General features: G+C 37.2%; 10 protein-coding genes across 13 annotated transcripts; 8 read left to right on the forward strand and 2 right to left on the reverse strand.

Annotated features, from left to right (window-relative positions):
• Positions 1–2853: 2853 nt before the first annotated feature.
• On the reverse strand, positions 2854–3558 carry LOC108039205 (protein spalt-accessory). The gene is made up of 2 exons (XM_017116133.2): positions 3454–3558; positions 2854–3391 (listed from the first exon to the last, which is right to left on the reverse strand). The coding sequence occupies exons 1-2, from the start codon at positions 3481–3483 to the stop codon at positions 2933–2935; spliced, it is 489 nt and encodes a 162-aa protein (XP_016971622.1). The 5' UTR covers positions 3484–3558; the 3' UTR covers positions 2854–2932.
• A 1032-nt stretch (positions 3559–4590) lies between these two features.
• On the reverse strand, positions 4591–5978 carry LOC123037745 (histidine-rich glycoprotein). The gene is made up of 2 exons (XM_044459882.1): positions 5872–5978; positions 4591–5290 (listed from the first exon to the last, which is right to left on the reverse strand). The coding sequence occupies exon 2, from the start codon at positions 5256–5258 to the stop codon at positions 4731–4733; it is 528 nt and encodes a 175-aa protein (XP_044315817.1). The 5' UTR covers positions 5259–5290; positions 5872–5978; the 3' UTR covers positions 4591–4730.
• LOC108037265 (CLIP domain-containing serine protease 2-like) lies at positions 5287–10344 on the forward strand. 2 transcript variants are annotated; one of them, XM_044459881.1, is made up of 2 exons: positions 5287–5470; positions 9349–10344. In XM_044459881.1, the coding sequence occupies exons 1-2, from the start codon at positions 5464–5466 to the stop codon at positions 10197–10199; spliced, it is 858 nt and encodes a 285-aa protein (XP_044315816.1). In that variant the 5' UTR covers positions 5287–5463; the 3' UTR covers positions 10200–10344. The 2 variants fall into 2 exon arrangements, with proteins under 2 accessions (XP_044315816.1, XP_044315815.1); XM_044459880.1 differs by lacking the exon at positions 5287–5470 and adding an exon at positions 7749–7843.
• Positions 10345–17664: 7320 nt separating this feature from the next.
• On the forward strand, positions 17665–18192 carry LOC123037814 (CLIP domain-containing serine protease 2-like). Its single transcript, XM_044460350.1, has one exon. It carries the CDS (start codon positions 17665–17667, stop codon positions 18190–18192), a length of 528 nt encoding a protein of 175 aa, XP_044316285.1.
• Positions 18193–18845: 653 nt separating this feature from the next.
• Positions 18846–20229, forward strand: LOC108039129 (CLIP domain-containing serine protease 2-like). Its single transcript, XM_017116054.2, has 2 exons — positions 18846–18940; positions 19259–20229. Exons 1-2 carry the CDS (start codon positions 18880–18882, stop codon positions 20113–20115), a joined length of 918 nt encoding a protein of 305 aa, XP_016971543.2. The 5' UTR covers positions 18846–18879; the 3' UTR covers positions 20116–20229.
• A 3125-nt stretch (positions 20230–23354) lies between these two features.
• LOC123037815 (CLIP domain-containing serine protease B9-like) lies at positions 23355–23756 on the forward strand. Its single transcript, XM_044460351.1, has one exon. It carries the CDS (start codon positions 23355–23357, stop codon positions 23754–23756), a length of 402 nt encoding a protein of 133 aa, XP_044316286.1.
• A 918-nt stretch (positions 23757–24674) lies between these two features.
• On the forward strand, positions 24675–27725 carry LOC108039128 (CLIP domain-containing serine protease 2-like). Its single transcript, XM_017116053.1, has 2 exons — positions 24675–24769; positions 26721–27725. Exons 1-2 carry the CDS (start codon positions 24709–24711, stop codon positions 27578–27580), a joined length of 921 nt encoding a protein of 306 aa, XP_016971542.1. The 5' UTR covers positions 24675–24708; the 3' UTR covers positions 27581–27725.
• A 384-nt stretch (positions 27726–28109) lies between these two features.
• On the forward strand, positions 28110–29843 carry LOC108039130 (CLIP domain-containing serine protease 2-like). Its single transcript, XM_017116055.2, has 2 exons — positions 28110–28201; positions 28761–29843. The coding sequence occupies exons 1-2, from the start codon at positions 28141–28143 to the stop codon at positions 29603–29605; spliced, it is 906 nt and encodes a 301-aa protein (XP_016971544.1). The 5' UTR covers positions 28110–28140; the 3' UTR covers positions 29606–29843.
• Positions 29844–32881: 3038 nt separating this feature from the next.
• On the forward strand, positions 32882–34968 carry LOC108039127 (phenoloxidase-activating factor 1-like). 2 transcript variants are annotated; one of them, XM_017116051.1, is made up of 3 exons: positions 32882–32947; positions 33890–33994; positions 34088–34968. In XM_017116051.1, the coding sequence occupies exons 1-3, from the start codon at positions 32887–32889 to the stop codon at positions 34729–34731; spliced, it is 810 nt and encodes a 269-aa protein (XP_016971540.1). In that variant the 5' UTR covers positions 32882–32886; the 3' UTR covers positions 34732–34968. The 2 variants fall into 2 exon arrangements, with proteins under 2 accessions (XP_016971540.1, XP_016971539.1); XM_017116050.1 differs by having other exon boundaries at positions 33890–34968.
• Positions 34969–45536: 10568 nt separating this feature from the next.
• On the forward strand, positions 45537–50281 carry LOC108039126. Of its 2 annotated transcripts, none has more exons than XM_017116048.2 (3): positions 45537–46091; positions 46674–49747; positions 49814–50281. In XM_017116048.2, exons 1-3 carry the CDS (start codon positions 45626–45628, stop codon positions 49895–49897), a joined length of 3624 nt encoding a protein of 1207 aa, XP_016971537.2. In that variant the 5' UTR covers positions 45537–45625; the 3' UTR covers positions 49898–50281. The 2 variants fall into 2 exon arrangements, with proteins under 2 accessions (XP_016971537.2, XP_016971538.2); XM_017116049.2 differs by having other exon boundaries at positions 45537–46055.
• The last annotated feature ends 19906 nt before the right edge of the window (positions 50282–70187 follow it).

Genomic DNA, 70187 nt, shown 5'->3' on the forward strand with positions numbered 1-70187 from the left:
TTAGGTATAAATTATCGTAAGATATTAATTAATTTACTTAAAGTTTTTGTCTCTGTGGACCCATGCTGTATATGAAAACATGAATTGGAGGCATTGGCCATTGATGGTCGTAGCCCGAGAAAAGCAGTCCTCTAATCCTTGTGGACGCTCATATCTTAACGGTTTTCGTTTATTTTCATATAAACCCACATATGTACATACACAGGGATTTCGGGGGGAAGGGGGCTATGTGACCTGGAGGTGGTAATAGTGGGTGGTGGGGTCTTGGTCGGGCTATGAGTATATATGATTTTTATTGTTATTGTTTTGTCCTTTTTATGATGTTGCACGTATCGCAGTAACTTTGCCCGAATGCTCGTGCGTACGTGTAGTCTTGACTATACGAGTCTTGACTATATCCCACATAAATACAAACACACTCGTACACACAAGCACGTATATAAATAGAAGAAAAATCGAAGGGAAAACGAGAAAAATGAAACAATAACAAAGCGAGCGACGCAGTTGAAGTCGCAGCTCAAATAAGCCACCCACCCATACGGTTATAATTGGGTGGCATTGAGGGTGCTGCCGCCCGACTTCGCCTGATTTCCACCCCAGAAACTCGCTTTCTTTTGCGCTTTTCCCCCTCTTTGTTGACTCAGGAGAAGTGTGGTGGTGTGTGGGTGCGTTTTAAGGGCTGTTTCCCCCCTCCTTCGCCCCTTGAGACCCCCATTTCCGCTGTGTTTGTGGTTGTAATTTGAAGCCAAAGACAACAAGCGTTCATGGCCTTGTAGGTTTTTCTTTTTTCCCCAGCGGTGGTGTATGCCACGTTATGGATTATGATATATACACATAACTTTATGCAACAGGCGCAGGTTCGCAAAGCCTTTCCTGTGGTTGGCTGATATTCCGGGGTGCTCTTTTGATTGGCCGAGAGAAGCAAGCAAATTCATAATTCCTGCGGTCACTTTCATAATTCCCCACCCAAATGGCGTCGTATCACATTGCGTATGCGCAATATTTGCCAGGGGTTGGAGAGTAGAGAATTTCTGAAGGGATTCTAGGTGAGGTCATCCCATTTCCACTTTCATCTGGTTATCCGATCCAAAGGGGGGACATAATATTTCCCATTTGACAGGCTGCTCTTCCTGCTTCCCGGTACTCCCATTTCATTTTTATTGCTTCACTTCGCTTCGGTTTGCTTTGTTTCCTTTTACTTGCTTCAGCGGATTATCCCTGGTCCCCCTGCATCCCCATTGCTGTTATTGGTTTCCACTTTTTATTCCCTTTGAACTGGACACGGCTACATTCTGCCTCTTCCCTTCACACATTTTCATGCCTTTTTTTTTTTATTAAATTCCCTCCTTTTTGTCTTTTTTATTTGACGAGGCTTCAGTGAGCTTTTCAGTTTTTGTTGTAGAACAAGTAGATTTATTATAGATATTTTATAGTACAGACTCCGTAGAACAAAGTTAGAGAAAGAGAAAAAATAAAAAATCTTGTGGCTACGTGCAAGTCTTGGCCCTGCCACGCCCATTTAAAGGGGCTAGTAAACGTGACCGATACATAAACCCCAAATTTTGCGATAAGAAACTATTTTTTGTTTTACTAAGAACCAAAATCCTAAAGTATGCACGTACAAAGTTGGTGTTTGTTCTTGATAAACATAACATTTTATTAATAAAATTATTTTAGCATTTCTAGAAATGAAATCATGCCAGTTTAGTAATGCTTTTATATGTTAGTAGTATGCTAAAACTGCCAGATTCTCCCAAAATAAAATTTTAGCAGTGTATTAAGGACCCACTTCCTTCGGCGAGTCGCGCTCTCAGGTGAGTTGAATATTTTTATGCCATTTTTATTTGTCCGCAAGTTTCCTCCTGGTTCAAATGACTTTTTTTATTTTGTTTTTTTTTTTGTTGCAATTTTTTTGCACATTTTTATAGCGCAAATTGCTAAAAGAAAAGGCAGTAAGAAAAGTGAGCGACGCAAAAACAAATTCGCCGCAAACTAAATGTGTTTGTGGTGTTTGATAGCGTCAGCAATGTTGCCGCTTGGATTGGTCACCCTTTTCCCACCCACTTTCACCCACCTCCTTTCCCGGGCCACTTTTCCGTTCTCCTTGAAGGAAAAACGCGAGTGGGAGGAAAGCAGCAGGTGAAGTAAATGGCAAAAAAGGAGAAAAATTAATTTTATCCTTTCCATTTCCGTTGTTGCGTGTATCAGTGTGTGCGGTTTTTCTTACCGCTTTTTCCAGTGTGTATGTGTGTGTGTGTGTGGGTGTTTTTCCGCATATTTTTTAGTCTTTTTCAGCTTTTGCATTATTTTAACGTGTGCTCTTTTCTCCCACCCTCACGTTTTTTTTCCTTTCGTTATAAATCTTGAGGTTGAGCACTCGACTGGACGCCATTTTTTATTTTTCACCTTCAGCCCCCTCCCACCTGGACACCACCCACACGACCCCCCTCCCCCCTCCACAAGTCGGGCGTCGCTTATTTTTCAATTCTGTCAGTTGCGTCGGTCAGAAAATGTCGCTGGGGAGCGGTGGACAGCAGCCTTTTCTCCGATTGCAAAAGTTGAGACGGGGTGTGGGTGCCCACCCACTGTAGTATATGTTTTATCTGCGAAATAATTTATAGAAGACTGAACCGAAATGGACAGAGTAAAGGGTTCCGTTTCCTTACTTATCCTATTTTTTTGTGGCTCAGTTATTTCGTTTTAGACACTGAAATTTGAGCGGAAAACTTGTGCGGATCCCCACGGGGTATGTGATAGGAAAAACAATCACTTTTATAAATCGAATCCGGACACTTTTTATAATAAATGGAATCAGGACATTTTGTATAAAATCAAATCAAATATTTGGAGACATTGCTTGTAATAATGAATTTTATTTTTTAATTCAGTATTTTGTTGTACATTCAGGAGTACTTAAGAGATAATCTCTTTACTAGTGTCTGTGATGGTCATGATGGCCGTGGTGTTCATGGTGTTCACGATGGTGATGTTCGTGGTGATGATGGTCCGGATATTCATTATGATTTCCAGGATGACCAGGTCCAACTGGACCACTTCCGTAACCGGGCTCGTATCGATTTGGTGGTCCTTGTGGACTGAATACTCCATGAACCGGAGGTACTCCTCCTTGACCAACACCTAATCCAGCTTGACCGCCGTAACCTAAATTTCCATGGAGTCCGCCTTGTCCACCGAATCCGCCTTGTCCACCGAATCCTCCTTGTCCACCGAATCCTCCTTGTCCACCGAATCCTACTTGACCTCCAAATCCTCCCTGTCCACCGAGTCCTCCCTGTCCACCGAGTCCTCCCTGTCCACCAACATTTCCTTGTCCGCCTTGGCCATATCCAATCTGAGCCACAACAGTGGCCACCAGCGCAAACAGAGCAATCTATAAGGTAAGAAATTAAAAGGAGAGTCCTTTAAATTATTTTGCACAACCAGGGAACTCACCAGTAATTTCATTATGCCAGAAGTTTCCATACTGAAGTCGTCTTAAAAATTCTGTGATATTTATACCACAGCCGAAAATGTAGGTAGCCGATGTAGGTAGTACCTGACGGATTTAAGTAGGATACCATGTGTATTGATTTTTCTACCTGAATAAGGGACTAGCACCAACACACATATGGTAACAAATTTTACATTTACCATATGTTGACCATAATCTATCAATAAAATAAAAACCCAAGGCCTTTAAAACATCAGTATGGCATTTTTTTACAAAATGGGCACAGTTTTAAGGAATTCGTAAGAACGTTTAAAATTTTGTTCAATAAAGCTGAAACCGAATTGTAAATTATGGTGATCAAAAATATAAGAAAATACAACGTAAGTTATGTATTGAATTATGGTTACTATATATGTATACCCTTGCATAGGGTATTATAATTTTGGTCAGAAGTTTGTAACGCAGTGAAGGAGACGTTTCCGACCCCATAAAGTATTGATCAGGATCAATAGGGGAGTCGATATAGCCATGCCCGTCTGTCCGTCTGTTTCAATACTGTTTGCGAGCTCAGTTTAAAAGCTAGTGATCTGAAACTTTCACAGTCGTCCTAAAACATGTGTACGCAGAAGTTTAAAAACCACATCTTTCGGATGTCTATATCCTATAGAAACAATCGGATAAACCTTGCAATAATGGAAGATATTTCGCGCAATGTGAAAGCAATTGACAAAAATCTTTCCAAATCTTATTTTTGTATGCATACCTTGATCCTGGCGCGTTCCGATCGTACGTCTATATCCTATAGCTCCCATTGGAACAATAGGGTGAAATCGGTCCAAATTCGATGATTTTCAGAATATTTCGCGCAGTGTGTAAGCTATTGACATACATTTTTCCAAGTCTTATTTATTTACGGATATCTTGATCAGGGTAAAAGTGCTTGCCGATCGGACGTCTATATCTTAAAGTTTTCGTAGGAAAAATAGGAATCCGTCCTCGTGAAATTAAAATCTTAAGTCCCCGGATTTTTTCTCTTGGTTTTTTATGTTGTAGTAGTCCTTAAATTAGCTTGTATTACAAATATTTATGGCCAGAGTCGTACATCAAAATCACCCTTCTTATAGGCGTATATTTTTAACTGTGTTAAAAAATACGGTCAGTTTTTATTGATTGATTATTTAAACACATTCTTTGTTAAAATTAATAAATGCGAGAGAAAAAATATTTAAAGTCTAAGAAATGTATTTTATAAACGTATGCCCTTAAATAATCACGGATTCTATAGATCAATGATTTCGTATTTATTCCTGCCAGGTATTTGACTGCTGGGGATTTCGCCAGCAGGACTTTCGAGTTGGCTGCTTGGAGCATTGTTACCATGTTGATCGACATTTGGGGCTTCACCAGGCAGTGTTTCGCTCTCGGGATGTGCACTCTGAGGTGGACCGCCACTTGGGCATCCGCAATAGTGGCACCCACCTCCTTGGTTTCCAGGAGGTGGTGGGTGACAGTGAGGAGGAGGTGGTGGGTGACAGGAAGGAGGAGGTGGTGGGTGACAGTGAGGAGGAGGCGGAGGATATCCATGATAATAGTGCCCGCCACTTGGATATCTCCCAGGAGGTGGACAATGGGGCGGTGGTGGAGGAGGAGCATATCCCTCCCAATAGTGACCGCCGCCATGGTGTCCACCAGGAGGTCCATGCCAGCAGTGTCTACCACCCCGATTTCCGCCGTGAAAATGACGATGGTGGGGGGGCGGACCTCCCCTTGAGCGGTGTCCTCCACCCGAAAATCGGCGACAGCCCATCTGATCTAATCCCAGACGAGCATTGGCTTGATCTGCAATAAAATTTTGTGAACAATAAAATAGCTATGAATCATCTCACGCCAGCAACAAAAAGCAAACAATGAAGTTATGACGAATTGGCGCTTTCAACCTATTTACCTATAATATAAACGTCGCCACTACGAGTTCTGCCGTCTACAGTGAAATCAAAAATTCAATTAATTTCATGTGTGGTAAGCGAGTATAAATGAAACTGATACTGTTCAATAACATAATATTTTGTTCAATAACATATGTACATATTTATTTACATATGTCAAATTGTGCCATTATGTCCAAAGTTCCTTCTAATTAATGAGATAAAAATTATATATACACAAATATCTAAGTGTATATATAAGTTTTATTTTATAAACAATATAAAATACTTTTTTATATAATTTTGTATCATATATAAAAATATACGAATATATTTATATATTTATTTACCTATACATAAAAACAATGTTTGATCAACTTAGTCACCGACAAAAAGTTTTAAATTGTATTCTTTTTGTTTATTAATGTACATATTAATTTCATCATGTATATATATAAACATGATATTGTTAATCTTCTTTTCAAGCAGCTTTACCTTAAACTTCGCAGAATTAAAATATACTGTTCCGAGATAATAATATACACAGATTACCACTAATATTCAAAACAAATAAGCAATAAAGTTAAAAAGAGAAAAATGAGCTAATTCGTGAGAATCTCTACTTTTAAATATAGCGAGCACAAAGAGGCTATCAGCTGATAACAAACTGCCATTCACAGAAGACAGACGGTTTTTGTTTGTTTACTTAAAATCCGACAGGTGGATCCGAGAAACTGTCAATCCCTGGCAACATTTCGCCGGTAAAAACAAAGAATTTAATACTATTTTACAATAGAAACACAAATTGGTCTGGCATTAAGCACCATGAATTTTTAAATATATGTAAATAGTAAATTCGATTTTGGTATTGCCAAATAATATTAAAGAGTTGTGGAAACCAATTGAAACATTTTTAACAAGAAAGGAAAGCTAACTTCGGGCGGAGCCGAAGTTGATATACCCTTGCAGAATATTGTGTAGATAATATTCTCCAAAATTATTCATATGATGCATTCTTAATACTCATAAAAAGTCCCAACTTCCTAACTTTAAAAACACCAAAGTTATATCATTTCCAATCGTTCAGTTATATGGCAGCTATAAGATATAGTCGGCCGATCCTTATGAAATTTGGTAGGTCGGATTGATTAGCCAAAAATAAAACCCATAGAAAATCCCAGCTTCCTAACTTTAAAAACACCAAAGTTATGGCATTTCCGATCGTTCAGTTATATGGCAGCTATATGATATAGTGGCCCGATCCGGCTCGTTCCGACTTATATACTACCTGCAATAGAAAGACAACTTTTGGGAAAGTTTCAAGCAGATAGCTTTAAAACTGAGGGACTAGTTTGCGTAGAAACGGACGGACAGACGGACAGACAGACGGACAGACGGACGGACAGACGGACACGGCTAGATCGACTCTCCTGGTGATGCTGATCAAGAATATATATACTTTATAGGGTCGGAAATGTCTCCTTCACTGCTTTGCAAACTTTTGACTGAAATTATAATACCCTCTGCAAGGGGAAAAAAAATATATACCCCATTTTAAGATATAAAACAAGTGAATGCAAAATAATTTGTATATTTATACCCTTGCAGAGGGTATTATAATTTTGGTCAAAATGGTGCAACGCAGTGAAGGAGACATCTCCGACACTATAAAGTATATATATTCTTGATCAGGATCACCTCCTGAGTTGATATAGTCCGTCTGTCCGTCTGTCTGTCCGTCTGTCTGTTTCTACGCGAACTAGTCTCTCAGTTTTAAAGATATCGAATTGAAACTTTGCACACACCCTTTTTTCCTTTGCACGCAGTATATATGTCGGAACGGCCGGGATCGGCCGACTAGCCCCTATAGCTGCCATATAAGTGAACGATCGGAAATGCCATAACTTTGGTGTTTGTTAAGTTAGGAAGTTGGGATTTTCTATCGGTTTTATTTTTGGCCAATCAATCCGTCCTACCAAATTTAATAAGGATCGGCCGACTATATCCTATAGCTGCCATATAACTGAACGATTGGAAATGATATAACTTTGGTGTTTTTAAAGTTAGGAAGTTGGGATTTTTTATGAGTATTAAGAATGCATCATATGAATAATTTTGGAGAATATAATTTATAGAATATTCTGCAAGGGTATATCAACTTCCGCTCCGCCCGAAGTTAGCTTTCCTTTCTTGTTTTGCATTGATTCTGCATCGAAGTCCAACAGAGAAATCAGTTTAAGCGTAGTCAGTCCAATGCTTAACTGATGTACTCTTAAGTCTTAACAAAGTGTAATAATAACGTCAGAGTGCAAAAAACCCGACTCAAAATGAAGCTTTTCAATGCAACTACTAGAACTAAGTTAAAGCTTTGATAGATAGTCAGTTCCCATTAAAGATCACAGCAAGATGATTGGAGCTATCCCAGTGCTCTGTTTACTATTTGGAGTCCTAACTACCATAGTATCGCGTAAGTTGAAAGAATTGGGTCCAAAATATTAGGATTACTTAAATAGCAAATCAATTCGCTCCTTTTCATAAATGAGTGCCTTCTACCCAAAATATCATAACACTATGAATCAGTGAGTGAATTGGATAGAATAAATACATATACTATTACGCGATTTACAAAGTGTGCTTGAATTCCAATGAGAAAAGTGCATGTGGGTAATTTATTTTATTCACTTGGAGCAAAGTCCGGTAAGGGCACACCAAAAGTTTGTTTAGTTCCTTAAATCTTACCGAGAATGTGAAGCTAAAATGCCCAACTGGAGTTCGATTTGTAACCCTTAAATTTACTTTATGATAAAAAATTCACTTCCTTATCAAGTAGTCATGTTAAAAAATATTTTACTTCACCTTTCTGATTTCGGAGTTGTGGTTGTGGCTTAGCGAAATGTGCTTTAATTTAAATAAATTTATTAAATTTAGTGAGTATCACCTTCTAAAGCGTCATTATAATAAGTTTAAGAACTTGGACTAAATACACTGGCCGTCGTTTGAATAATCTCATACAATTCGATCGAATTCGTATGATTTGCTTCAGATACATTGTTTTAAAATGAATGTGTGCAAAACCCGTAGTTTAAACGAAACCCAGTAATTTTGGTCTGATAATTCTTTTCTTTTTATACCCTTGCAGAGGGTATTATAATTTCAGTCAAAAGTTTGCAACGCAGTGAAGGAGACATTTCCGACCCTATAAAGTATATATATTCTTGATCAGCATCACCAGGAGAGTCCATCTAGCCATGTCCGTCTGTCCGTCTGTCCGTCCGTCTGTCCGTCCGTCCGTCCGTTTCTACGCAAACTAGTCCCTCAGTTTTTAAGCTATCTGCTTGAAACTTTCCCAAAAGTTGTCTTTCTATTGCAGGTAGTATATAAGTCGGAACGAGCCGGATCGGGCGACTATATCATATAGCTGCCATATAACTGAACGATCGAAAAAGCCATAACGTTGGTGTTTTTAAAGTTAGGAAGTTGGGATTTTCTATGAGTTTTATTTTTGGCCAATTAATCCACCCTACCGAATTTCATAAGGATCGGACGACTATATCCTATAGCCGCCATATAACTGATTGATCGGAAATGCCATAACTTGGGTGTTTGTAAAGTTAGGAAGTTAATTTTTTATTTTTGGCCAATCAATCCGACCTACCAAATTTCATAAGGATCGGCCGACTATATCCTATAGCTGCCATATAACTGAACGATTGGAGTTAGGAAGTTGGGACTTTTTATGAGTATTAAGAATACATCATATGAATAATTTTGAAGAATATAATTTACAGAATATTCTGCAAGGGTATATCAACATCGGCTCCGTCCGAAGTTAGCTTTCCTTTCTTGTTTTTTGTTTAATCGCTTTGAAGGAGTTAAAGAATAAATGTAAATATTGCGAAACGAATATGAAAAGACAACTCTAATATCAACAACAAGCTGGAATTATGTTTATTATGTTTTTTTCGTTAATAGAAATTCAGGGACAGTCGTGTGGAAAGCTGCAGGAAAGTCAGCTGAACAATCTAAAGGAGTACACAGAACCGGATGAGTTCCCGTGGATTGGTCGCGTGGGGTACGGAGATTCGAGTAATGGGAGTACCGATTTCTACTGCATTGCGGTTCTCATCAAGCCGCGCCATGCGATCCTTCCCGCCCACTGTGTCCTGAACCGCGTCGAAGTGGATGCCCGGTTCATCCTTTTCGGGGACTGGCGCGCCAACCGGAACTTCGATGAGAAAGACTGTCTCTTCGATGTGTGTGCCCCTGTCCCGGAAGCGATCGACATAGAAGAGCTGGTGGTGCATCCGAAGTTCATGGGACTGAGGAATCCCTCTGCCATCGACAACGACATCGCAGTGGCCAAGCTGGTGCGAAGCGTGGACTTCTCGGACTTTGTGTCACCTCTTTGCCTTCCAACCACGAAACACAAGGACAACCACATAGCTCAGAAGTTGACAATGGTGGGATTCTTGCAAATTCTACCGAGTTTTGAGCTGGCCGAGGGGTTTCGTACGAAGGTGGATGTGCACATAGTAAGTCTGGAATTCTGTGCCTCCTTGCAGGACAAGTTGAACCTCACCCAGGATCATCTTTGCGCCATGGCAAGTGCGGCATTCCTGAACTTTTTCGCATCACCACTGATGGGCATCGAAGTGGAGGACGGAAAGCCACGGAACTTCTACCTAGTCGGACTTCCTACCTACGGAGCAATAACAGGTGACGAGAGGAATAAAGCTTTATTCGTATTCACGCGCATATTTCCATTTAGAAACTGGATTCTTAAAAATATTGTAGACAAAAACGAAACACGGAAAATCAAGTAGTTTTTACGATTAATTTCTAAGTCTTCTGACGTCATTATTTCTTGCCAATCAGTGCACTTAAGTCGTTCAGAGAAAACTTAAAACAACATTGTGCTATAAATAAACTTGATCACACAAAAATATATCAGCATAAGCTATTAATTAATTCTAATGAGTGTTTTATTGTCGTTGTACTTGTTGGGTGGTCTACAAATACAAATATTGTTTTTGGACCAAAAAGTATTTTATTTTGTTTTTTTTTATAACAAAAACAATTAAGGCCTTTTTTTTAATGATAAAGTAGGAGTATAAATTGAGTGATTTGGTGGTGTTCATGATAGTTAGTATTACAGGAATTAAAACCTTTTTATACCCTTGCAGAGGGTATTATAAATTTGATCAGAAGTTTGTAACGCAGTGAAGGAGACGTTTCCAACCCTATAAAGTGTATGTATTCTTGATCAGGATCAATAGGGGAGTCGATATAGCCATGTCCGTCTGTCCGTCTGTCCGTCTGTTTCAATACCGTTTGCGAGCTCAGTTTAAAAGCTAGCGATCTGAAACTTTCACAGTCGTCCTAAAACAAGTGTACGCAGATCAAGTTTGAAAACCGCCCCGATCGGATGTCTATATCCTATAGCTCCCATAGGAACAATCGGATATAACTTGCAAGATTGGAAGATATTTCGCGCAGTGTAAAAGCTATTGACATAAATCTTTCCAAATCTTATTTTTTTATGCGTACCTTGATCAGGGTAAAAGCGCGTGACGATCGGACGTCTATATCCTATAGCTCCCATAGGAACAAAAGGGTAAAATCGGCTAAAATTTAATGATTTTTAGGATATTTCGCGCAGTATACAAGCTATTGACATGAATCTTTACAAATCGTATTTTTGTATGCATACATTGATCAAGGTGAAAGCGCGTGCCGATCGGACGTCTATATCATATAGCTCCCATAGGAACAATAGGGTGAAATCGGTCCAAATTTGACGATTATCAGAATATTTCGCGCAGTGTGTAAGCTACTAACATAAATTTTTCCAATTCTTGTTTATTTACGCATGTCTTGAGTAGGGTAAAAGCGCTTGCCGCTCGGTAGTCTATATCTTAAAGGAGATAGGAAAAATTGTTAAAGGCTGCGAAAGTATCCCTTTTTTTCTATTTGTATATGACATTTTTGCAGTATAAAAGCAATTGACTTGAAACGATGCAAATCTAGTTTACTTATCTCTATATATAAAACTGTTCATTGAAAACTAAGAATCAACGCACAGCCTAAACTAATTAAATGACCCTATTAAAATTTTTTACCATTCAATTCTTATAACACTAAACTGATTTGCTAAGATTTATTTTGGCCACAAACATGCCCCCATTTACTTCCAGTGGCAAAAAACCCCCAATTTCTATAAAAAAATCTGGACGCTAAACGCGTTTATCAATCGATGCGATTTTTGGCCAAAATTTAGTCCTCTACATAATAAAGTTTCTATTTAATTTAATATTCGATATTTTAATGTTTACTATTTTTTATCGATCTTTGAAAATCTAAGAATCTTTCTCATTTTTTCCAAACGGCAAAAAAACACTGATCTAAGTCAATTAGCAATATGAAAATTTATCGAGGGAATCCTGATACTTTAAGGATTCATATGGTAGTTTTACTGAAGCTCTAGGTCAATTCTAAAAAAAGTTACATTAGCCTAAAGTAGGAATAGTTATTCCAACAAATTATACACAAGCATTGAACACCGAATGCATTCTCTCGCACTGTCTCTCTCCCTCTCTCTGACTCTGTTTACTACAATAATTGAGCGGCGGCTGATCTTGATTTCTTTTTAAAACTTAAAATTAAACAAATGAAGTAGCATTGGTATTAGTTAACCAACAATTTCAAAATCGAGACATTGTTATTGAGAGTCATAATAACAAACTTAAACGAATCTGTGAACTTCATCGATCTTATGACTGCCTACAATATCGATTACTTTTTTGCTACGGAGAGGACGGTTATTCAGTAAATATACCTCAACGTGACCCTATTAAAAATATTTATCTAAAAAGAGCAAATCAAAAAAAGTTGAGTGCAGAAAGTTATATTCATCTTCAAGACGCTATTGGTAGGGGTGATGCGGATGTGGCTCAACTTGGTCAAATGATTATTTTGCCATCTACTTTTACAGGTTCACCTCGATGTATGCATGAAAAGACACAAGATGCCATGACTTATGTTCGGCATTATGGTCGTCCTGATCTTTTTATTACATTTACATGTAACCCAAAATGGGAGGATATAACAAATGAGTTATTTCCAGGCCAAAAGCCTCAAGATCGACATGACATCATTTCACGAGTTTTTCATTTGAAGGTTAAGGCTTCAATGGCGTTGTTTATTAACGGCCGGTTATTTGGGGAAGTGCAGTGCTTCATGTATTCTATTGAATGGCAAAAACGTGGTCTCCCCCACGTACACATACTTATATGGTTAAAGATTAAAATTATGCCTAATCAAATCGATTCTTACATTTGTGCAGAAATTCCTGATTTACAAAAGGATCCTTTGCTGCATGAGATTGTTAAGACTAACATGATACATGGGTCATGTGGTGTATTAAATATTAATTCGCCATGTATGAAAGAAGGTAAATGCACAAAAAAATTTCCTAAAAAGTTTTTTTTAAGGAAACTATTACAGGAAATGATGGTTATACCCAATATCGGCGAAGATCCCCAATGGATGGGGGCTTACTGTTAAAATTAATGGCATAACTGTAGATAATCGTTGGGTTGTGTCGTACAATTCCGTGCTTTGGCGGACCTTCGGAGCTCATATAAATGTGGAACATTGCAACTCAGTAAAGTCCATTAAATACATTTGTAAATATGTTAACAAGGGCAGTGACCAAGCAACAGTTGCAGTCGAGAGTCTTAAAGATGAGGTCCATTTGTACCAAAGTGGTCGATATATAAGTAGCTCAGAGGCAGTATGGAGGATTTTATCGTTTCCAATACATGAAAGATATCCCCCTATTTTTCATTTAAGTGTTCATTTGGAAAATGGTCAGCGGATATACTTTGACCCAAATAAACCCAATCAATTAGCTAATCAACTAACTAATCCGGCAAAAACTACGCTTACAGCGTTCTTCGATCTTTGCAAAATTGACCACTTTGCAAAAACACTTCTTTATGTTGAGGTGCCATCCTATTACATTTGGGCTAATAAAAAATTCCAAAGAAGAAAGAATGGGTTAGATGTACCAGAGTTTTCTGGTGTTAAAAAAATAGTGAATGTTATTATTTAAGACTTTTACTTCACGAAGTTCGGGGTCCAACATCATGCTCTTTTTTAAAAACAGTAAATGGTGTTTTGTGTAAAAAATTCCAATTAACTTGCAAAGCTTTATGCTTACTAGAAGATGATAAGCTCTGGGACTGCACATTGGAAGAAGCAGCATTATGCCAGTCTCCAAATAAATTGCGTGACCTCTTTGCAATTATGTTAACTAATTGTCAGTTATCTGATGCTATGCTTCTTTGGAATAAGTACAAGGAAAGTCTTCAGAAGATATATTGTATAGACTAAAATCTAAAATAGATGACGATATAGATCCAGAAATTATAGAAAAAGTTTTTAATAAATGTTTAATTTGTATTGAAGATCTCATATTGTCAATGGGCGGAGATGTCTTATCAAGTTATGGTTTACCCAAGGCAATTAGAGATAAAGAGTTTTTGGAAAACATTGATTACTTGCGAGAAATAAATTTTGAATGCAATGAAGCTCAAGTAAGAAACGAGGAAAATTCCCTTACTCTTGAACAAAAAAACTGTTATAAAACAATCTAGGACAGCATTGACGCTGGAAACGGAGGAATGTATTTTTTGGATGCTCCTGGTGGCACTGGGAAAACGTTTCTTTTAAATTTGCTATTGGCAAAAATTAGACAAGATAAAAAAATTGCATTAGCTGTTGCATCTTCAGGAATTGCGGCCACGCTCTTAACCGGAGGACGGACAGCCCATTCAGCATTTAAGCTTCCTTTTGATTTAATAAATATAGAAACACCTTATTGTAACATTTCCAAACAGTCTAATATGGCATTCGTCCTTAAACATTGTAAACTCATTGTTTGGGATGAATGTACTATGGCTCATAAAGGTGGATTTGAAGCTCTTGATCGATCGATAAAAGACATAAAAGGCAATGACTTATTAATGGGAGGTATTACCGTTCTATTAGCTGGAGATTTTAGACAAACACTCCCAGTTGTACCCCGAGGAACAAGGGCTGATGAGATAAAATCTTGCATAAAATCTTCCTTTTGTGGTGTAAAATACACAAAATGGCTCTTACAAAAAATATGCGCGTACAATTACTAGGTGATGAAACTGCCGGTGTTTTTGCCCAAACTCTACTTAAAATAGGAAGTGGAGATTATCCGACGCTTGAGGGCAAAATAAAATTGTCATCAAGCTTGGGTACTGTAGTAAGCACATTGGAAAAGCTTACTTCTAAAATTTTTCCTGATATTTCAGAAATCTTACATAAGTCATTGGACTGGTTATCAGAACGAGCCATTTTAACTTCAAGAAATGACAGAGCTGCTTCAATTAATGATCAGTTAATAAAATCATTTAATGGAGAGGAAGTTACATACAAATCAATAGACTCTGTTACTGAGCCAGAAAATGCTGTACATTATCCTGTAGAATTTCTTAACCAGCAGAATCCAGCTGGACTCCCACTGCATATTCATTCGCTTAAGGTCGGAACACCAATTATGTTATTAAGAAACATAAAACCCCCAAAATTATGCAATGGAACAAGATTGCAAGTGAAAACTCTTCACAAATTTGTTATTGAAGCCGTTATTTTTACTGGCTGCGCCAAGGGAGAGACAGTATTCATACGCCTACAGTTTCCTGTAAAGGTTTGTTTTGCGATAACAATAAATAAATCACAAGGACAGACTTTGAAAGTAGCTGGATTAGACCTTAGGGACGAGTGTTTCTCCCACGGCCAATTTTATGTGGCCTGTTCAAGAGTCAGCTCGGCAAAGAGCCTTATGATCCTTTCTCATGATGGTCAAATAAAGAATGTCGTTTACAGAGAGGTTTTAAAATAAGAATATATTAAAAATGTTTTAATTGTGGACTAGGCCTATTTGGGGAAACCACCTTAAATAAAAACGCGCCGTATCCCCTACCTCCGGGTTGTGTGGAAATGGGGATTCATTTTAGTTTCAGTTAAAAACTGAGAGTGTAAAGAAAGAAAACCTCAATTACATTAAATTATATAGTTAATACTCTATTACTTTTAAATAAGAACTCCAGCTTTAAGATAAATGCGAATAAGGAATATACAGATATGGAGAGCTATCCGCAAAATATACAGACATATCTACATTCAAAATTATTCACCGCAAGCAAAGCTGCGGGCACCTTGCTAGTACCTTATATACCTTATTCCTTTCCTTATATATCTATATACCTCATAAGGTACCTATATACCTTATTCCTTTCGCTACTTTTTCACTTTTAGCAATTTCGGCAAAGTCTGCAAGGGTATTAAATCTTCGGCTTGCCGAAGTTAGCTTCCGTCCTCGTTAATATAGGTTTTAGTAATTCATGAGGACACAGTATAGTGTATGCGACACAGTAAGAACATTGAATAGACAAAATCTAAGTTCTCCATAAAGGAAAGAGAAAAAGTTATTTTGCACAAGGATATGTTTAGGTACACCAATTTGAGGAATTCAAACTGGACAAGTATAAATGCTTATTTATGTACACACATATCTTAAACTTTTTTTAAAAATTTTATTATTCTCAGTCTAGGAAATCATTTTGATTCATTTTTATAACAATATATAAAATATATTATCTCTAACTACTTTGGATATTCTATGATAGTCAGCTGAATTATTTGCTAAAAGTTGTTTGCTGATCGATTAATTTAAATATCAAAATTTAAATATTTACATGTCAATCTTTGCTTAATCTTCATCAAATTATGCGACATCAGGTTAGTTTAATAACTAGATTATATCCATTATATGGCGTCCATGCTTAAGTTAAGTAGCTTTACTGTTTTGCAGTCAGTTTTGCGATACATTTTACTTTTAAAAACAGAGAAACTTAATAGAGTACCTGTTATTCAACTAAAAAATTGCAAAATTGCATTTCGAAAATTGTATGAAGAGCTATCTCCGGAGCTGCGGTGCAAGCACAACAAATGGAGGGCTTGCAATGCCCTATCCCTCTTTCAAATAAACTGCATAAAAATGAAAAGAGAAACATGTTATAGCTTAGAATGTTTTAAAATACTAGATTGCAAAAAACCCGACTCAAGCTGCAGCTCTTCAATGCAAAATCTTGAACTAAGATAAAGATCTCTTAGAACATCAGTTCCCATTCAATATCATTACAAGATGTATGGAGGTATTCCAGTGCTCTATTTAATATTTGCAGTTCTTACTACTTTATTATCGCGTAAGTTGCCAAGAATAAGGTCAAACTATTGGTCTTTTTAAAAATATTAGTAGGTATTACTTAAGTGAAAATCTATTCGGCATAATAGAAATTAACATAGAACTAACAGGAAAGAAAAGCTAACTTTGGGCGGAGCCGAAGTTGATATACCCTTGCAGAATATTCTGTAAATTATATTCTCCAAAACTATTCATATAATGCATTCTTAATACTCATAGAAAATCCCAACTTCCTAACTTAACAAACACCAAAGTTATGGCATTTCCGATCAATCAGTTCTATGGCAGCCATAGGATACAGTCGTCCGATCCGATGATTGGCCAAAAGTAAAACCCATACATAATCCCAACTTCTTAACTTTACAAACATCAAAGTTATGGCTGCCGATAGGTAGGTCGGCCGATCCAGGCCGTTCCGACTTATATACTGCGTGAAAGGGAAAGAAGGATGTGTGCAAAGTTTCAATTCGATATCTTTAAAACTGAGAGAATAGTTTGCGTAGAAACAGACAGACGGACATGCTTATATCAACTCAGGAGGCGATCCTGATCAAGAATATATATTATTTATAGGGTCCGAGATGTCTTCTTCACTGCGTTGCACACTCTTGACCAAAATTATAATACCCTCTGTAAGGGTATAAAAAGCAGAAAGTGAATGCATATGCTATAAATAATTGTGACTAACAAAGAATGCTTCAATTCCGATAAGAAAAGTACATTTATTTGATTCATCTTATCCAAGCAGAAAGTCCAAAACCAGCACACAACAGGCTTGCACAGCATTTCAAATCAAGCATGCCGAACTATAATTCCCAACTGGTTCTAACTTCGTTTACTTAAAATCTAACCCGACACTTGATCTATCTAGCTAGCTACACTTTTCTCTTTTCACAAACCTAAATCGTTTTCAGAAATCCAGGGACAGTCGTGTGGGAAACTGGAGGAATGGCAGCTAACCAATCTGAAAGAGATCACAGAACCTTATGAGATTTCGTGGATTGGTTGGCTACGGGGAATTGAGAAATTCCAGCGCCAAATTCCTATGCCTTGCGGTTCTCATCAAGCCGCGCCATGCGATCCTTCCCGCCCACTGTGTCCTGAACCGCGCCGAAGTGGATGCCCTGTTCATCCTTTTCGGGGACTGGCGCGCCAACAGGAACTTCGACGAGGAAGACTGTCTCCTCGATGTGTGCGCCCCCGTCCCGAAAGCGATCGACATAGAAGAGCTGGCGGTGCACCCGAAGTTCAAGGGACATATTAATCCCACAGCCTTCGACAACGACATCGCACTGGCCAAGCTAGTGCGAAGCGTGAACTTTTCGGACTTTGTGGCACCTCTTTGCCTTCCGACCACGAAACACAAGGACAACCACATAGCTCAGAAGTTGAAAATGGTGGGATTCATGCATTCGAACAAGATTTCACCGAATCTGCCGGAAGAGGAGTTTCGCTCGAAGGTGGAGGTGATCACGATTAGTCAGGAGTACTGTACTTCCTTGCAGTCCGGTTAACTCTCAATGAGAATCATCTTTGTGCCACGTATTCACGCGCGTATTTCCATATATAGGCTGGATATTAAGAAACATCAAATAAACATAGACAATGAAGTAATATAATATTATCTTCTTAACGGTCATATGATTAAGTTCAAACTTGCGGATTATGCTACTAAATTCATTTGCAGTCGTTTAAACAATCTGATCAAATTTGATGGAATTTTTTATTTTTGCTTCAGATATATTGTTTAAAAATCATTTTTGTGCGAATCTTTTAAGTTTTATAAAAATTGGATGCCCATATTTCATCTTCATGAAAGGCCATTGTTATGAACTTCACTACATCAACCGTAGTGTTCTATTTTAAAATCTTATTTTTTATTTGCATTCCATAAATTGTTTTCTAGCTCATTAAACTTAAAACAAATTTAGAAAATATATACCCCATTTTAAGATATAAAACAAGTGAATGCAAAATAATTTGTATATTTTTGCATTGATTCTGCATCGAAGTCCAACAGAGAAATCAGTTTAAGCGTAGTCAGTCCAATGCTTAACTGATGTACTCTTAAGTCTTAACAAAGTGTAATAATAACGTCAGAGTGCGAAAAACCCGACTCAAAATGAAGCTTTTCAATGCAACTACTAGAACTAAGTTAAAGCTTTGATAGATAGTCAGTTCCCATTAAAGATCACAGCAAGATGATTGGAGCTATCCCAGTGCTCTGTTTACTATTTGGAGTCCTAACTACCATAGTATCGCGTAAGTGGAAAGAATTGGGTCAACTTTTAACCCTTACAAAATATTAGTATTACTTAACTAGCAAATCAATTCACTTCTTTTTATAAATAAGTGCCTTCTACCCAAAATATCATAACACTATGAATCAGTGAGTGAATTGGATAGAATAAATACATATACTATTACGCGATTTACAAAGTATGCTTGAATTCCAAAGGGAAAAGTGGAGTTAAGTTAAAGAATTAGTGTAAATATTTCGTAACGAATATGAAAAGACAATTCTAATATCAACAAGAAACTGTATTTAAAAGTCTAACTATTATGTTTTTTCGTTAATAGAAATTCAGGGACAGTCGTGTGGAAAGCTGCAGGAAAGTCAGCTGAACAATCTAAAGGAGTACACAGAACCGGATGAGTTCCCGTGGATTGGTCGCGTGGGGTACGGAGATTCGAGTAATGGGAGTACCAATTTCTACTGCCTTGCGGTTCTCATCAAGCCGCGCCATGCGATCCTTCCCGCCCACTGTGTCCTGAACCGCGCCGAAGTGGATGCCCTGTTCATCCTTTTCGGGGACTGGCGTGCCAACAGGAACTTCGACGAGGAAGACTGTCTCTTCGATGTGTGTGCCCCAGTCCCGGAAGCGATCGACATAGAAGAGCTGGTGGTGCACCCGAAGTACATGGGACTGAGGAATCCCAATGCCATCGACAACGACATCGCAGTGGCCAAGCTGGTGCGAAGCGTGGACTTCTCGGACTTTGTGGCACCTCTTTGCCTTCCAACCACGAAACACAAGGACAACCACATAGCTCAGAAGTTGAAAATGGTGGGATTCTTGCGGAGGAAAAATAATCTACCGAGTTTTGAGCAGGAAGAAGGATTTCGTACGAAGGTGGATGTGCACATAGCAAGTCTGGAATTCTGTGCCTCCTTGCAGGACCAGTTGAACCTCACCCAGGATCATCTTTGCGCCATGACAAGAGCGGCATTCCTGAATCTCGGATCACCACTGATGGGCATCGAAGTGGAGGACGGAAAGCCACGGAACTTCTACCTAGTCGGACTTCCTAGCTACGGAGGAATAATAGGTTCCGAGAGGAATAAAGCTTTATTCGTATTCACGCGCATATTTCCATTTAGAAACTGGATTCTTAAAAATATTGTAGACAAAAACGAAACACGAAAAATCAAGTAGTATTTATGATTAATTTCTAAGTCTTCTGACGTCATTATTTCTTGCCAATCAGTGCACTTAAGTCGTTCAGAGAAAACTTAAAACAACATTGTGCTTTAAATAAACTTGATCACACAAAAATATATCAGCATAAGCTATTAATTAATTCTAATGAGTGTTTTATTGTCGTTGTACTTGTTGGGTGGTCTACAAATACAAATATAGTTTTTGGACCAAAAAGTATTTTATTTTGTTTTTTTTTATAACAAAAACAATTAGGGCCTTTTTTTAAATGATAAAGTAGGAGTATAAATTGAGTGATTTGGTGGTGTTCATGATAGTTAGAATTACAGGAATTAAAACCTTTTTAATATAGGTTTTAGTAATTCATGAGGACACAGTATAGTGTATGCGACACAGTAAGAACATTGAATAGACAAAATCTAAGTTCTCCATAAAGGAAAGAGAAAAAGTTATTTTGCACAAGGATATGTTTAGGTACACCAATTTGATGAATTCAAACTGGACAAGTATAAATGCTTATTTATGTACACACATATCTTAAACTTTTTTTAAAAATTTTATTATTCTCAGTCTAGGAAATCATTTTGATTCATTTTTATAACAATATATAAAATATATTATCTCTAACTAAGTTGGATATTCTATGATAGTCAGCTGAATTATTTGCTAAATATTGTTTGCTGATCGATTAATTTAAATATCAAAATTTAAATATTTATATGTCAATCTTTGCTTAATCTTCATCAAATTATGCGACATCAGGTTAGTTTAATAACTAGATTATATCCATTATATGGCGTCCATGCTTAAGTAAAGTAGCTTTACTGTTTTGGAGTCAGTTTTGCGATACATTTTACTTTTAAAAACAGAGAAACTTAATAGAGTACCTGTTATTCAACTAAAAAATTGCAAAATTGCATTTCGAAAATTGTATGAAGCGCTATCTCCGGAGCTGCGGTGCAAGCACAACAAATGGAGGGCTTGCAATGCCCTATCCCTCATTCAAATATTTAAAGCAAGTTTTCTAATTTGCAACTTTTAAGGTAATGCTGCGATTTAAAAATTGTTAGCCTTCAATGAACCGATCATTATCAAGAATAATTTGCAAGTATAAGATATAGAAATTGTGTGAAATTTTCAGGAAATTAAATAAGTAGGCAAATACAAAACAATTATATACATTTGTGTTTAATACTTGCCTGGTAATTTTTATATTTTTACAGGTAAACTCAGTAATAGAATGCTTAATTCATTCGACTTAAACTGCATAAAATGAAAAGAGAAACCTGTTATTGCTTAGAATGTTTTAAAATACTAGATTGCAAAAAACCCGACTTAAGCTGCAGCTCTTCAATGCAAAATCTTGAACTAAGATAAAGCTCTCATAGAACATTCAATATCATTACAAGATGTTTGGAGGTATTCCAGTGCTCTATTTAATATTTGCAGTTCTTACTACTTTATTATCGCGTAAGTTGCCAAGAATAAGGTCAAACTATTGGTCTTTTAAAAATATTAGTAGGTATTACTTAAGTGAAAATCTATTCGGCATAATAGAAATTAACATAGAACTAACAAGAAAGAAAAGCTAACTTTGGGCGGAGCCGAAGTTGATATACCCTTGCAGAATATTCTGTAAATTATATTCTCGAAAACTATTCATATAATGCATTCTTAATACTCATAGAAAATCCCAACTTCCTAACTTAACAAACACCAAAGTTATGGCATTTCCGATCAATCAGTTCTATGGCAGCTATAGGATACAGTCGTCCGATCCGATGATTGGCCAAAAGTAAAACCCATACATAATCCCAACTTCTTAACTTTACAAACATCAAAGTTATGGCTGCCGATAGGTAGGTCGGCCGATCCAGGCCGTTCCGACTTATATACTGCGTGAAAGGGAAAGAAGGATGTGTGCAAAGTTTCAATTCGATATCTTTAAAACTGAGAGAATAGTTTGCGTAGAAACAGACAGACGGACATGCTTATATCAACTCAGGAGGCGATCCTGATCAAGAATATATATACTTTATAGGGTCCGAGATGTCTCCTTCACTGCGTTGCACACTCTTGACCAAAATTATAATACCCTCTGTAAGGGTATAAAAAGCAGAAAGTGAATGCATATGCTATAAATAATTGTGACTAACAAAGAATGCTTTAATTCCGATAAGAAAAGTACATTTATTTGATTCATCTTATCCAAGCAGAAAGTCCAAAACCAACACACAACAGGCTTGCACAGCATTTCAAATCAAGCATGCCGAACTATAATTCCCAACTGGTTCTAACTTCGTTTACTTAAAATCTAACCCGACACTTGATCTATCTAGCTAGCTACACTTTTCTCTTTTCACAAACCTAAATCAGAATCTAACAGATGTTTTTATACCCTTGCAGAGGGTATTATAATTTCAGTCAAAAGTTTGCATCGCAGTGAAGGAGACATTTCCGACCCTATAAAGTATATATATTCTTGATCAGGATCACCTCCTGAGTTGATATAGCCATGTCCGTCTGTCCGTCTGTCCGTCCGTCCGTCCGTTTCTACGCAAACTAGTCCCTCAGTTTTAAAGCTATCTGCTTGAAACTTTCCCAAAAGTTGTCTTTCTATTGCAGGTAGTATATAAGTCGGAACGAGCCGGATCGGGCGACTATATCATATAGCTGCCATATAACTGAACGATCGGAAAAGCCATAACGTTGGTGTTTTTAAAGTTAGGAAGTTGGGATTTTCTATAAGTTTTATTTTTGGCCAATTAATCCGACCTACCGAATTTCATAAGGATCGGACAACTATATCTTATAGCCGCCATATAACTGATTGATTGGATATGCCATAACTTGGGTGTTTGTAAAGTTAGGAAGTTGGGATTTTCTATGGGTTTTATTTTTAGCCAATCAATCCGACCTACCAAATTTCATAAGGATCGGCCGACTATATCCTATAGCTGCCATATTACTGAACGATTGGAAATGCCATAACTTTATTGTTTTTAAAGTTAGGAAGTTTGGACTTTTTATGAGTATTAAGAATACATCATATGAATAATTTTGAAGAATATAATTTACAGAATATTCTGCAAGGGTATATCAACTTCGGCTCCGTCCGAAGTTAGCTTTTCTTTCTTGTTTGTTTATGTTATATTCGTTTTCAGAAATCTAGGGACAGTCGTGTGGGAAACTGAAGGAATGGCAGCTAACCAATCTGAAAGAGATCACAGAACCTGATGAGATTTCGTGGATTGGTTGGCTACGGGGAATCGAGAAATTCCAGCGCCAAATTCCTATGCCTTGCGGTTCTCATCAAGCCGCGCCATGCGATCCTTCCCGCCCACTGTGTCCTGAACCGCGCCGAAGTGGATGCCCTGTTCATCCTTTTCGGGGACTGGCGCGCCAACAGGAACTTCGACGAGGAAGACTGTCTCCTCGATGTGTGCGCCCCCGTCCCGAAAGCGATCGACATAGAAGAGCTGGCGGTGCACCCGAAGTTCAAGGGACATATTAATCCCACAGCCTTCGATAACGACATCGCACTGGCCAAGCTAGTGCGAAGCGTGAACTTTTCGGACTTTGTGGCACCTCTTTGCCTTCCAACCACGAAACACAAGGACAACCAGCTCAGAAGTTGAAAATGGTGGGATTCATGCATTCGAACAAGATTTCACCGAATCTGCCGGAAGAGGAGTTTCGCTCGAAGGTGGAGGTGATCACGATTAGTCAGGAGTACTGTACTTCCTTGCAGTCCGGTTAACTCTCAATGAGAATCATCTTTGTGCCACGGCACCTAGAGAAAACCGAAAAATTTTTCGGATCACCACTGATGGGAGTCGAAGTGTTAAACGAAAAGCCACAGAACTTCTTCCTGGTCGGACTTCCTGCCGTCAGCACTATACCTGGTTCGAGAGAAGATACTGCATTATTCGTATTCACGCGCGTATTTCCATATATAGGCTGGATATTAAGAAACATCAAATAAACATAGACAATGAAGTAATATAATATTATCTTCTTAACGGTCATATGATTAAGTTCAAACTTGCGGATTAGGCGACTAAATTCATTTGCCGCCGTTTAAACAATCTGATCAAATTTGATGGAATTTTTTATTTTTGCTTCAGATATATTGTTTAAAAATCATTTTTGTGCGAATCTTTTAAGTTTTATAAAAATTGGATGCCCATATTTCATCTTCATGAAAGGCCATTGTTATGAACTTCACTACATCAACCGTAGTGTTCTATTTTAAAATCTTATTTTTTATTTGCATTCCATAAATTGTTCTCTAGCTCATTTAACTTAAAATAAATTTAGAAAATATATACCCCATTTTAAGATATAAAACAAGTGAATGCAAAATAATTTGTATATTTTTGCATTGGTTCTGCATCGAAGTCCAACAGAGAAATCAGTTTAAGCGTTGTCAGTCCAATGCTTAACTGATGTACTCTTAAGTCTTAACAAAGTGTAATAATAACGTCAGAGTGCGAAAAACCCGACTCAAAATGAAGCTTTTCAATGCAACTACTAGAACTAAGTTAAAGCTTTGATAGATAGTCAGTTCCCATTAAAGATCACAGCAAGATGATTGGAGCTATCCCAGTGCTCTGTTTACTATTTGGAGTCCTAACTACCATAGTATCGCGTAAGTGGAAAGAATTGGGTCCAAAATATTAGTATTACTTAAATAGCAAATGAATTCGCTCCTTTTCATAAAAGAGTGCCTTCTACCCAAAATATCATAACACTATGAATCAGTGAGTGAATTGGATAGAATAAATACATATACTATTACGCGATTTACAAACTGTGCTTGAATTCCAATGAGAAAAGTGCATGTGGGTAATTTAGTTTGTTTAGTTTCTTAAGTCTTACCGAGAATGTGAAGCTAAAATGCCCAACTGGAGTTCGATTTGTAACCCTTAAATTTACCTTATAATAAAAATTGACTTCCCTATCAAGTAGTCATGTTAAAAAATATTTTACTTCACCTTTCTGAGTTCGGAGTTTGTCGGTTGTGGCTTAGCGAAATGTGCTTTAATTTAATTTAATTTATTCAATTTAGTGAGTATCACCTTCTAAAGCGTCATTATAATAATTTTAAGAACTTGCGGATCAGGCGACTAGATACACTTGCCGTCGTTTGAATAATCTCATACAATTCGATCGAATTCGTATGATTTCCTTCAGATACATTGTTTTAAAATTATTGTGTGCAAAACCCGTAGTTTAAACGAAACCCAGTATTTTTGGTCTGATAATTCTTTGATTTTTATACCCGTCACTCGTAGAGTAAAAGGGTATATTGTATTCGTGCAAAAGTATGTAACAGGTAGAAGGAAGCGTTTCCGACCCTATAAAGTATATATAAACAAGAGTTTAGGATCACTAGCCGAGTCGATCTAGCCATGTCCGTCTGTCCGTCTGTCCGCCTCTCCGTCTGTTTGTCTGTCTGTCCGTCTGTCTGTCCGTATGAACGCTGAGATCTCGGAAACTATAAAAGCTAGAAGATTGGCATTTTGCATGTAGATTTTAGGAGTTCCTACGCAGCGCAAGTTTGTTTCTAAATGGTGCCACGCCCCCTCTAACGCCCACAAGCCACAAGCTGTGGCCACAGTTTTGATGCTATTATGAAAATTTTAATTGATATGTATTTGTTTCGTCAATAAATATCGATTGGCCTAATAAAAGTTTGCCACGCCCACTCTAACGCCCAAAAACCCATTAAAACCTTAAGCCTGGCTAGCGCCTACATTTCCGCCTTTCATGGCGCCATCTAACGGATGACTTTGGAACAGCTGGCCAAGGTGCTCAACAGAGTCAACGTTAATTCTCGATAAGGATTTATATTAAAGGAAATTGCGATGGTTTTCATTTGTCAATACCGAACTATATCCCAAGAACTATGCAAATCAAATCTAGTTAGCCAAATTGAAGGTCTGAGTCAAACAATGGCGTGTGTGTGTATGTATGTAAGCATATACATATGTATGTATTTACATTGTACACAGTTGCAATTGCCCGGCAAAGATAACTCCTTTCAAAGAAAGCTATTCGCTATACCCGTTACTCGTGTTGTGCAAACATTTAGACTTTAGTATACATAATACTATTTAAGAATGTATGTGTTTAGCCAATATAAGTATGTATGTTTAATATTTCTAGTCAATTTATTGCACTCAAAAACATAAACATAAACACAGCTGCTGGTGCAGGACAAAAGCTGCCTGCGCTAAAGCAGCGCTGGTGCTGATGCTCGTGCTGTAAAGCTGCCAGCACTAAGAGATCGCCGAATTCAAATTGATAATTTGAACTTTTTGTCCTTTTTTCCTGTGGGTAATTCACATTATGTTAAAATAAATTAAAACAAAAAAAAAAACATACAAGAAGGCATATTTATATTAAGTTGTTTAGCTGAGTAACGGGTATCTATTAGTCGAGACTATAGCGTTCTCTCTAGTTTTTTTTTTTGTTTAATCGCTTTCAAGGAGTTAAATAATAAATGTAAATATTTCGTAACGAATATGAAAAGACAATTCTAATATCAACAAGAAACTGTATTTAAAAGTCTAACTATTATGTTTTTTCGTTAATAGAAATTCAGGGACAGTCGTGTGGAAAGCTGCAGGAAAGTCAGCTGAACAATCTAAAGGAGTACACAGAACCGGATGAGTTCCCGTGGATTGGTCGCGTGGGATACGGGGATTCGAGTAATGTGAGTACCGATTTCTACTGCCATGCGGTTCTCATCAAGCCGCGCCATGCGATCCTTCCCGCCCACTGTGTCCTGAACCGCGCCGAAGTGGATGCCCTGTTCATCCTTTTCGGGGACTGGCGTGCCAACCGGAACTTCGATGAGAAAGACTGTCTCTTCGATGTGTGTGCCCCCGTCCCGAAAGCGATCGACATAGAAGAGCTGGTGGTGCACCCGAAGTACATGGGACTGAGGAATCCCACTGCCATAGACAACGACATCGCAGTGGCCAAGCTGGTGCGAAGCGTGGACTTCTCGGACTTTGTGTCACCTCTTTGCCTGCCAACCACGAAACACAAGGACAACCACATAGCTCAGAAGTTGAAAATGGTGGGATACTTGCGGAGGAAAAAGAATCTACCGAGTTTTGAGCAGGACGAGGGGTTTCGTACGAAGGTGGATGTGCACATAGCAAGTCTGGAATTCTGTGCCTCCTTGCAGGACCAGTTGAACCTCACCCAGGATCATCTTTGCGCCATGGCAAGTGCGGCATTCCTGAACTTTTTCGGATCACCACTGATGGGCATCGAAGTGGAGGATGGAAAGCCACGGAACTTCTACCTAGTCGGACTTCCTACCTACGGAGTAATAACTGGTGACGAGAGGAATAAAGCTTTATTCGTATTCACGCGCATATTTCCATTTAGAAACTGGATTCTTAAAAATATTGTAGACAAAAACGAAACACAAAAAATCAAGTAGTATTTATGATTAATTTCTAAGTCTTCTGACGTCATTATTTCTTGCCAATCAGTGCACTTAAGTCGTTCAGAGAAAACTTAAAACAACATTGTGCTTTAAATAAACTTGATCACACAAAAATATATTAGAATAAGCTATTAATTAATTCTAATGAGTGTTTTATTGTCGTTGTACTTGTTGGGTGGTATGAAACGCTTCCTTCTGCCTGTTACATAACAACGAATTAAATATACCCTTTTAATCTGCAAGTATAAGTTATACAAATTGTGTCAAATTTTCAGGAAATTAAATGAGTAGGCAAATAGAAAACAATTATTTACATTTGTGTTTAATACTTGCCTGGTAATCTTGATATTTTTACAGGTAAACTCAGTAATAGAATGCTTTATTCATTCGACTTAAACTGCATAAAAAGAAAAAGAGAAACCTGTTATTGCTTAGAATGTTTTAAAATACTAGATTGCAAAAAACCCGACTCAGGCTGCAGCTTTTCAATGCAAAATCTTGAACTGAGCTAAAGCTCTCATAGAACATCAGTTCCCATTCAATATCATTACAAGATGTTTGGAGGTATTTCAGTGCTCTATTTTATATTTGCAATTCTTACTACTTTATTATCGCGTAAGTTGCCAAGAATAAGGTCAAACTATTGGTCTTTTAAAAATATTAGTAGGTATTACTTAAGTAGAAAATCTATTCGGCATAATAAAAATGAACATAACACTAGAAATCCGCAAGTGAATTTATTATAAATAATTGTGACTAGCAATAATAATATTAATTAACAAATATTAATTAACATAATATTAATTAGCATAATTTTAATTAACAAAGCACTAAAAATAAGCAAGTGAATTTCGAATCTTACCACTCATGCCGAGCTATAATTCCCAACTGGTTTTAACTGGGTAAAACCTAAAGTTTACTTCAAATCTACGCCAACGCTTGGTCTATCAAGCTAGCTAAACTTTCCACTACAAAAGATGGTGCATCCTCTCCGAATTATGACTATGTTAGAACGATACCATCAGATTTTGGTCTGATCATTCCTGGACAATTAAGTTATTTCCATTTTTTGCATAAATGCAATTACTGTTATTAAGAGTAAATGTAATTATTTTGATAAGAAACCTAAATGAGAATCTAACAGGTATTATGCTTATGTTATTTTTGTTTTTAGAAATACAGGGACAGTCGTGTGGGAAACTGCAGGAAAGTCAGCTGAACAATCTAAAAGTGATCACAGATCCTGATGAGTTCCCGTGGATTGGTCGCGTGGGATACGGGGAGTCGAGTAATGTGAGTACCAATTTCTACTGCCTTGCGGTTCTCATCAAGCCGCGCCATGCGATCCTTCCCGCCCACTGTGTCCTGAACCGCGCCGAAGTGGATGCCCTGTTCATCCTTTTCGGGGACTGGCGTGCCAACCGGAACTTCGATGAGAAAGACTGTCTCTTCGATGTGTGTGCCCCCGTCCCGGAAGCGATCGACATAGAAGAGCTGGTGGTGCACCCGAAGTACATGGGACTGAGGAATCCCAATGCCATCGACAACGACATCGCAGTGGCTAAGCTGGTGCGAAGCGTGGACTTCTCGGACTTTGTGTCACCTCTTTGCCTTCCAACCACGAAACACAAGGACAACCACATAGCTCAGAAGTTAAAAATGGTGGGATTCATCCATTGGAGCAAGATTTCACCGAATCTGCGGCCGGAAGAAGAGTTTCGCTCGAAGGTGGAGGTGAACACGATTAGTCAGGAGTACTGTATCTCCTTGGAGTTCCCTTCGACTCTCAATGAGAATCATCTTTGTGCCACGGCACCTAGAGAAATCGAAAAATTTTTCGGATCACCACTGATGGGAGTCGAAGTGGTAAACGAAAAGCCACATAACTTCTTCCTGGTCGGACTTCCTACCCGCAGAATTATACCAGGTTCGAGACAAGATACCGCATTATTCGTATTCACGCGCGTATTTCCATTTCAAGACTGGATAATAATAAACAGTGACTTAATATTGTCTTGACTTAAATTCTAAGTCTTCTGACGTCATTACCAGTCTTCGTTACTTGAAACCTTTGTTAAAAACTTTAAAATTTTTAATTACAGCGTGAAAAAATTTTTTGAAATGTGTGAACGAGAAGTGTTCAGTTAGTAATACTGAAAATATATCAGCATAAGATATTGATTTATTCTAATGAGTGTTTTATTGTCGTTGTAGGTGGTGACCACCCAGGAAATACAAATTTTTGGAGTTAAAAGAATTTTGATTTGTTGTTTTTTTTGATAACAAAATGATAAATGCTTATTTATGTACTCACACAACGTTTTCCGATAATTTTATTATTCTTATTTAATGAAATCATTTTGAATAATTTTCATAACAGTAGTCAGCTTAATTCTTTTATGAACTGAGTGACTGTTATGCAACGACACTAAGAGTTTTTTACTGGTCGATTAATTTAAATATCGAGACTTAAATATATAATTGTCAACACTAATTATTATGGTCTTACATAAATTTACGTTTAATTTGCTTCAATTTCATCAAATTAATATCATCTTTTTATGCGACATCAGGTTAAGTTAAATAACTTGTGAATTATATCTATTATATCGCTTCCATCGAGAATTTTGCTAAAGTTAAGGGGTATTTTTTTGCATTTTTTTTTAGTTTAGCTTCTCGAGAATATTGTGTTAAAATTTTAGATCGATCCGAGTAAAACTTCCAAACTTATGGGCAGTTGAACGTAGGTAAGTAAGCGCGTTTTATATTGAATTTTTGGGTGTCCCAAACTTTAAAACGCTCTCCTAAAGTCGGTGTACACGATCCTGCAAAATCTATCGGACGGATCGTTTGAAGGAGTGAAGGAGACATCTCCGACCCTATAAAGTATATATATATTCTTGATCAGGATCACCTCCTGAGTTGATATAGCCTTGTCCGTTTGTCCGTCTGTCTGTTTCTACGCAAACTAGTCTCTCAGTTTTAAAGATATCGAACTGAAACTTTGCACACGCCCTTCTTTCCTTTGCACGCAGTATATAAGTCGGATCGGCCGACTATATCCTATATCTGCCATATAACTGATTGATCGGAAATGCCATAACTTTGGTGTTTGTGAAGTAAGGAAGTTGGGATTTTCTATGGGTTTTATTTTTGGCCAATCAATCAGACCAACCAAGCTTCATAAGGATCGGCCGACTATATCCTATAGCTGCCATATAACTGAACGATTGGAAATTCCATAAATTTGGTGTTTTTAAAGTCAGGAAGTTGGGATTTTTTATGAGTATTAAGAATGCATCATATGAATAATTTTGGAGAATATAATTTACAGAGTATTCTGCAAGGGTATATCAACTTCGGCTCCGCCCGAAGTTAGCTTTCCTTTCTTGTTTAATTTATAACAATAAATATCTCGACGTTTTGGGCGAATTGGATAGAATAAATACATACACTATTACGCGATTTACAAAGTGTGCTTGAATTCCAATGGGAAAAGTGCATGTGGGTAATTTATTTTATTCACTTGGAGCAAAGTCCGGTAAGAGCACACCAAAAGTTTGTTTAGTTCTTAAATCTTACCGAGAATGTGAAGCTAAAATGCCCAACTGGAGTTAGATTTGTAACCCTTAAACTTACTTTAAATCTATGATAAAAATTGACTTCCTTATCAAGTAGTCATTTTAAAAAATATTTTAGTTCACCTTTCTGATTTCAGAGTTGTGGTTGTGGCTTAGCGAAATGTGCTTTAATTTAAATAAATTTATTAAATTTAGTGAGTATCACCTTCTAAAGCGTCATTATAATAAGTTTAAGAACTTGGACTAAATACACTGGCCGTCGTTTGAATAATCTCATACAATTCGATCGAATTCGTATGATTTGCTTCAGATACATTGTTTTAAAATGAATGTGTGCAAAACCCGTAGTTTAAACGAAACCCAGTAATTTTGGTCTGATAATTCTTTTCTTTTTATACCCTTGCAGAGGGTATTATAATTTCAGTCAAAAGTTTGCAACGCAGTGAAGGAGACATTTCCGACCCTATAAAGTATATATATTCTTGATCAGCATCACCAGGAGAGTCCATCTAGCCATGTCCGTCTGTCCGTCTGTCCGTCCGTCTGTCCGTCCGTCCGTCCGTTTCTACGCAAACTAGTCCCTCAGTTTTTAAGCTATCTGCTTGAAACTTTCCCAAAAGTTGTCTTTCTATTGCAGGTAGTATATAAGTCGGAACGAGCCGGATCGGGCGATCATATAGCTGCCATATAACTGAACGATCGAAAAAGCCATAACGTTGGTGTTTTTAAAGTTAGGAAGTTGGGATTTTCTATGAGTTTTATTTTTGGCCAATTAATCCACCCTACCGAATTTCATAAGGATCGGACGACTATATCCTATAGCCGCCATATAACTGATTGATCGGAAATGCCATAACTTGGGTGTTTGTAAAGTTAGGAAGTTGGGACTTTTTATGAGTATTAAGAATACATCATATGAATAATTTTGAAGAATATAATTTACAGAATATTCTGCAAGGGTATATCAACATCGGCTCCGTCCGAAGTTAGCTTTCCTTTCTTGTTTTTTGTTTAATCGCTTTGAAGGAGTTAAAGAATAAATGTAAATATTGCGAAACGAATATGAAAAGACAACTCTAATATCAACAACAAGCTGGAATTATGTTTATTATGTTTTTTTCGTTAATAGAAATTCAGGGACAGTCGTGTGGAAAGCTGCAGGAAAGTCAGCTGAACAATCTAAAGGAGTACACAGAACCGGATGAGTTCCCGTGGATTGGTCGCGTAATAGGGGTTTTTAACTTTCAAGTAATTTAAAAAATCTAAAAAAAAAAATCCAAAAAATAAAAACTCTACAGCGTTACCTGGGGAATCTTGTGCTTTAACTAATGCAGTTATCGTGTACACCGCAAAACGTGTTTTCTTCGAGGCGCCGCCAGAGATTGCCTGTATCTCACTCAATTTGAAATTTGATATTTTTGGATGAAAAAATTGACACATGTTGTTTAAATGTTGCCCTATCACATGCAAAAACCAAAATTGAGCTGAGACAATCCATATAAATTCTTAAAAAATTAGCGATTTTGCACCGAATTAACTATGCTTAATCCATTTGGCTTAAACTGCATAAAAATGAAAAGAGAAACCTGTTATAGCTTAGAATGTTTTAAAACACTAGATTGCAAAAAACCCGACTCAAGCTGCAGCTTTTCAATGCAAAATCTTGAACTGAGCTAAAGCTCTCATAGAACATCAGTTCCCATTCAATATCATTACAAGATGTTTGGAGGTATTCCAGTGCTCTATTTAATATTTGCAGTTCTTACTACTTTATTATCGCGTAAGTTGCCAAGGATAAGGTTAAACTATTGATCCCTTAAAAATATTAGTATGTTTTACTTAAGTGGGAAATCTGGAATCAGAAAGTGAACTGGTTTGAGTAAATATATATTATAAATAAATGTGACTAACAAAGAGTGCTTTAATTCCGATGGGAAATGTGCATTTATGTGATTAATCTTATTCAAGCAGAACAAAGTCCAAAACCAACACATGCCCAGCATTATGAATCTTAGCTCTTATGCCGAGATATAATTCCCAACTGGTTCTAACTGCGTAAAACCTACAGTTTACTTTAAATCCAACGCGTGGTCTATCGAGCTAGCTACACTTTTCACCTACTATTAGGTGCGCAACTAAGTTCTCGCTGTTTTTCGATAAAAATCATTCTGAATCATCCCCAACGCATTGAATCGCTTGGAAACGGCTTCACGGGTGACTCCTAATTCTGAAGCAAGCTCTTCTTGAGTTTGGCACGAATCCTTCGAAGATTTTGGGCCTTCCTTCACGAGGACGGTCGTCAACATTAAAATCACCGTCTTTGAAGCGACGAAACCAATCACGGCATGTTGTTTCACTCAGAGCAGCATTTCCGTATACTTTTGAAAGCTCTCGATGAGCTTGAGCTGCCGTTTTTTTTTTCGAATGGAAGAGGAAATCAACTCTTCCCGCAAATGACGATTGTTTGGCACAAAATTAGACATTTTTACTTAACAAGAAATATATAATGCGAAAACAAAATCACTCATGTGTCGCAGCAGTTTGTTTACCATAGTTGCGCACCGAATATGTTTTTTGGCCTGTTCATTCCTGGACATTTATGTTATTTCCGTTTCTTTGCGTAAATGCTATTACTGTTATTAGAAGTAAATGCAATTATTTCATTAAGAAACCTAAATGAGAATCTAACAGGTATTTTTGTTAATGTTATTTTTGTTTTTAGAAATACAGGGACAGTCGTGTGGTGATCTGCAGGAAAGTCAGTTAACCAATCTAAAAGAGATCACAGAACCTGATGAGTTCCCGTGGATTGGTCGCGTTGGCTACGGTGAGTCCAGAAATTCCAGCGCCAAATTCCTCTGCCTTGCGGTGCTGATCAAGCCCCAATATGCGATTCTTCCTGCCACCTGTCTGGAGTTAGATGATCCCTTGTTCATCCTTTTCGGGGACTGGAGATCCAACAGGAACTTCGACGAGGAAGACTGTCTCCATGACAGTGACAGTTTGGAAAACTGCGCCCCACCCCCGATAGCGATCGACATAGATGAGCTGGTGGTGCACCCGGGGTACATAGGACTGGCAAAACGAGAATATTTGGAGAACGACATCGCACTGGCCAAGCTGGTGCGAATCGTGGAGTTCAGCAACAATGTGGCACCTCTTTGCCTTCCAACCATCAACGAGGACAAGAACAGTCACATAGCCCAGAAGCTGGAAATGGTGGGATTCTTGCACTGGACCAAGATTTCATCGAATCTGCGGCCGGAAGAAGAGTTTCGCTCGAAGGTGGAGGTGAACACGATTAGTCAGGAGTACTGTTCCTCCTTGCAGTTCCGTTTGACTCTCAATGAGAATCATCTTTGCGCCACGGCAGCTAGAGAAAAACAACAATTTTTCGGATCACCACTGATGGGAGTCGAAGTGGTGAACGAAAAGCCACATAACTTCTTCCTGGTCGGACTTCCTACCTTTAGCATTGTACCAGGTTCGAGAAAAGATACCGTATTATTCGTATTCACGCGCGTATTTCCATATATAGGCTGGATATTAAGAAACATCAACTAAACATTGACGATGAAGTAATATTTTGACTTAAATTTTAAGTCTTCTGACACATTACCAGTCATCGTTACTCGAAACTTTTGTTAATAACTTGATAAATTTTAATTTACATCGTGAAAAATGTGTGTTAAAACTAGAAGTGTACAGTTACTAAACTCAATACTTTTCAAAAACATTGTGAAGCAATAATAAATGAAATATCTCACCTGAAAATGTGCTTCAAATAAACTTGTTCACAGTTTAAAATATCTTTTGATTAATATTTATGAGTGCTTCTTACGAGATTTACCCCTTGAGTACCTTGGAAATACTATAATATGTCAAAGACAATATAGGGAGACTAAATAATAATAATTAAATTACTCTAATGCAAGAAATTATTTGCCAGACATTCAAATGTGGAAACAAAATGGTACAGTCTAAATCACTTATTACACCAAAATTATTGTACGTGTCTTAGTTTGATCGTAAATGATTCAAAAGAAGTGGAATGTATTTAATAGAAATTCTATTATTCATATATAAGGGATAGTAAATTAGTTAAAAGAAGCCTTCGAGAGTTAGATGAGAGTATTATATAATAATTGCATTCTACATAAGGACCCTAAAGAGCAAATCGTAAAAAGTTCTTTCGCACTGACTCGATCTGGGGGCTCCAAATTGGTGAAAAGTACTTTGGTATTAGATGGACTACGTCTTTATGATACAGAAATCGTAAAATTCCTTTCCCAATCCTTTCATCTCAACGAACTTACCATTTTAAAGAAAACTACTATTAATAGAGTTATTATTTTTTGAAACGATAGAATGAAGAACAGCTACTTTATTTGTAAGAAAACATCGGTAATTATTAAATTATTAGATGCCATCCTTTTATTTTTTAAATCGCTAATCGGGAAACCACGTCCATCTTTCCTACCCGTTAATTTAACCTTCTTTTAAAAAGTACGATTATGTAACCCAATCGTCTTAATCTCTAAAATCCGTCTCTGCTCAGCTATTATCTTGCCTTCGCTGTCTCAAGGATTCAGCCTTATGCAGCGAAACCCTTTTGGGTGGAAAGGAAACCCGAGGGCATAAAGTTATGTGCGCAACGCTAAAATTTTAATTCCAAATTTAATTTTCAGCCATTTTCTTAATTTTCCCCGGATGAGTTTGTCAGAGCGTGTCGCATTCGGAAACCGCTCGCTGGGGAGTGGAGACAAAGACATCTCGAGAAAGGAAACATTTTTTGGCTTATGCCAAAATTACATCAAAAAGCGCTGCGGGTATGTAGGTATGTAGACAGACCATCTTAGGATTGAGTAAAGTGGCAAAAGTGTGACGGGGGGAGAGGGGTCTGGGGCCTGAAGGATTGCGAGCTTCAGGAATGGGAATGCCGGGCCGTGAAGAAATGTCAGGACCCTTGGAGAAAAGTTGGGCGGACCGAGAAACGGGGTTGGTGATTGCTATCTTCATAATGACTTTGAAGTGTCAAACAATTTTGGGGAATTATCAACGCCCGCCTCGTCTTTGGCCAAGGTGAAAATGAAAATTGTACTTTTTGTCTGACTGAAACTTGATGGGGCCAAACTGAAGATATAATTATATTTTAATTGAAACGAAATTGTCGCTTAAGTCAAGTGGAAGTGGTATGGGAATGCGGACTAAGTTGATGGTTGGAGCGAAGCTTTCAAGGTAATATTTTGCTGGGTAAAAATTCTGGCAGATGCTGAATAAAGTAAGTCAATAATACACCGACTAGGCCAGGGTCTCAAACTATTTGCGCACCAATTTAATATGCGACACAGGCAAGTTGAAGGAGTTCGCAGCCGAAGTTTCCTGAATGATTTGGGCGAAAAATCCGAAGGTTTGTCAAAAGACCATGAGGAGGCAGAATGAGAAGCGAACAGAACTTTAGACCAGGTCCGAACAATGTCCGAGGAAAATCAATTTAATTTTTACTCATGTTCATGGCGTGACCCCTCGAAAACCAATAAAAAAAGGGGGCGAGGTCGGCCTGCTGAGCCGCCCGAGGTGGAAATTTCACTTAAGTCACTTTCAACTTTCGCAAGATGCCATCAAAGTTTGCTTCAAAGTTACTGGTCAGTTGATTTTTCCACCTCCTGGGGCGACGGCCATTACAACCCATATTTACATTTTACCCAACCCTGGGGAAAACCTTTTCTCGAACACGATCTCCCCCAGTGCTCTTCAAACTTATGAAAAGTTTTCGGTGAATTTCTGATGACGCTTTTTTAGCAGGTGTGTTTACATTTAACTTCAGCGCACGTGTGACAACTTTTTCATCATATACCGTCAGTTTTTAGGAAGGCATTTCTACAAGTATACATTGTTTAAAAGTTCTTTTCAAGACGTATTTTTATTTACTTAGTTATGCTTCAGATTTTGATTGTGTAACTTTACACGACTTATATCACTATTTCTTTCTTAAGTCATTTTGCTAATAAAAGTGTTTTCATAACAATTGGTTCATAATTCTATATAAAAATCGACATCAAGTGTTTAACTATTTTATTGCAATATACCAGATTTGTTGTGTTAAAAAAGGTAAAATAGTTATACAAAATATGTTTAGGGCTGATGGTTTCTGAAAAAAAATCTTAAATTTAAAAATAAATAAAGTTTTTTTTAAACAAATCTTGAAGCGTACCTTACTAATTATAAATATTCAAAAAATGTTATATATTTATTGCTCTCGATTTGAATCATCACAGTTTGGTAAAGAAATCTGTTCCAGGCCTAGAATATTTTAATCTTTTATCTTGTACCGAAAATAAATATGTTTTCCACTGTCCTCACTGTGAAAAACAAAATGGGGTACTTGTACTGTATGGAAGATGAAGATGAAATTGGAAATTCTGACCGAACCAGGAGGGGGAAAGGGGTGTGAGAGGTGCGGGGTGTGGAGGGTGGCTGGCACTTACATGACATGACAATAACTTTGACTTGACCATTCGACCGTTGCTCATATCTGACCATCCTTTCAGGCTGCCCACCACTCCAGATCCTGCAGCTTGTTTGTTTGTCCTGGTGCGGAGGGTGGATGCAGGGGAGGTGTAGGGGGTGGTGGCCAGACAGGGAGGGGGGAGAGATGAGTGCAGACCAAAAAGGATATACAGGTACACACACTCGCACACTCACGTAATGCTCTTTTTTGGCTCCGATGCGATGGTTGAACAAAGAGAAATATTTATGCGTTGACCAACTTGGACTCCGTTGCCATTTCCAATTCAACTACAGGTCCTCCGGCGGTCCTTGAAAGCCAAAAATTCCAAATTCAAATCCAATTCGAAATCAAAGCCCGGCCAAGGAAGAAATTCCCAGAAGGGGTTGAGTCTTCCAACTGCAAGCGTAGTCATTGCTGTTTATGATGAAAAATGTCCAAAATTACTTTGCCAGCTTCTCTACACCGACGAAAATGTTGATATTTTTATGATGAATATTAGTTTCAATTTATTAAAACATTTTTTTATGTTTTTTCTTTATAAAATATAGATTTCCATGAACAATAAAACATTTTTGGAATCTATTAATAGTCACAGATATCTATTAAAAGTCTTTTATTCCCATCTCATAATATTTTGTTTTGTGTATTTACTCGTATATATCTATGTTATGTGAGTCGGAGTAAGTGTGTTCGCAGACACATGATGACCTTTTTGGGTTCGACATCGAAAGGGTCAGTCCGAGACAACTCCACTCGAGTTTTACGTTAATATTTAATATTGCGAATAGTTGATTGAAACATTTAGAATTTTCCATGACTGGCACCAGCAGCATCAGAACAACAAATTGCTCATCTCTGCATATCCCAGTGCAAGTGCTCGATGTCCCATTTCTTTAGTTGGCTGCCTGTGATTTTATTTGGCTATGGGAAATTGAATTGGGAATAATTTAGTAACTGGATTCCACATGGGAAATGGACACAATATTATTTTCCGATTTTCGATTGTTGTAGGGTCACAACAAAGCTGAGAAAAAATAAACATGGCTTCAAATATTAAGACTTACTTTAGAATTATACCAACAACAATTAACCATAGTTTTTTATTTACAGTTGCCGACTTTGCTGAGGATAAATTGAAAATTGCAAGTACTTTATATAACACGCAATTTAGTAGACATATACACAGCTTACTGAGAGAAATTAAAATCCCCGTGTTACTTTTATTAAGAAGCGAGCGGGCAAACAGCAGGTGGTCCTACGATTGCAGTCACCCATCAGAAGGACATAACGATAATTAATAGAATTTGTTCAGGGAATACGTAATGAGGCATCGACTGGGGGACTTGTGTCCTGTCTGCGAAAAAGAGGGGGCGTGGATTCTATTTTTATTATTTTTCGATTTGCAACGCATTCACTCGGATTTTGTTGTTTTATTATTAACATTTTCATCTGGACTTCGGCAATGGTTTTTTCCCCCTCCACTTTTCTTATTTTTCTTCTTTCTTTTTTTGTTCTTTCAGACAAACAAACTTGAATTTAAATGAGCAGAGTGGGTCGGCATGTGGGGGAGGGACGGTACTGTAAGTGTAATAAAAATTAACATTAATTCAGAAACAAGAAAATGGGAGGAAATTCATATGACACGAAAGGGAGAATGTTGAGGAATTTTAACAAGGAAAATATGTAAATTGTCTCGTAATAAAAACGTCCTGCCCGTTCCTTGCCCTCCCACTCCCCACAAGCACACTTATCTGCAAATATAAATTTTATGAAACATTCCCCCTGAAAGAAAAAATCGCTGCAAAGGAATTGAAATGGGAAAAAGTATAAGGAAACACAAAATAAAAAATCAAGTGAGAAAAAATAAAAACGGCAAAGAAAGCGGAATGAGGCCCAAAGCTTGAGGGGGGGACAAGTTATATCCCTGCAGGACATTATTTTAAATACTAATCCGCATCAGTTTTCATTTGAGTCTTCTTCCCGACCCTGTTTCTCTCTCGCTCTATCACACGCCGTGCCACGGGAAATCGTCGCTGTCCCACTCTGCCGCTTTTCTTTCCGCTTTTCACGTTTCGCCTGTCTGGCTGCCATCTTGTTTGTGTTTGCGTTTGTGTCGTTACATAAATTCAGATGTTATCCTAAATGCGCAGCATGCACGTTATTAAAACAGCGGCAGGGCAAGCGAAATTCGCAGCCGGTTGGACATGAAGCAAGTGGAATGATATAGCCGAAGTTCCCGACCCTGCGATACCTTTACCTTTTAAAAATGAGTATAGCAAAATCCACACCCACTTACACGTTTTTCTGTCACTAATCTAACACAAACACTGAAAGGTAAACAAATAATTACTAAGACCTGATCGGTTTTTGTGACTACAAAATAAAAATGAATTTAACTTTGGTAAGATTTAAACAAGAAACCATTAGAATTAAAACAACGTATTACAAATGAATTATCTTATCAAATAATATATTTAAAAAAAATAATATATCATTCAAGAAAAATTACAATATTTCAGAAAAAACTTTTTTTTTAATTGAACATTCAGTACTTAAAATTATTATAATGTTGTAAAAAATAGTTTAAAAATAACATAGTAAACTAAAACATCTGGATCTCTAAATGAGGTTTATCCCTTTTAATTCGGACACAGGGTATTCAACATTTTTAGTTTTGCCTTTTCTCAAACAACGCTTATTGCTTTGATTATTATCATAATCATCTAAATCGAGAAGTCTGGCAGCATTCTGTCAGCAGTGCGTATACATAATCTGAGATTTTAAGGAATATAATAAAGCCTTAAAATAAATTCATATTATTTTTAAAGTGTGAATAACTTATATTACGTCCTTGGTAAATACATACAATTTGGGATGAATAGTTTTAGCATTCTGTTTACGTATTAAGGAGTTAAACTGGCCTTCGGTGGTTATAGCCCGGTTATTTTAGAGTTTGCTTTTATTCTTGTTCAAGTAAAAAGGACTCTACGCGTTTGGCTTCCGCCGATTAAACAAACCCCCAGTAACCAGAATGAACACCCAATCCCATGAATTTATTCCTTTGTTCAACTGCTGCCGGTTGCCTAATCCAAAATTGTGGTCAAGTGGGAGTTCGGAGGTTCCACTCGAATTAGCAGACGATAATTGCGCGACCATATTTAGGCGAACGGTTTTTCAAAAGTGGCGAGATAAATGCAGAGTGTTCGAAAATGCGCGTTACCATGAAATTGTTCCTTTCAAATAGCATCCCAATGCTGAGGTTTAGGGGGATCAAAGTCATTATGGTTTTGAAATGTAATTCAAAAACCTAACTTCTCGTAATAAAGAGAAAACGGAAAATCAAAAGCGTTTAAAAACATATATAAATTCATTAAGTCTTATATATTCCCCAAAAATATTATAACAGTTGAATTTGCAAAAAAGGTCACTGAAATCTGATTTTTAAATAAATGATTTTACTCTTACAGCTTTTCTACAAAATATGTGAATATGGTTAAAAACGGAAAAGTTAAGTCGATTTTCCGATACATTTTTAGATCGCTACGGTTGCAACTATTCGACATAGACTTTCGATTTTTATAAAACTACATTAAAATAACAAGAATAAATATTTATGGTTGAATGTGTCATAATTATAAAACCCTCTGCCAGGGTATAAAAATTACATTTTTATGCTTTTAAAACTTTTTAATGGTTCAAAATAAACTTAGAGGATTTAATTTGCATTGCAATACTGCTAAGTATGTACGGACTTAAAGTCTTTCCTTTTAATTACTTTCGAATAACAGGCAAATACCAAGCGATCTTACTATGTAACCCTATTTTTTGTTTGTTGTTTTTCCGGTTGGGTTTCTTTGAGAAATTGGACAAAGCGAACCAAACCTAGACCTAGAACCCAACCAATGGCCAGACCCAGACCCAAAGAAGGAAAAACCTAAATGAAAATGCAATTTTATTTATTGTTATGTACAAATGCTTGCTTGTTTTTTTTCTTAGCTTACTCCGAGCTTATGTAAATTTATTTATTTTGCGTAATTTTTCTTGTTTTTACAGAAGAATAAATTCGCCTTGTTGGCCGCCATCATCCAGTCCCAGTCCTCTTTGGGCTGAAAAAATTTAATTAGAATAAAAAGAGGCAGCGGAGCCAAAGGAAAAGTGAGAGAGTAAGGCACAAAATTAAAATAAAATGAGGGAACTGGTAAAAAATGAAAAAATGTTGCCAAGCCGAATGCCAAGCAAGAGGAAGGATTTCAGGGGTCTGCGTGGTCCTGCTCCTGATTCGCTGTACAATTCGTTTGTAATAAGGCAAGCGTTGTGCAATTTTCATGTGTAGCTGACAGCCGACGCCAACATTTTGTAATGAGCTGCCGGCCTCTGAAGGGTCAGCAGGGGGTCAGCATGGGGTCAGGGGAGGGTCAGTGCTGTCAGTGGACAAAGGTTGCCACTTGGCCGCCATGTCATGTCCGCGACTTTGACTTGAGGCAACTTTCCCCACACTGGCTCCTCGTAAATTATAAACAATAAAATTGTAAAAATAAGCTCAACTGAAAAAGAAGAGAATTCCTCCGGAAAAAGGGGCTCAGGGAGTGGTTAGACCCTGTCAGCAGACCGGCTTAATTGCACACTTGGTTTATGACTTTATATGCCAAACAAGATACTGTTGGTTATTATACTTCAGTGCGTATGTACACAGAAATAAAAATATTTTTCTCAATAATCTATAAAATATTTGGAAAGGATTTTAAATACAATTACAATGTAACCACAGTTTTGATTACAAAATGTATTGATAATAAAACCCATTCGGATTAATCTTAGTTAGCTCATGTTTGTTTTAGCGACTAAAAAACTTAAAAAAATATATGTATTTCATATCTTTTCCGATTAAAAATGTGGTTCAAATCTTTTTATTATTAGTCCAAATCTTAAAAGTTATAGATATAGCTTTTCAAAATTATAGATAATAATAAAAAGCTAAATAAATAATTGTATGTATTCAAAAACCCCATGTATCTTACTCACTTTTAGGATTTAATTTTTCCAGTGCTTACATTTGCCTGGTTTTCATATGATGTCGCTCAATTATGGGGAGCTTTACGTGCTTTAGTTTGACTCAAATTTAATTACATCGTATTATGGAATTTATATGACATCCACCCGCTCACATATTCACTTACCATGGCATCCTCTCTGTCACTTTTGGTCTGTGTTGGTATGGGATTAATTATGATGTGCCCTAAGTTGCTCGCTCGGTTTAAATGAAATGTAATAATTTTCGTTGAAGGATTTTAATTTGGAATTTGAACATTGTACGCACAATAAATATCCAGCTTTGGGGATGCCAAAGAGAAAGGAATGTTTATGTGTGCCTGTCTAACCAGGACATCATAAACTCGGGTTGCCAACTTTCAGTTATTCACTGAAGTCGCAAAGGCAGGTGTAGCGAGGGTTAATACTATGAAAGATATTTTGTAATGTTTAAAGGGTTCCAAAAACTGCAGGTGTTCATTGTGAATCATTTTTTTCTTTTGAGGTTTGTAAACATTTTAAACAGAGTTCACATATTCTCAACTCCTATTTCGGAGAAAAACGAGAAACAGTTATCTACTCCACCCAACGCCTTAAAGTTTTAAAAATTTCGTTCAAGATTTATCAAACCGGCAGATTTCCTTTGAAACTTTAAAAATTATGGAAGAGGCAAAAAAAACTGATACATTTTTTTTTAATATTTAAACTGAATAAATCGTAATTTTTATTAACATTTTTCCTTTTATTTGACAATTTGAAAGAATACAATGAATTTGTCATTCATCGTATTAACTTTCATAAACAGATATAAAAATCGATTTGTTTTAATTCCGTTATATTTATCCACTTTAAATTAGTTATTTGTATTAGTAAAAGAGCAATAAATATTTAAAAATTGTGAAGACAAAAGCGATTAAACATTGGCATAAAATAAAATTCCGAATTTAGCCCCGACTTCTTTTAATCTTTTATTACACTTTACCAATTTTGTCATCTACAAAATGGTCATAAGGTCATTTCAGATGAAATGATTTAGTGGTCAACCAAATATGTAATTATAACAATGATCATTTCTTCACTTTTTATTTTCCTCACTTGTGTTTAATATTTTTTTTGAAAATTTTTTTTCTTGTTAATATATATATTTATTTTTATACAGAATGAATTTGTAGAATGAGTGATATTTATTTTAATTTTTAGCCTTCTCTAAAAGGGTATGGTTTGCTATCGCCGCAACATCGTCGTATTGTTTTGACAGCCCTTCAAAAGCTCGAAACAGACTGAATTTTGGGACTCCGGGGAATTAGTGGTAAACATTCAGACTAGTAAAGAGTATTTTCTGGAGACTTTCACAACACCAAGAGAACGTCGTTGTTCGATCCTCTCTTTGCTAAATTGTGGGTGCGAGAGAAAAAGCCGATAAAAAAGTCGATAATGAATAAGTTTCTCTCAGTTGTCGCTGAAACTCAGATCGCTAATCAACTTTATTATTAATGCATCAACTGTAAACAATATTAGAAAAGAGAATTTCGCCAAAGAACAAGCTGTCAACAAAGTTCGAATTTATAACTAAATCTAAGGCATAGCGGCTATGACTAACTCAAAAAACTAATAGTAGCACAAAGTAAGATAATCAGAGCACTTTATAAGGAGGGAATGAGAATGAGATTCTACCCTCACGATCTCCCGATATTCATTTGATATGTTTAACTATAAAACAAGGTTTTAATTATATTTGTAATATTTAGTCAAAGCAAAGCAAATAAACAGTATATTATTATACGTTTCGCAGTAATCTTTATTTATAACCTTTAAACTTGATTATTGTTGAGATATACCATAAATATAATTAAGAACCATCCAAAAATGCTCTGCTGGGGTTCGTCACAAATCTGAATTTAGGGAATTCTTGATCCTATGAAGCTGTCTGTTTTCACCGGGGATCTCAGTTTTGGTTTAGATCGCAGCTTAAAGATTCTTGACCTTAGATTAGATATTAGGCAGAGTTCCAGAGGTGATTGTTTTTTGGTTCTCCTGGCCATTCTGGATTGGGTAGAAAGTCTTCAAATATTAATTAAGCGGTGCAATGTAATTCATCTGTAAGAACTTGTAATTCGCTGAAGAAAGGTTTGGTAAAAGTCGGCTTTCTCGATTTTAGTGAGATTGTAGAGAAAGGAATTCAGCGGCACACTGACTGACTCACAGAGCCTGAAACATATGCGTCATTTGACGTTGACAGTTACCTAAAGGACATCTTCCTTAAAAAGACTTATGTATGATTTGAAAGAAGCTATAAGCTTCTTTCTTATTTTCAGCCTTGTAAAGCTTGGGCGTTTGGGAATAAGGTATTTGGCAAATTTCGATGAATTATCTGACCCTATTATTACCTTTCTTAAAGCATGGCCGAAGGTTAAATCGATTGATCTCGAGCTGAGTTTTCCTTGACAGAACCTTAAAACTGATATCCCACTCCGAAAGTTCATTAAAATTGCGGTTTCCTTTAGGCTGAGATGTTTTTTGCTTGGGCTAATATACAAGTATTATAAATGTTTTATAATAAATAGAAAAGTAAAGTTAAATACAACTTTTAAAGACTTTACTACCACAGTAGATTCTCCAAACAATGAGGTATTTTTAGATTTACGCTTTTCGTGAAAGAGAATAAGAAAGCAAAGTTCTCTTACGGAAAGAGTCCACCAGTCCAGTAACTTATATATCAGCTGATAACCCGGCAATGATTTTCAGAGAGCAGTCTGTATAAGCTTTCTTGGCTCTTTTCTCAAGAGTATTATTTAGTTTTTGCGAATGACTGGAACGGTGAACATTATTGTGCTGGTGAAAAATTACATTTGTTAAACAAACTAAATAAAAGTTGAGAGTTTTATTACAGACAATTTCAAAAAAGTGATTATAAAAAAAATGTCTCACAAAACGATTTTAAATTTGAACCATTTTTGTTTTTATGAGTTATTTAAGCAAATTAAAAAAAGCTGCGAGATATCAAATACGGCTTATACGCTTGAAGAAATGAAATATACGGACTTAATTAATTTTGTCGTTTGCTGCAGACTGTTTCGGGACATTTTCTATGAGTGGGATAAGGATTTTTATAAAAGTATCTTTTTACTTTATCTGAGCTCTTCGAGTGACTTAAGTATCGACTTTGCCGAATTGTACACACGCCTGAAAAAGTTCCCAGAGAAAGAAAAGGAAGCCTACTGGAAATCCCTCAGTCTTGCCATGGAAGAGAATGAACACTTGAGAAGAGTCGAGTTGAGATATACCTCAGGGGGTTACAACAGTGACCACATGGAGGTGTTTGCACTCGTAATGAACCAGCTGAAGAAAAGTAAAAGTTTAAAAGCTTTAAAAATTCATATTTCTGGTGAGCCAATCGAACTAAATTGTAAACTGTTTATCAGGATCAGCAGGCAGTTGATATATTATTATCTTTGGTATATTATTATCGCTAAAAAGTAAGTGCAAATAACTCGCCTGTTGATTCTGGTTTGGTATACATATTTGTGTACCTGTTTCTCGTAGAGTAAAGGGGGGAAGTAAGTGTTTTGGACCGTAATCATAAGTGTTCATTTAAATATCGATTCCAAGTGATTTTTTGATTTTAAACATAAAGTATATATATTTTTGATCGGGATTAAAAGTCAAGTCGATCTAGCCATGTCCGACAATATGTATCAACACACAAAAAATGTTTTAGGAATATCCATTATTTCCAAGTTATCACGAAGATCAGTTAAGCTTTACATCCAGATGGCGCCACACTTTTCTTGTTTGCCGCGCCATTAGGATTGCATGTGGCGCCATCTCTTGGGGCATCATTGTTTTGAAATCAGTAAACAAAGTACCGGGTATTTTTTAGTCGGTGCTCTCGACTATTGCGTTTATATTTGCTTATATTATATATAATAATTACATATTTATTCAAATTTGATTTCCGTATATATAGGTTATACCGTTGACGACCTTACCGGATTTGGACACCTAACCGATCTTTTTTTGGATGCGAAAGTAGATTTAGAGGAGCTATGCAGGTGCTGCAGTAATAACCAAGACTTGCGCAAACTCACAGTTCTTAATAGCGAATCGGCGGGACGACGGTTGGCCGATATCGCACCGTATTGCAAGCAAGTTATCGAGTTTGAATTCAATATGAGTTCGGATTGCGATGCCTCGAAATATGCTCCATTTTACAAAATGCCCATGCTGGAACACTTGAAGATTGGCGGTGTGCATGAGCAGGGGACCCTACAATCACTTTTTAGAGCTTTGACCAGAAAGACTCCAAAGATTCTCCGAAAACTATCCATTGATGACGCTCTTTTAGACTTAGAGGAGACTACGGCCTTATCTCAGATTGGGTCGTTAAACGACTTAAGATGTGGGTTTCTAGACCCCCAAGTGTCCTACCTGAATATTGAACCCATTTCCAAGCTGAATTATCTGAACAATTTGGAAGTACTTTCAAAGCACGATTTCAGAAGTATCTCAGAACAAATTTTCAGCATTCTAAAGGCGTCTCAAGCAAAAAAGGAAATATGTCTAACAGACTGCCTAATAGACTATAATCGCAAGGGAAATCTGCGTCTTATTCTAGACAACGTGAAAGCCTCGGACTATGAGTCCTTGCTCGAATTGCCAAATTTTGACTGTCTCGAAATTAACGGCAACCATGCTACAGGTACTCTTGTTGAATTTTTCGAAAAGTTAGCGTTGTCTCAGTCGTCGATTTTGACAATAAGCACGATGAACCCATTTAGTTCGGTTTATCAAAACCTACTTCAAAAAGGGTGGCGGTTGAGACCTCAAATGGTTCCAGTGATTAACGCCCAGGAAATCGCAGCATTGTCGACTTGCAGGCACTTAAGGAAATTAGTATGTGGCTTCTCTGACACCGAGAACATAGACCTTCTATATAATCTTATAGAACTGGAAGAGCTAACCATTACCACCAAACCATCGAATGGTTCCCTAAAGAACCTCTTCTCGGCTCTGGCTTCGAGGGAAGTTTCAACCCTCCAGTATTTCCGGCTCTCAGAGGGAGTGATTGATTCCCAGGAAGCTGAGATGCTGGCACGAATAAGATCTTTGAAAGGCGTGGAGTGCGGTTTTTACGATGCTCAAGATATTGGAAAATTCTCAGACCTAGCTAAAAAAAACCTTAAAGAGCTTGATATTACCTCGCTACAAAACTTCCACGAAACTTCGCCTGGTATACTTCAAGTTTTACACGCATCCGAAAATATAATGTTCGTTTCCACCAGTGACATTACGTTAAGGTCTGATCGCAGCCGGAATTTGTTGGGCCTTCAAATGAGTATTATAGAAAGTTACACAGATGACACTCTGCTGGTTCCCCTGGCGAGTGTTGAATGGACAGAAACCCTCATAATAACCATTAAACGGGGCAACTTAGGAACCCTTTTCAACGCCATATCTACGAAAGCTTACAACAATCTGAAGAAAATTGAAATATGCGACGGATCTCTCGATTTTAATGAGACATTTGAATTGCACAACCTGAAATCTTTAAAGGAATTTAAAGGCACATTGACCGACTCACGGAGCATCGAACACTTGACACATTTAACCTATCTCGGACTTGGGAATTCTTTTGAAAAACGTTTTCCAGAGGGTATCGTTGAGATTTTCAATTCTGTTGAGAAAGAATTCACAATAAGTCTGGGGAAAAGAGAAGTAGGCTTTAACCAGTCTACTGGCCGATTAACACTGCGTAACGCATTTTCGTTTGAGTTTTCCAAAGACATCTTTCCACTAGCAGGAGTAAATAATTTGAAGTCTGTTCGAATTTCAGGAGCTAGTAAAGGGACATCACTCCAATCTTTTTTGGCACAATTGGTTGCAAGGCCAAGTCTGTTTCTTGAAGAGCTGATAATGGAAGCGAAGAATGATGAAATTGATTCTGGCGTTTTGACACTAAACACTTTTGAATTGAAAGAAGTAGCATCCATAAAAACTCTAAGGACTCTTAAATGCGGTTTCTCCGATGCGAAGGACTTTGAATTACTGGCTGGCCTACCGGAACTAAATTATTTAGTTGTTGGCCTCAATGAAGAGGATGTTTTGAAAGGCCTTTTGAGAAAACTCTCCTTGAATGATTTTCCAGTTCCAGACAATTTGCCTGCTGAGGGCACAGTTGGATTCGAGATCCGATCACACCAAATTTTCGTTAAGGAAATGGTGATTTTAAAGGATCAAGAGGACCCTTTCCTTGTGGAGTTGTTTAAGATGTTGGCCCTCGTTAGCGGATCCAATCTACAGAGTTTGATCGTCAAAGGTGCGCCCATTAGCCATATGGAAGCCGAAGAACTTTCGAAAATAAAGTCATTGCAAAGACTTATTTACATATTCGAAAAGTTAGAGGACATTAAAAACCTTGTCAGGTTATCTGAATTGACAATTCTTATTATTGGACGCAGAAATCCTGGCGACTACGATGAGAAAAAAACTTTGATGACTCGAATACCGGAACACATTTCCCGAGATCTTCTGTTATCGTATTTTAGAGGGTTTGAAGGCGTGGCTCAGCACTTGGACCGTCAAAGATTGGTTATTGAGTTGCCACGCATGGTGTGCTCTCTTCCAAGAATTTTTGAGCCATTGCCTGCAGGTTTGACATACACACTGCAGGAACTAGTCATAATCCACAGGTATATAGACCTCGAAGAGGTTGAAAGGATTGCTCAAATCGCATCATTGAGAAAACTTAGGTGTGGATTCCGAGAAGCGACTAGTTTCTCCGTTTTGCGACACCTTACTCACCTTGAGTGCTTGGAAATCAAGTCGTATCCAAAGTTTTTGGAAATATCTAATCATCTCGTACTATGCTTTCAAGAATGTCCGGAGTTGCAGTCCATCGACTTGCATTTTAATCGGCAAGTGCAGTGTATCAGCGACGATTTCATACAGCGGGCAATCGTAGCACTGAAATCGGTTCGAGATCCGAGGGTTCGCAGTCCATTGAGGCTAACCTGTTTCGTTAGTCAAGTTTTTATTGATCCGGTAAGAAATGATACCATGCCTCAGGAGATTTCAGTTAATGATTAAATATCATTTTTATTATTTCAGAAATCGTTTATTGATGAGGAGTATATAAGTCTATCCATCAACAAACGTGAGGATGATGAACTTCTTTGGGAATACTTTTATTAAGATCACATATAAAATTAAGGAAGATAATTTATTGCGCAAAATGTATAAGCTGTATAAGCTAGATAGTTGGGATTAATACAGATTTCCGTGCAGTAATACAGCGACACAATGTTCACAAATCGTAGGATTAGAGAAATGGAAGAGACATTTTTTGATTGGTATATATTTATTGAAATCTATCAACTCACATATCTTTATAACGAACAATGATTAAAGAAATATTAAAAAATTCAGCGCTAGCAGATAAAACCTTAGAACCGCTAGATGGCGCTGCACATGTACTGTTCGCCTCTCCAATGGAATTTCTGGTGGAGCCATCTGTAGTTTTAAAATCGGTTAACAGACTTTAATAGTCGTAGCATTCAAAATTTGGTCTTAAATGAGAATTTTAATTGGTGCAGCTGTGATAACTTAGAGCATATTTACTTTTTGGTTATACAATACTGTTTTTAATTTTCTAACTATATATATATTGTTCTAACATTCGCTTTAGTTGCCCCATCGTGTGGCGTATTTGCGATTCTGTCATACTACTTAGTCGTAAGCTCCGCGCACTGGTAATGAACATGGCCGAAAATAAAAACTAAGGCACATTTCTAGCGGGCTCAGCAATAAATGGCATAATGAAGGAATTAATGAATGGACGAGGGCCAAGGCAAGACCAGATGGAAAAAGAGAAGGAGGCGAGTGGGGACCAACTTATGCAAATGCAAATGAAAATTAATTTAATCCGCAGTACGAGTAAATTTTCCATTTTAATTTAATTACATGGACACTGCCTACGTGAGCGACAGCTAACCAAAGACAAAAAAAGGAAATCAAATAAAAAACGGACACTTTCAAGCAACCATTTTTTCCCTCCGGCAGAGCTTCCTTTTTTAGGTGGGAGGTTGGGCGGGTTCCTAACTATGAAATGCTCGTGTGTCCACTTAAAGCCAATTGGGCAATTATTTTAAGCCGCAACGGTCATTTAGCCTGGATGAGGAAATTATGAAGGTTCTGGCCTCTGGCCTTGGGGTTCGGCAATTAATTGGGGAGATTTTCTGAAGTCCTTGCTTATGAAATTAAAATGCAATTTTCATTAAATCGGCGCATCGTTTTCCCCAGCATCCCTCAACCTTGTTCGCCTTATTTAATTATCCATTTTGCCTACCAGAGCTCCTCGCTAATAGCGAAATAAGCCCGGCCCGGACAGGCAAAAAGAAATGAGCCCGTCAGACAGCCGGGGAAATCGGGACATTGCCAACGGGCAGATGAGGAGCAAGTCAAAATAACAAATTAATTAGCAAAAAAGCAATTATTCCTTCTGCGTTCTGTGCGCTCTCGAATCCATTTGCATTGAGCCCAATTGAATGGGAAATTACATTTCAAATCAAGTCTGAATATTGAAAGTATACTGTTTGAGTATAAGGAGCCATGAAAAAAATTGAAAAAACAAATAGAAAATCATATAAGTTTTGGGAACACTTGTTTCATTTTTTAATCTGTGTTTTTATTCAAACGAGCATTGACTTAATATATATCGTGTAATTCGGTTATTTGTATTCCGTTAAATTTTTATAAAGTCTTTTTAAAAAACATACTTTTAAAATTAATTCCACTGATGAACAGCTCACTGAGACCAACAACTTATTTGATTATTTCTTTAAATTTTTTTGTGAATATCAAAGTTTATTATTAGTGTATATCAAAGTTTAAATTTATTACTTATTTTATTTTATTTAGCACTAACTAAGTTTAGATCATCAACAAAATGTATTATTACTTTAAAATATGTTAAAAGTTAAATATAATAAATACTGTTATATAGTTATCCATGACTTAGATCTAAATGGGGAAAATAATGTCTGTAATGACGCTAGTTCTTGGTAAGTTCTCTTTGTAGAAACTTTCCAATTTCCTCATCCCACGAGGAAAACGATTAAGGTAAGTCCACCCCGTTTCCCACCCAAGGGTTAATGTACTAACGGTAACATAGGCATAAACAGATTAGAAGGCACATAACATTGTCCAGTTTTTATGGCTATATATATATATAGAAAGACCCATTCCTTCCCACAAAATGCCATTCGAGCTGGACATTGGGGATGGGCTCGAAACATTGCAAAGTGGAAGCGACATTATGTAAGAAAAATGCTAAATAAGCGCTTAATGCATAATCTGTACCGAGGCATTACACACATAAAAAACAGGGGTTACTCGTGCGCCAGCACACGAACCCCATTCCGACCCCTTCCCCCTCTCCTATCCCCACTGACCGTTTCCCCGATCCACTGACATCGGTTGTGCTGAATCCGGACTGGCCCAGGCAGATATGGCCATAATGTATGACTGCCATTTTATATGCGCCTTTGAAAAATGTGCTGACACTTCGAGCCGAAGCCGGTGGCCTACACTGAGAAAGAAATGGGAAAAAAAATATTTACTCCATTTTAAATTTTAGACTGGTATATAATTTTTTACAAAATTGAACGGTGAAATGTATATAGAAGTTCGTAATATCAATATCAGTCCAGCTACATCTATTACAAACTTACATTTTTTTTATTTTAAAGCCCAATTTCAAGATTAAAGCCCAATGGAATAAATATTAATATTAAATATTTTAAAACCCTCTTTCAAGAGTTAACTCAAAATATATTAATATAAAATAATATTAACAACTATTATGAATGGAACCTTATACAACATCAAAGGCTAAACATTCACTTATTTTCCTATAGGCACAAAGATTATGAAATTAGGGGTTTATTTATACAAACCACAGCTTTATTCATTTAAAATGAAGTACGTTAAATAATTGGTGTATTGATTTTATTTTTATTTAAGAAATTGTCAATCAGTGACAGTTTTTTTTTAGTTTTTCATATGGTGTCTTTCAGATTTATTTGCTTACAAAATTTAGTTCAATTTTGTATGGGTTGGAAGAGATATCAGGCACTCCTATATTTAAGGATAATTATAACTAGGTGCTTTTTCTCAGTGTCCTCAGAGCCAAAGATTGGGGGACGAACAGGAGCTGGAGAAAGGGCTGGACAGCAGAATGATGGCGCTGGTGCGAAAGGGTTGACCCCAAACGCAATTGACCACGTGTGCGTGTCCATTTGGGGGCGGTCAGCCTTAGCTTCGGTGTGTTGTAGTCTGTGTTTTTTTGGGGAAGGACGAAATCCTTTTATCATTTAAATGGCATATGGCAAAAGGCAGTTTTTATTTTTATAATCCCATCGACCAACCAGCCAAGGAGCGAGCCCCAAACGCCGACAAGACATCACGGAAGTGGCGAAGTCGGGAACAAATCACACGAAATTTGTAAATGTCCATTGTCAAGCGGTTGCCGTCGCCTCACCTCGCAGCCCCCTTTGTTGTCCACACCCACGCCACGTCCTTCCTGCTCAGTCCATTTATTAATTTGCCTCGAATAACTCTGCACACCCCCCTGCGAGTAGAACGTAATCCCTTCAGCGCTCACCCCGCAGACTTTGCGATTTTCAATAAGGCGAAAGGAACAATTTGCCGCACAGCAGGTGGAAATATCCAGCAGACAGGATCCCAAGAAGTGGGAGGTGGATATGGGCAGATTCCCACCCGTGGCGGAGATTTTGTGTCACTTTCTGGCGTAATTTTAGCCCGACTTTGATTGGCGGCCATTAAAAATTTCGCTCGTGTCCCGCCAGTCATGTGATTGATGGTCCGAACGTGATCTATACCCAATAACCAACTAAAGTTTTATGAATTTTAATGAAAAGTTACGACCAGTTGGAAACTGGGGACTTACCTTTCTAGAAAAGGTAGTGAAATCTTATCCTGGGGATTGCAGAGTGACGCAGGACTTGGAGAAAGTGTAAAATAATGGAGTGTTTGAAAAATTTAATTTAATTTGGATTTTTTTTTTGAGTTTTCTGAATTCCTTGAATATATTTGGATTTCTACACATATGATGTGGTCAATTTGTTTATTATTGCATTTAACAGAGCAAAAAAAATATATTACGTAAATGTGATTAGATCCTTTTATTTTCCAATTCCAAATCGGAATTGCCAAATCGATATGTTTAATTATTTGTTGATATTTACTATTTCTAGTACTTCATTTCAGAAAATGTAAATAAATTTATATTACGTTACTAAATTACTATTTCAAGTACTGCCCTTCAGGGAATGTAAATAAAATTATATTACGCTAATTTAAATACATCTTTTTATTTTCCAGAACTAAATCGAATGTTTAGAAATTTCTTAATGTTTCTATTTAAACAAATTAATTTCGGGATACATACAAAAAATAAAAATACCAATAATTATTTCCAAAACAATATTAAATTATTTTCTTGCTTTTATACTATTTAAGGAACTTCATTACAGTAATTTAATACTTCTTTACAGTAGTTCATTCTAACATTAGTTTATTTAATAAATATAATTTTTAATTTTTAGACGAAAAGTATGCAACACCAATTGCATCTTGCGTTATCTTAGCAAATACCACGTATTTAAACATAATTTTGGGCTGACTACTGAGACTTGGTTGTCAACTGCTTTTATTAAAATATGTTCAATGAGCAGGAATTTGACTTTGGCTAATGGCAGACATTAAGCTCGCCAATCGTAAATCAAAATGTGCCCCTTGGCCGCCCACTTTGTGTAACCCAAACATTGCCAATGGTCCGTATGATGTACATGGACCAAGGCTAACCCTTCCACCCCTTAAGAATATCAAAACAGATGCGGCAACAGACAGAATACTTGTCATGTTCATGTTCGGGCACCTTTCCCGACATCGCCCTGACTAATGATGTGCCAACAAATTTAACGCAACCGGTTACCCGCTGGCAGATAACACCCATAACTGACTTGACTCAATAAAAAAGATGACAAAGCGCCCAATTCACTTAACAGTGCAAGCAACAAATTTGACAATGGAAATCATATGTCATCATTATTAACAGTGAGATGATTCCATTTTCCGGCACAATGGCCGCACATATGGCCCGCTTCCACTCCGTGAAACTAAGCGGATAATTTCGAAATAATATCATAATCATAAGCGCAGGGGTTGAAACCCGAAACCACCACCGATTTCGATGGGTGGTGCGGAAGTCAACCTGCTCACTGCGTTCGAAGCTGCGCACTTCCATCCACACCTTCCGGAATGGGCTTTAAAATCTCCACAATGAAAAGGGAAATTATGGTAAGCGAGAGATGGGAATGAAAATGAAAATATGTCAAAAGGACAGCTCACCCCCGAGGGCCATCAACGCGTTCCCCCTTTTGCATATTAAATTAAAATAATGAAATTTTGAAACGCTTTCGAGATCTCTTGCGGCGATGTTGTTGTTTACACTGTACGGCAATAAAGGACGAACTCCCGAATTGTCCGGATGAAGGGACAGCCGAACGGAGCGACACCCCATAAGTCGCACATAAAACAAAGCAATTGGAAAATTATGCACTTGTCCTCAGCCACCGCCTCATCATCTCATCGCCGCCCAGAAGTATGCTTTTAATAATCAGCAAAGTGTTCCTGCAACTAAGGGTTGCAAAAGGGGCGGTGTGAGTGGGAGTGGGTGTGGTCGGTTGGGCCCGGGGGCAGTTTGCCATTTGGGCTGGCAGATTTACATAAAATGGGAAAATATGTGAGTGAACATTAAAATACTTAAAAAGTGAGCAAAGTTTCGGCTTATGTGCGACGAGGAAGGGGATCCGGTGACAGAGATTAGATGAGATGTGAGAAAAAGATGACTTTTGAAACATTTTGCTCCGATTTATTTATAAGTTTATTTATGATTGAAAGCTTGGGTGTTTTATTGCAACAGTTTCATTTAGTTTTACAACTTAAATTTCAATACAAACCCACAATACAAATTGTTAAAACTTGACTTGTAAACATTAATAAGTTAATTTTAATATTTTGTAAATTAATAGTTTCTTCTCCTAATAAAATTGTAGTTTAAAAACAAACAAACCTAGCAATTGTAACATTATTTAAAAATAAAAATTATTTGAAAATTACCGAATTTAAAAAAAAAAATAAAACATTTCTTTGATGGGTGAGTACAGAATCCATAATTGATTGAGTTTACATAATGTTCGTTATTAGAATCAATTTGAAAACCAACCTGCCGTTCAGGCCATCTGGGATATCTTCCATATGAACAGTACTTTCGGACCACTCGGATCGAACTCTTATTTGATTAACTTAAGGTCTGAAATTATTCCATTAGAGAAGGGCGGGGTCGAGCCTGCGGCCAAAACATTACGGACGGGATCGGAAACCGCCCCCAAGGATGCTGGATGAACATTCACTAAAATCTACACTTGCCGGAATTCCCAAATGTCTACTTTTCAATGCGCTTAGCATTTTTAAGCTGCTTTTAATAAATTCGACACAAAATTGAATTTTCATAACGGTTTGTCCTGCACTTGTCCTTTTGACACCATCCCTTATCCTTAAGAGGAAAAACTGGAAATGGGAACGTGTGCGACACTCACTTAAAAAGTGATTCATGGACACAGTCACCCCGGTAAATGTGTTAACAACAAAGACTTCTCGACCGCCCTTCAGCTTCTGTGTTTGTTTTTTCAGGAACTGCTTTAGAAATTTCAAAAACATTGATGAAAATTTAAAATGTTACACTTAAAACCAATTTTTAATTGAAATTTTGTAAACATCTTTACAATTAATGTTTGGTTAGCAAATTTAGATTTTCATTCACTAAAGTTTTTTTCTTTACTGCATCAATCAGACTTCTTCAACTCCTTTTATCTAGCGAGTATTTTTGGGATCCAAAATTGATAAAAAAAAATTAACCTTTCACGCGCATATCCGCTTCCTAATTTTATTGGCAATCAACCCTTAGGTTATTATAAGGGGTAAAATGTCTATATGCAATAAGCAAGTTACTGTTTTTAATCGAGAAAAAGTAATTAAAGAAGTTAAACAGTTTGAGAGTATGCAAACATAGTTTATTTGATTCTTTTCTAATATTACATTTTATTAATTTTAGCTTGGAGAAGCAGTATTTTTTATATATTAATTTAAATTCAAGTTATTTGGTTATCTTTTCACAGAACATATTTAATTAAAACCATGAACGACTTTACTTTATCAACCCAGAATATTGGCCTTTGAAACCTAATTAAACTCTATGATTTTTAAGCCTTTATTTGCCTATCTTGGCCAAACCACAACGAAGTTTTTGCGCATAAATTCAGACCTTTTGCTTACATTGAGTGCTCATTGAATATGATATGCTTGGTTATATTATTCATGTGCATAATAAATATTTGAAGGCTCTACCTTGGGGTCTAATCACAGTTCCACCGCTTTTGGGGTTTCGGGGCTGAGTGGGCGGGATCAGGGGGCGGTTGTAAATTTATGCATTCAAGTCATAAACAAGGGGCAACATTTTATTGTTATTTCTCATAATCAAGTGCCGCAAGAAACGTGCGCCCGGGAAATGCGTGAGTGCTGTATTTACAAGAAAAGCGATAAAATTATGAAAATTTTATGTCGCACAACTGCGTGAACTGCGTTGTTGGAGTGGGTCTGGCATATATGGAGCGAACTCAATGAACAAGTCATAAGCGGGGCTCGATCCCATTCCCATTCCCATTCCCGTACCCATTCCCCTTCCCAATCCCACTCCCCAACTGAACACGTTCGACGACAGTTGGACTTGTTGTTCCAGGAATCACAGTTCAGCACACGCGTGCCACAAATTGTGGCCGAGTTGGTTAATACACTGAGGATAAACTCATATCCTAAAATATACATTATTAAAAAACAATAATAAAGTTTAGACTTTCTTTGCTTTCTTAGCTTGAGCCACATTTGAGTTGTAAATCCAATGAATGGGTAAATTTATACACCTCAACAGGCATTTAGACGTATGTATTATATATTTTATATTATTCTATAACGTAAAGCCTAACCAAACTTAAAATGATATAACACGCTGGTTCATTAGTGTTTTCTTTGTTATCCCTTAATTTATAAAGTGCTTTTAATGTGTCCCTTCTATTAACTTTTATTTTCAAAGGAAAGTTATTTCTGGTATCACCCATTATTTTTAAAGAAAATATATTTTTTTTAATAATTAAGATTAAATTGTCTTACTTGAAATTTTCCCTTTAAAAATGGAAAAAATATCAAACATATTATAATGATATATTCAGATAATAAGACATTCAAACTTCAATAAGTCTACAATAAGTCTTTAAAATAATGATTTTAAGGTGTTATACCAATTAAACTGCTTCGACTTATAGCGACTTGAAGCTACGGAAGTTTAAATTGTGTAAAATAGGCGGTATTTCAAAAAAACCCTCTCTACTATAGATTGATTTTTCCAAGTGTTGATCATGTACTGCAGAAGGGATTAGCTTTCTCATAAAGTAAAATATGATGGCGACTATCACTACCCGTAAATCACACGTAGGTGGACGGGAGAGCATTAAAATGTCACTGACGTACGGAAAATTAAAATGAAATTACATAAACCAAGAAGTGTCGCTCAGAAGCACATAAAAACGAAACTCCAGTAATTAGAATGCAGAGCCCAAAGTAAACCACGGACCGAGGGGAGGGGCACTCGACAACACCTAGCCAAAATTCCTTAATCGAATTTGCATTAAGCGATGAGCAGCTAATAACCTGTAAACCGAATTAAAAACAGCTCCAAGGGCGTTCAAGAGGAAACAGCAAGCAGAACAGCCGACCCCAAGGGTCGAGTATAACAAAAAAAAAAAAATAAAAGAAATGCCAAAAGATTAGCCGGGAAGTGGGGATTCCCCCAGAATGGCCTCGAAAATATTTCCGGCAAATTAAAGCTAATGAAAGTGCCTGTCCTTCTCCTTCTGCAAGTCCTGCCAGCCACCTTAAGAAAAACTGACAGCCATAATTCATGGCCGCCTGCGATGGGTGGGCACGCCTCTTTTCCGCCCCCTTTGGAGTGCGCTGAAAAATTCACGACCCCCAACGATGGGCTAATGATAATGATAACAAACATGCCTCAAGTTCCCAAGTCAGAAACTTTTTGACAAGCCGCACTCCACGGCCATCCCCATTTTCATCCGCCCTCGCAGGATACATTTCCATATAATTCATTCGCCGCCGGGCCCATCCATCCATTTTGAAAATGTGAATTCTTGCGCATCATCATTGTTTGATTGCTCGTGCTTTATATACGCCGAAAACTTTATTTTTCATTTTGTTTAGCATTTTCAGCGTCGAACCTTTGGGGCGACTTTTCACTTTCTCGCCGGGAAATCGCTTGATAAATTGGGGTCGAAATCATTATAAGCGTTGTGCTCCATCGCAGGCCCATTAATTTTTTGCGCCTTCTGCCTTCGGAAGGTACAAGTACAATGCAATATTGTATAAGTGTTTGTACGTCTCAAGTTTCGACTTAATAAATCTAACCAATGAAAAATGAAACAAAATTGATGATCCCAAAGTTTATTCGTGGCTTATTGAAGGATATGAAAATTCTGCATTTACATGAAGTAGAGTATTTCACGAGTCTTGGAAATTAGCATATCGTGGAAATTAGCATATATTAGCATAATATTCTGTTATTTAAATGGGACACAATTTCGCGATAATTTTTGTAATTTTATTGTCGATACAACTATTTAATTTTTTGAATAAAAGTTCCAAAACAAATAAATTTTTTTATCAATTATTATTAACTAAATTGTAGTTATAGCAAGCTGACCAAATCCCTTGAAATTCTAAAATATGTTATTCTCCGATTGCTCAACTAGCTGAGTTATTCTGTAATAATTAAGGCATGTCATAGGTATTTGCTTGCATTCACTTCCTCTGAATCATTCAAATATACATAACACAAATGAATCGATTTTTAATTGATTCCATTCGGAATTCATCTCGCAAGCGAATGCGTATTACATAAATCCACTGGCAATCAAGCCAAAATAAATTATTAATTAATAAGTGAGTGCACAAATCGAGCGAGCGACATAAAACTCAAAGCGACCGGACCAAACGAACCGACTTCGTGCTGCAACGAATAAGGCCTGAAAAAAAAACCTAATTAAAAATTAGTGCAGTTTTTAATTAAGAGAAATACGAAAATGAGACTTCATAACCAGTTGCCAAATGCGGTGCAATAAAACAAAAACAGAGATTAAATAAATAAGCAGAAAGAGCGCAAAAAAAAGGAAAAACCGAAAAAAATGGGCAAAAAATTGAACTGAATACCGAGGCGACACATAAAGGCATAAGCAGCAAAATCAGCAAAAACAGCAACAACCAGCCAGAACATAACGCGTTGACAAAACGCTGTCCGCTGCCATTTATGAAACCCATGTTGACATGCGCCGGGCACAGGCGGCAGCAGCTGCAACCGCAACTGCATCGCACAGTGGAATAAATACTACTTTTCTTTCTGTTTATACCCTTGCAGAGAGTATTACAGTTTCAGCTAAATATTTATAGAAATATTCATCAGCATCACCAGGCAAGTCGATCTAACCATGTTTGTTTGACCGAATTAATATTAAAGGATTTTTAGTTTTATTTTATAAAAATAGGACTTCTATATTATATAGCTACCCTATTGAGAATTAATCGGAGATTTAAAATACTTTGTTTTTTTTTTTAACAAACTGCATCATTATATTATATTTTTTTGGTGATTTAAGTTTTTAAATACACAGTAAGAGAACCGTGAACTATTGGGTACAAAAATAGGTTCGAAACATTTTTAAAAGTAATATTTTATTTTTTAATATGTATAAATAATAAATATTTGCATTAAAATTTAGAACATTAACCGCGACATGAGCCTATACACAAAAGTTAAAAACAAAAAGTTTATTCATCTTTTGTAAAACGCTTAAAATTAATTTTTTTTTCTACAGATAAGCTTTGTATTATTTTTTTCTTAGTATGTATTAATTATTAATTTTTAATTATCGCTATTATTATTTTGAAATATAAATTATTAAATTGAATTGGATATTTTAAGCCATACTTATAAACATCTTCTGTAATTTATCCAAAGTATTTTAGATTTTTCGGAGCTTTGGCTTTCCACGGTGCAGCGTCAGTGATTTGCAATAATTTCTGAGCGAGTCTGCCCGCCGTTTTGGCCATCAGCGGCATTCTTGCCGCTTGTCGCCGACCGCCGCCGCTTTATGGTCATGCGCTGCGCCAACTCGCTCCAAATTCTTCTGAGCGGCGGCGGGCGGCGGAACGTGCCATAAATTGGCCAAATCAAATGACGGTCCGGCTCTTGGACGGATTGCCGCTCGGCGGGACTGGCGATTTGGGTATCGTAGTATCGCAGTACCGCAGTATCGCAACCCCTCCCTGGGGAGGGCGGATGCGGATAGTCGCTGCCAAAGGCAACTGCCGCCTTTACAGCCAGTCCAGTTGACCAGTTGTCCAGTTGACCAGTTGACCAGTTGAGTGTCGGCGGAGTTGGACTTTCTGGGTGGCCGGCGACATCAAATCGCTTTGTACTGATGCACTGGTCAACAAAGCAGTTCGACTGATTGGGTCACCAACACCTTTCACCGTCCTTCTGGAAAACTGCACTGGAGAAAACACTTTTTATACCCTTGCAGAGGGTATTATAATTTTGGTTAAAAGTGTGCAACGCAGTGAAGGAGACATCTCCGACCCTATAAAGTATATATATTCTTGATCAGGATCACCTCCTGAGTTGATATAGCCATGTCCGTCTGTCTGTCTGTCCGTCTGTCTGTTTCTACGCAAACTAGTCTCTCAGTTTTAAAGCTATCGAGTTGAAACTTTGCACACAGCCTTCTTTCCTTTGCACGCAGTATATATGTCGGAACCGACTATATCCTATAGCTGCCATATAACTGATTGATCGGAAATGCCATAACTTTGGTGTTTGTAAAGTTAAGAAGTTGTAATTTTCTATGGATTTTATATTTGGCCAATCAATCCGACCTACCAAATTTCATAAGGATCGGCCGACTATATCTTATAGCTGCCATATAACTGAACGATTGGAAATGCTATAACTTTGGTGTTTTTAAAGTTAGGAAGTTGGGATTTTTTATGAGTATTAAGAATGCATCATATGAATACTTTTGGAGAATATAATTTACAGAGTATTCTGCAAGGGTATATCAACTTCGGCTCCGCCCGAAGTTAGCTTTCCTTTCTTGTTAAGCAACATTTTCTTTAAAACAATAATGTGAATGTGAAATTATAAAAACTTATTATTTTTGACACTGGAGAAGCCTTACCTTAAATTTGATAAATAATCGGCTGAGTTTTATTTTTACCATGGGGTAAACAACGAACTTTTTTTTTAAAGTCTCCCAAAAAATGTATTTTTGGGCCACTTTTTTGTATTTTAAAATTAACATTACTATAATTTTCTACCAGTGTTTTTGCACTAATCAGACACAAGCGCGGAACAAAATCAACTGAAAGTGACAAAAGTACACCCTCCTTTAATTAGGGCACTATCTCATTGTCTCTTCCTTTATTAAAGATCTATTGGAAGTTCACATTTTGAAAGACTTTACATGGGAAAATAAACAACTTAACAATATTTAAAAGTCGATTTAATGTTCAAAAAGTTGTGGACCTGTGAAAATACATTGGAATTACTTTAACTTTTTATCAAGATCATAATAACTCAAGTTCAGTTGAAAATAATTTCGCAAATCTTTCTGAAACACGGACTTTTTATATGTGACTTAATTATTTTATGAAAATCTGTTCGACTTTTTATTAACATCCTTATAGTATCATTCTTAGTAATCAGTGACTATACTTAGTCAAATAGTTTATCTGACAACAATATATGTACCTGCGTCGGACGACCATTTAAAATACCGATAGCACGCAAAAAATATTACAAATTAAGCAAAATTACTTGGAACAAATTTGGAAATGAGCCGTCATTTGTTTAATGACAGGTCACAATCGGGGGAAAAAAGCAAAACAACCGGCAGAGCTAACAAATTGATTGACGGCTGTCGGTCAGAAATGGAAATGCCACTGCAACTGGCTGAGTTCAGTGGGGTGCGGATGGCGTGACAATATTGACATAGTTGCGATCACAATGGCATCTTGTGAGCTGTCCACTGGGATACATCATAGATGATACATTCGATGTCGCGGACTGAGCCGCACCGATGCAAAGTCGCTGGCGTTTGCACTGATTTGACTTTATTGAATTAGGCAACGGCGAGCGGACAGCGGCGATCGCAGCTTGGCAATAAATCAAAAACGAGTTCAAAATTTGTGTCACCTCAGCGTCCAAAACAGCATCGGCATCGGCATCGATTGCCTCGTACGTGATCATTTTATTGAGCACATTTGACTATTATTAGGGAAATTTAACACATGACGCACTAAATACAGATTGGCGAGACATGGACATGTGTACGGCGGTTTCTGTATTTATGGCAACATGATTTATATCGCGCGAAATCCAAACAAGCGGATTGCGCATACGCAGCGTTGCCGCAATGCGACAAATTTGGTTAAATTACGCGTGCAGCCGGAGAACGTGCTGCATCGCTGTAATGATCGCCGCAGAAGTCGTGATCGGTTATCCGTCGCATTCAGATAGATACTTTTTGGGAACATCTACCACCTCGTTAGCGACGCCCACAACTCAAAACGCGATTGCGGCCAACGGAAGTTGGCATCTTTATGGCCTAATGCTCGTTTAGACCGCATATTGGCAGCGGCTAATCGAGCAAATAAAACAAGCCATATCTCTCCCGCCGCGCATAGCATTAAGACGCGGCTCAGACAGGTCTGGCCAAAAGTCGCAGACTGACTGAAGACGGGTCCACTCTAGTCGACTTGAGTTACGCGGCGATTGGTGTTCGTTTTGTCATTCAAATCGCCTTCTACGGCCCATTTGCATTTGTGGTTTTCCTTTTTTTTTCATTTTCGATTTTACGAGCGTTATAAAAATTTGCGTGATGGATACACAAAAGCGATTAGCTTATTTTTAATGTTTCAATTTTTCGACTTGCCTTTTCGGAATTTATTTGATTATTCTCGCATTTGATGCATGCCATTTCTGGTCATAATATTTCTTTGTTTCCCGAACACAAATAAATTAAATTGCCTTTTATTACGGCCTTTTAATTTTGGTTTTTAGTTTTGTTCGTACACACAGCATTTTTGTTTGATAAAATTATACATTATACGCTGATGAATTACCTGGCGAGATTAATGGGACAGTCTTGATTATGTCAAACATTCTACTAAAGAGTTTATTTTGAGGGACTTATTTTCGAAACATTTCAGATTTTTTTATTCCTATTTGATTATTTTATAACAACACCCAAAGGATCAAATTTAATTTTTCAATTGTTTGACAATTTTTTAAATAAATCTAAATAAGCATACTCCAAAAAAATCATATTATTGCAATGCCGATGTTTTCTGAAATTAATTATTTTTAGTAGTATAATTTTAAAAACAGATTTCTTAGATCAGAACCAAAAAATGAAAATGAAGTCTTAATAACAGATTCTGGTTTTGGAAATACATTAATTGAATATTTATTTATTTTCAAACAATTTTAAGATATTTAAAGCTTTTTAAAGTGCTTACCAACTTGCATATGTGCAAAACAAAATATGTTTATTTAAGTTTGGAGTATTTTTTGAAGTATTTTCCTCTTGCAAGACTTGTGTTAAATTGAAACACACCTACCGGCGACAAAAAATTAAAGTCAATTTTATGGAAGATCACTAGACCGTATCCACCCACCGGCGTCACTGGGATTGGGCCCATTGGAATCAAGATAAATCCGTCAGGCGAGAAACAGTGTTTCGTGCTCGAGTTATCCTTCCTGGCTTTTCCACCGACTCCGAGGACCAGCAGACAATGGCGTCTGCGAGGAAATTAATTTTAATTGCCGGAGGTGCGTGCGCAGAGCGCATTGCAATAATTGGCAAAGGCCAGGTCCTGTCGCAGGACCCCAGACAAAGAAAGATGACACTTGAGACGCCGGGTCTCGGACTCGGACTCGAACTCCGAGTTGGACATAATTTACGGGTGCAGTGGACGCAGACTGAATGGAACTTGCTAAATAATTTAAAAACTTTCCTGCACTCGCTGCATAATTGAATTAGCGGCGGCGGGGGTTCAAAACAAGTGTCAAAGCGGAAACGGAAGCTGACGGTCCGAGGAGATTTCAATAAGAATTTGATTTGGCCCGGCGCAGCCAAAGGAAAAGGAAAAGGAAAAGGAACCACTTGGGGGCGTGGCCGGGCGCAATCGGGGCTAACCACAAGGTTTTTCAAACTTTACTCATTTTCAAAATTACAATGTTGCCGCAAGCGTGCCGCTCACCGCAGCAGCTGGAAAATAGCTAGAAAAATCTAAACGTAAGCAAAGTCAATGGGCGAAGTTGGCAACGCGGCGGCAGCTTCTTTGATGATGACAAAGCGGCAGGAGATAACGGGCCAGGCCAAAGGATGCCAGCCACTCCCTCAACCGCCTCCCCCGTTTTCCTGCACTCACAGAAAAAGGTGATACTGAATTTTTAGAATTAGTTATTTTTGTGTGCTACATCTTACAACTTTAAGCAACTCTATTGAATAGCCTTACGGAATATTTAATATAATATTATAATTTATATTTCCTATGGTAGAATATTATTTAAAATAGCCTAGTATCCTTTTTGATTTCAGAACGGTTTTACATAAATAGATATTGTATTTAAATTAATAATAAAATGTTTTAAAATACCTATATCAGAAAAACGCACTTACACATTGTGGTATTTTTAATTTTTAAATTATTTTATATATATAATATTGTATGTCCAAATACATCTAAGTTATTTGTATTTAAAAATATTAAAAAGGCTTATTTTCAAGATAAAATTAAAAAGAACTAAAAAACAATTTTTTGCGAGTGTGCTCATTTCTTAGCAAGTTCCTGCAGCTTCTTTGCAGCTGTTCGTCCTTAGCAGACATTTTTCTGCTGGCAAAAGTTTTGTTGGCTCAACCACTTGACGCTCGGTTACCTCAGCTTCCTTTCCGCCGGAAAACTGCCTTTGAACAGAAAAATATTGCACGCATTTTCCCGGAAAGCAACGTGGCATGGAAAAGGACGAAAAGTGGAAGGAGCAGGGGACGACGACGAGGACGGCGAGGAAGGATTCCTTCTTGGTGCTGCGGATGCTGCGGTAAATCAATTTCTGCAAATGAGATTTTTCAATTATAAATCAATTTTCGATTAAAATTACTTTTACGCATCTTCCTTTCAAGTCGCTCAGCCCATTCTTTCTCAGCGCCTTTCTGAGTATGTTGTTGTGCGGTGAAAAGTTTCTGACATGTACGGGGATCTCAACCGAAATGCGGGTGGCTTGAGAAAAATATTACACGATTATTTTATACAAGAGTTTCATACACAACTACGAAAGTTATTTTAAATTAATAGCTATTATAATATTATAATTATAATAAATGAGATGCAATGTATGTGCCCTTTTCCCAAAAAACTTTTAAATCTGTTTATAGGTCTTTACATTTTTTTGTCCAAGAAGAAATAAGTTTTTTGAAATACAATTCTTTAATACCATAATGAAAGTTCTTAAAAAATAATATAAATTTGTCAAAAACGGAATGCAATGTACCAAGTCTCTCTTAAACTTTTATATATATTATATAGGTTTTAAAATCAATTAGAGGATTAAAGGAAGCAAACGTTTTTAGTCGGTTTATTTATGAGAAACAATTATACGGCTTGACGCTATAATGTTTTTTATTGGTAACTAACTAAGCGATCTTAACATTTTCATTCGAACCATTTTCACCCGGAACCAGTTAGAAAGCAGAAAGTCGATCGATTTGTTTACAAACTAATCAATCAGCCTGGCAAATACATATTTAATTTAAGTTGATATTTAAGCAGGAAATAGTTAGGACTTTTAAATACTTTTCTCTTTCTGGCTATAAGCACCACTTTTCATTGGAGTAGGTAGGCGTGGACAATGTGCAGCTAAGTCTCGATAAAAGGGGGAAAGAGCCTGAAATTGAGACTGGGACATTTCGCAACCGAGGCGAGCTGAGACATTTGATCCGACTTGGAGTTTTGATGTGCGGAGCCAGGACGATAAACTGGGGCCAAGAATGCAGCTCGCTTTATTTGCGGCTCTTAATTAAATTGTGAATTATGGCCTTCGATTTGCCAATCGCCATAAAGGCCACAAAAATATGAGTCGCAGTCGCTGCGATGGCCGATGGCCGATGAGTCGATGCGACGATGAGGAAAAGCTGGCCAGAAACTTTTGCCGGCCATAAACGTGGCAATGGGGCTGGCATAAAATTTTACGATGGCCAGTGCAGCTCCAGTGCGGCAATACCCAGCACCAGCGACCATCCATCAGAGTGAGTCGACACCGATCGATATTAAATTATAAATGAATGAATGAAGTTTTATGACACGGCCCAGTGGGGGCTGAAACTCGAACTTGGACTTGACTTGTCGCCAAGGCTGAAGGCTGGTGCATTTGATGGATCGCAAGTGGATCCCGATTCCGATCCCTATACTCTGTGCTGAGTTATGAGCATCGGGCGAAAGATAATGATGCCGTTCGATTTTCATTTTGATCGCAACAGCAGTGGCTGCGGCAGAGACACGGCCAATAAATCTCCGCATGTGGCGCAAGTCGACTCTTTGGTTCGACATTCGTCATAAAGTGGCTCAACTGAAAGTCGGGCCCGAACTTGTATTTATGGTTCCCGGCAATTAATAAATTTCTGGCTAGTCGAGCATAAATCTGTAACTTGCTCAAGATTTTTATACGGGTGCTAAACTCTCGGCTATCTGTAGTTTAAGATGCCGTAGAGGAAAACGCATATCATCATTTACAATTCGAAATTACTATTGCTACTGAAATAAATTCCAGTCGAAAAGCAATCGAAAATTATATCCGGTGGTCACAAAACTTATAATATGTTGAAAACATTTTAAAAACGTTTTTAAACTAGCTTACTGGTTAAAGAAAATATTAAAAATGCAACAAATTCATTTAAATATTCTAATTTGGTTTTACAGTTGGGTTTAATAAAAAAAAGCATTTAAAGTAAAACTGATTTTATCTAAGAAAAAAATATATTTTTTTTCTTTTTTTTATAAAAAACCGTTTATAGATCGAAATTCCTAATACTGCTCAACTACCTTTGAACCAAAAGCAATTGCAAAATATACTTGGGGCTATTATAATCTTAATAATTTTACCATATATTTTATTAATGGGTATAAATTAGTCTATTGATTTAAAAACATTTAAATGGCATCAAGGAAATTTTTAATTTGCATTGTCTTAAGTCGGCCAATGAAAAGAAAACTATTAATCTCTCTTAATCCTTAACTTTTCAATCGATTGATAAATATATAATTGTATTTAATAAAAAAAATGCTTTAAGCAATTATCCAGTTACCAAACATAAAAAACATTTTATATAGAATTCTTTATGTGAACATAACTCAGTGCACACCGAAATTCAGAAAAAAGTATTGATGTGATTTTTTTTTAACCGTCGAATCGATCATAATAAAATATCTAATTCATTTTCTTTGTACTGGGTTTTTACTTATGAGTGCCAAGACCATGATAATGATTGATTTGCGTCAATAAAAGAGGAGAGAATCCATAATGGTGTACCGCATTCCGAAAGGGTTATTCAAAAGGCACACGTGCCAAAGGTCAACCGTAAAAGCCACTCCCCATTTCCATCCCAGAATCGAATAAGGAACACACTTGCCCGCCGATCAATCACAATTCCTGTCTCCGTTTCGGTTTCTGTTTTTTTAAGTTATCCGTTTTTTCCCGCTCCCATTTACCTTTTTTGATAAATGTCGCACGCCGCGCGTCAAATGCGTTTCCCAGCAGCCCCCCCTCCCCCTTCGAAGGGAAAACTGTCGCATTTTCTTGGAATTCTGTGGTGCAGCATTCTCCCAAGGATATGCCATTACAGGACGGACGGGGGAGCGGTGGGGAAAGTGTCCTGGCAGCCGCTTTTGGGGCCTGTCATTGTCCCAGAGCGATTTTTTGTTACTCGCCTTTTGTGTCGCGCAATGCCAGCACGTGGTTGAGGAGGGGGAATCCCCCGAACCGGTGCAGATTTTATTTTTCCTTTTTTTTTTCGTCAAGCAAGCCTTTAATTTATGCAGCCCTGGGGAGGTTTTGATTTTCAGACGATTCGTGGATGGAGCTGCGCTCAACAATTGCCTCTAATTTGGGAATGGGGCTGTCAAGGAAAATCGGCGGGGAAAGCGAGACTGTAATTGAGATCAGTGGGAGTGGAATCGAAGGAGATGCTCGGGGTATCATAAATAAGTCTTAAACGGTGACTGGTCATTCTATTATTTAGCTATTAACAGAAGTTATCAGACTTATAACACCAGCTAATAAAATTTAATCGATGAATGTTAGTTTTTCGGGTGCAGTTAGACTCCCAGATTCTAAAAACTACACCTACCCTTTTTTTTATGACACTATACCAATCGTTAAAATCGTTAAAGCACGACCGAATTTAAAAAAAGTGTGTACATTTTAGCTTAATAGTTTTATTTGGTTGTGAATTAAAGAATTAAGTTTAAGAATTAAGAATTAGTAGTTTTATAGTATTTTGTTTTGTATTGGAAAAATTATTTTGAGCATTTGAAGGAGTTAACAATACTTTTTATACCCGTTACTCGTAGAGTAAAAGGGTATATTGTATTCGTGCAAAAGTATGTAACAGCTAGAAGGAAGCGTTTCCGACCCTATAAAGTATATATATTCTTGATCAGGGTCACTAGCCGAGTCGATATAGCCATGTCCGTCTGTCCGTCTGTCTGTCCGTCTGTCTGTCTGTCTGTCCGTATGAACGCTGAGATTTCGGAAACTATAAAAGCTAGAAGATTGGCATTTTGCATGTAGATTTTAGGAGTTCCTACGCAGCGCAAGTTTGTTTCAAAAAGGTGCCACGCCCCCTTTAACGCCCACAATCGCTAATATACGATTTTAAAAATTTTAATATTTCGGAAAAGTAAAAATGCAGTTTTATTGTGTTTATCAATACCTATCGAAATGTAGAAGACATTTTTCAAATCGGACCATTCGTTAAAAAGTTATGCGTGATCAAAGTTTCTATCTCCATCTCCCTCGCACTCCCTTCACCTGAGTAACGGGTATCTGATAGTCGGGGCACCCGACTATAGCGTTCTCTCTTGTTTTATATTACTTATGTTAAGTTATCCCCAAAGTAAATACAAATTGTAAATGAAATATAAAATACAGGCTAACAGAATTTAT

Source organism: Drosophila rhopaloa, unplaced genomic scaffold (assembly GCF_018152115.1).
Source record: "Drosophila rhopaloa isolate 14029-0021.01 unplaced genomic scaffold, ASM1815211v1 contig_2, whole genome shotgun sequence".
In the NCBI taxonomy this organism is placed as follows: domain Eukaryota; kingdom Metazoa; phylum Arthropoda; class Insecta; order Diptera; family Drosophilidae; genus Drosophila; species Drosophila rhopaloa.

Excerpts from the sequence above, each read along its gene's own strand:
- LOC108039127 (XM_017116050.1), top strand. The coding sequence starts at position 32,887 with ATGTTTGGAGGTATTCCAGTGCTCTATTTAATATTTGCAGTTCTTACT. Across the intron at positions 32,948-33,889 it reads TCTTACTACTTTATTATCGC|AAATACAGGGACAGTCGTGT; the intron begins GTAAGTTGCCAA and ends TTTTGTTTTTAG.
- LOC123037814 (XM_044460350.1), top strand. The coding sequence starts at position 17,665 with ATGAGATTTCGTGGATTGGTTGGCTACGGGGAATTGAGAAATTCCAGC.
- LOC123037815 (XM_044460351.1), top strand. The coding sequence starts at position 23,355 with ATGAGATTTCGTGGATTGGTTGGCTACGGGGAATCGAGAAATTCCAGC.
- LOC108039129 (XM_017116054.2), top strand. The coding sequence starts at position 18,880 with ATGATTGGAGCTATCCCAGTGCTCTGTTTACTATTTGGAGTCCTAACT. Across the intron at positions 18,941-19,258 it reads CCTAACTACCATAGTATCGC|AAATTCAGGGACAGTCGTGT; the intron begins GTAAGTGGAAAG and ends TTTCGTTAATAG.
- LOC108039126 (XM_017116048.2), top strand. The coding sequence starts at position 45,626 with ATGTCTCACAAAACGATTTTAAATTTGAACCATTTTTGTTTTTATGAG. Across the intron at positions 46,092-46,673 it reads TTTAAAAATTCATATTTCTG|GTTATACCGTTGACGACCTT; the intron begins GTGAGCCAATCG and ends CCGTATATATAG. Across the intron at positions 49,748-49,813 it reads GTCAAGTTTTTATTGATCCG|AAATCGTTTATTGATGAGGA; the intron begins GTAAGAAATGAT and ends TTATTATTTCAG.
- LOC108037265 (XM_044459880.1), top strand. The coding sequence starts at position 7,783 with ATGATTGGAGCTATCCCAGTGCTCTGTTTACTATTTGGAGTCCTAACT. Across the intron at positions 7,844-9,348 it reads CCTAACTACCATAGTATCGC|AAATTCAGGGACAGTCGTGT; the intron begins GTAAGTTGAAAG and ends TTTCGTTAATAG.
- LOC123037745 (XM_044459882.1), bottom strand. The coding sequence starts at position 5,258 with ATGGGCTGTCGCCGATTTTCGGGTGGAGGACACCGCTCAAGGGGAGGT.
- LOC108039128 (XM_017116053.1), top strand. The coding sequence starts at position 24,709 with ATGATTGGAGCTATCCCAGTGCTCTGTTTACTATTTGGAGTCCTAACT. Across the intron at positions 24,770-26,720 it reads CCTAACTACCATAGTATCGC|AAATTCAGGGACAGTCGTGT; the intron begins GTAAGTGGAAAG and ends TTTCGTTAATAG.
- LOC108039205 (XM_017116133.2), bottom strand. The coding sequence starts at position 3,483 with ATGGAAACTTCTGGCATAATGAAATTACTG. Across the intron at positions 3,392-3,453 it reads CTGGCATAATGAAATTACTG|ATTGCTCTGTTTGCGCTGGT; the intron begins GTGAGTTCCCTG and ends CTTACCTTATAG.
- LOC108039130 (XM_017116055.2), top strand. The coding sequence starts at position 28,141 with ATGTTTGGAGGTATTTCAGTGCTCTATTTTATATTTGCAATTCTTACT. Across the intron at positions 28,202-28,760 it reads TCTTACTACTTTATTATCGC|AAATACAGGGACAGTCGTGT; the intron begins GTAAGTTGCCAA and ends TTTTGTTTTTAG.